The 72089-nt window shown below is 44.5% G+C and overlaps 3 long non-coding RNA genes across 3 annotated transcripts; all 3 read left to right on the forward strand.

The window, feature by feature from the left end:
- The first annotated feature begins 21279 nt into the window (after positions 1–21279).
- On the forward strand, positions 21280–26612 carry LOC140693967 (uncharacterized). Its single transcript, XR_012069690.1, has 4 exons — positions 21280–21525; positions 25901–25971; positions 26180–26250; positions 26401–26612. It is a non-coding gene; the product is annotated as an uncharacterized lncRNA (long non-coding RNA).
- Positions 26613–26659: 47 nt separating this feature from the next.
- Positions 26660–31758, forward strand: LOC140693966 (uncharacterized). The gene is made up of 4 exons (XR_012069689.1): positions 26660–26824; positions 29974–30100; positions 31156–31268; positions 31484–31758. It is a non-coding gene; the product is annotated as an uncharacterized lncRNA (long non-coding RNA).
- Positions 31759–37181: 5423 nt separating this feature from the next.
- LOC140693965 (uncharacterized) lies at positions 37182–42333 on the forward strand. Its single transcript, XR_012069688.1, has 4 exons — positions 37182–37423; positions 40626–40698; positions 41798–41868; positions 42084–42333. It is a non-coding gene; the product is annotated as an uncharacterized lncRNA (long non-coding RNA).
- Positions 42334–72089: the final 29756 nt, after the last annotated feature.

Below are 72089 nucleotides of genomic sequence, written 5' to 3' on the forward strand. Positions count from 1 at the left end.
AAGCTGATGGCAGGCAGATCTTCCACTGTCTGCCCTTTCAGGTTCTGGAAACTGACCCGTGAACTCAGGTCTTTGGGCAGCAGCAGTATCTCGAACTGACACAGCTTCCCGGACCAAAGAAATAAACTTAGCTCCACAGAGGGCGACAGCCCCTCCATCACTCTGATCCACCCACAGAACTCTGCCCGGTTACCTAGGATCCACCGGCCATAACAAGCCTCTCGGTACACACCAACATTCCACCTGGATTCCAACCGGAAGCTGCCATCCCCAATGGCTGCTGCATCTTGTCAGTGTTGCGGGAAGGGCTGCATCCGACGAGAGGTTCCTAAGCTAAATGTGATTCTACCCACTAGCGTCCCATGGGCCTTTGTTCTTCCCTCTTTCCTTTTCTTCAGATCTGTATGCACAGTATCAACGGAGGCAAGTGTGTCCATTTTCTGTTGATGGTTTCACACGTCTTTAAACTTTCTAACAGTTCACAGTACACACAGACCCTCTAAAGGAAACTTATGTTCCTGTAATATCCGTACACCCGGAACACATATCCGTCGGTTGATTTCTGCTGAAACACCCGCAATCTCAGGACATGGATCCATTGGTTTCATGGGGGCTGAAATTCCTAGAAATCAAACCAACCCCAATGTGCACTTTACTGTCTGTCTCTTTTGCTCTTAGTACACTTTTGCAGAGCTACTTGTCTTTGTTAAAGGCTTATGCCATTTCTTCTCAAAGTAGGGTTTTATATGGCATTCATTCATTCTGTTGGAAGGCTTGCAAGTCTATATCACGGACTAGGAATCCATTTGACTCCAAATCGGCATTTGGGTTAGGTCACGATATGCTCTTATTAATCAACATTAACGAATATAAATGCACGCATCTGATTTCCGAATACAAGTGTGCTGAGTACATGCAAGCAGCGATACTGGTTCGATGCATACTGAATGATCCTTGACATCACCTTGAGTATTTCCTTTTGAATAATCACGGTTCTCTTGGAATATGTCCGCCAACCGTACCCTTTGGGTGCATGTTTGTTTGTTTGATTTTTGTTGCTCTGCTTCTCGTTTGTTTTGCAAACACGTCAGGCCATGCATCTCTGCATTCGCTTCAAACAGAGAGTCATATAATCTGATTCACTTAACATAGTGCTTCCAATCACCTATGATTTCCTGTTTCCCTCTCCCATCTTTAGGGTATTGATCTCCTCCTTGCCTTCTTCTGGTTTCTTCTTTGCCACTCATGCTCTTCTTGCATTTCCAATAATGGTTTTCTTCTTTCCATTTCATCTTGCTGCTTTTCTATTCAGGGGAGAATTCTCAACCTTTCTTGGAGGATAAGTTTCGAACTGCTGAATTCTTTTATGATTTGCCGGTGTGTGGATTTTTCTAGCTCTGCCGTTATTAGAAATGGCGGTCATGTGGCCTAGGCTACCCTAGATGGCAGCATTTTGCCTTTCAGGGTATGGCCTATGTCCTGACACTCCTCCCTGTCCTGCAATATTGCTGCCGATATATCAGCTGAAACCCCTCTGGAGGTTCTCTTGTGACTATGTTGCTTTCCTCCAGGAGCATTTTAAATCCCTGGGATGCTCATGAACTTCGTTGATTTGAATCATACAGCTGCTGGTAGGTCTATTGGGATTCCACCTCCTTTGGACGCTGTGTACTTCCTGAATTCGCATAGATGATTCTTTCTAGGCTTACAGCAAGTTTCAGTCTGATTTTTCTACAGATAACTTTTCAGACATTTTTTGTTCCTTTATCTCTTGCTTTTCCATCTGGGACTCTTACGAATCCTAGTCTTTCATGCCTTGTCTTACCCCAGGATTCAACAGCAATGTGTTCATTGGTTTGCACTTGCTTTCCTATGTCTGCTTCTGACCGAGGGTTTACTGTTCCCCTGTCTTCACATTCATTCACGCGTCCCTCTGCATTATTTGGTCTGCTTAGGACTGAATTGTAGCCCTGATATTATCTCATCCACTGAGTTTTCTGATATTATTTGTTTCGCCTTTAGGCTTTCTCTTCCCCTTTTCTGGTATTCTGCCTTTTATGATTCTGAGATACTGTGGTTCTTCAGTGATTCCCTCACCTCCGTTTTCAATTTTTTCTCTGGATTGCGTTTTGAAGTCTAGTTTTCTGAAAGCTTATCTTTTGGGCCTTCAATCTCTTTGGAACTGAAAATGGTATTTCATGTTTCTTTTACTGCACTTCTTCACCTCTACTGGTCAGGTAATATCAGGTATCTAATGTAGACTTCTAGGGCTTTGTTAAGTGAAAAATTTGGAATCTTGGCTCTATGCATTTCCATGGGATTTCTGTGAGGACAGTTTCTCCTAGACATTGATGCCATGTCCTCTTCCTGTGTTTGTTGTCTGGTATATCTCCAATTGCTGGTGTTGCCTTTATTGTGATGAACACCCCATACTATTTCGATTAGCATAACCGTAGTTTGATTACGCTTATCTCACAATTCTAAAAGTCCACAGGACACTTCCTCTGGTGGAAATGAAGCTTCTAAAGGTTCTCAGCTCTGCATTCTGCTCCATGTCACTTTGGAGTGTTTCCAAAACTGCAAACTGAGAGTGCGCTTGTGCTTTGTAGTGCCACGGGAATATCCCAATGAAACCAGTTCTTCCCAGAGCTTCTCTGCCTACAGAAACACCAGTGGAAGCATATCAATGGATGTCACACATCAGGGCCAGTGGAATGATCCCGCAGACCGACCTTGGTGTCCTCGGTGCCGTACCGTGCCGGTGCCATCCAAAATGGAGCATCTGCTTTTGGGAGATAATGCTGAAGGAAATGCTTCATCTTCTCACGCTGTGGACTTGGACCACTCTTCCTTGTCCTCTCATCCTTGTGGCACGGGTGCACGAAGGCAACCACAGAGCTGTTGCGTATCCTGTGCCTCAAACCAAACCATAATCCCAGCCCAGGTTATGAATGTAGCAGATCCTAAGGCTTTTCATTCTGATTTCAAACCCTAGGCCACCTAGATCACTCAGACCAGATGCACGATATCTGTGATTCAGCCCCACACGTGCTCTATTGGCAAAATGCCCAATTGGTCCCTGGTCCTGCAGATGCACTGGGTGTGGCCATGGGACATATCGATAATCTCAACCGCGCGTGCCGGTGTGGTGGCCTTCTCACTGGGGTCACAGGTCGGTTTGCTCTCTTGATAGGACCCACCACATCCCACAACGCACTCCAGATCCCTGAGACTCAGCGTGGGCCATCATCCGTAGCCCTATCCCTCCCTGACCGCTGCCTCTGCTACGTCAAATTTGGCAGCTCGGATCTTGGTCTCAGAATCAAGTGTGGGGATATGTTGCGCTGGTTTCTTTGAGTTCTGTCAGCCAAGCATCTGCTGTGCACTCTTCTAACACTCAGCGCATCACCTTCAATCCCATGTCTCCTGTCCGCTTGAGAGTGTGCGTCCAAGTTAAACAGAGTTTCACCTTTGCTGCTCCATCACCAGGGGTCAGACCCTGCACTGGTTTCCATTCCCTGCTTTGCCCTCTCCTGCTTCCAGGGGTTCTGAGGCCTCATCCTGTCTTTGGAAGTAACAGACCTCTCTTCGGCAAGTGTCCTGTGCCAAGGGCTGGGTGAGTGGATGTTTCCATTGCTGTGTACATGGGAGCGAGTGAGCGCAGTTTGCACTGCTTCTCTGCCAACTGGGCATCGATGAATCACCACTTTCCAGATACACTTCCCAGATATGTGATTTTTGTTTAGCTCTTTGTTTCTATACAGCCGTGGTGGGAGGGATTTTCCGAAGACTCCAGTTTTGACATTGTGTTGATATCTCATTTGCAGCCTTTAAAAAGTTTAATAGATATGATTTCCATGTTTTGAGAGTTATACGAAAATGAAGTTTGTTTTTGAAACATCCTAAATCGACCTAGAAGCCAGACTTGTCACTTTCGGTATCATTATGTCAGTTCTAAGGAAAACATAGACAGATAGAATGCAAAGTAGCAGTCCAAACTGTAAAAGGGGTCATGTCAACTCTTTACTGTTGAAGCCTCCGAAACCAACAGGAACCATGAAATAGCTATTGGAAACATGATATAACCCCCAACCTTGATTTCACTTGTGCATGTGGTGCCATTTACTCCCAATGACACCTACTGGCCAATGTTGGCATTTCAAGGGGTAACATCCCTCTCTAGGAAAATACAAGAGGAAACAAACCAAATATATACATTTAGACTTGAATCCAAAATCACCTAGAGGCATTATAGCTTTGAGAACCCTGCTGCAGCTATGCTAGTCTATTGAGAACCAGGTGTTCTTCTATCAGTGATGAGAACGCTTAATGATCCGATCATGTTGAGTAAAGCAATTTAACGCAACCGAGACTGCACCCCCATGATATTGTGCCCACGGGGCTTGACTTAATGAAAGAATGTCCACATAAGCTGTGTCTATAATGTCATTGGCGAATTTACAGTTCCGTTCACTATCTGATTTATAATATTTACCTATACTGTCTGAAAACCTGAGGCCAAATACATAAACAAGTTCAGTCAAAGATTCCCCTCACTTACCACACTCCCTTCACCCCAGAGGAGACACCAAACCAGCATTTGCTGAAACTAGAGGAAGGCCATCGTTTCTTTGTGTGAGATAATTATTCATATCCTATCTATTTCAGTCGAGACTTTTAGTCCTTTAAGGAGTTCACTGTTGTTCACAGAGTGTAAACCTGGAGGAACTCTGATTCGAGGAGTGGCTTGACCTTCTCGTACTGGTTTCATTGCAGCTCAGGTACTGATCCTTCCAAATGGATGCCTGAGTGGATGGGAGGGGAGAGCAAGTTCTTGTTAGCTAGGCACAAACCTGGGAAAAGGCTTACCTGGGCTTGGTGCACTTTGGTCTTATTGGCTTGGAAATGCCCCTAGGGACATGTGGATTCTCACGACCTCTTCCAAGAACATGAGCGTTTTGATCACCTCTGCCATCTCTTCTCTTTTAGATGTCAGGGTTCTTGAACCCGTTCTTGGAGCAGAGAATTGAGGAACTTCCTCAAGTCCACGTTGGCACTCCGTAAGTTTCTGCAAGTATCAGCGAGGTTCAATAGGTCTCCTGAATGTCTTTCGAGCCTGGTATCCTCTACAGTTGTCTCCAGGCCAGTAATCTCCACTGTAACAGAACATCTCTCATCAATGTGTTCGCATCTCTCCTCAATCCGTGCAGCCAGCTTTTCCCCCAGCTTCTCTTCTTATCTCCCATACAGTCGACTTCAACAGACTGGGCATGTCTGAAAGTACCTCGGAGCCTCACCAGTAAGCTGATGGCAGGCAGATCTTCTACTGTCTGCCCTTTCAGGTTCTGGAAACTGACCCGTGAACTCAGGTCTTTGGGCAGCAGCAGTATCTCGAACTGACACAGCTTCCCGGACCAAAGCACTAAGCTTAGCTCCACAGAGGGTGACAGCCCCTCCATCACACTGATCCACCCACAGAACTCTGCCCGGTTACCTAGGATCCACCGGCCATAACAAGCCTCTCGGTACACACCAACATTCCTCCTGGAATCCAACCGGAAGCTGCTATCCCCAATGGCTGCTGCATCTTGTCAGTGTTGGGGGAGGGGCTGCATCCGACGAGAGGTTCCTAAGCTAAATGTGATTCTACCCACTAGCGTCCCATGGGCCTTTGTTCTTCCCTCTTTCCTTTTCTTCAGATCTGTATGCACAGTATCAACGGAGGCAAGTGTGTCCATTTTCTGTTGATGGTTTCACACGTCTTTAAACTTTCTAACAGTTCACAGTACACACAGACCCTCTAAAGGAAACTTATGTTCCTGTAATATCCGTACACCCGGAATACATATCCGTCGGTTGATTTCTGCTGAAACACCCGCAATCTCAGGACATGGATCCATTGGTTTCATGGGGGATGAAATTCCTAGAAATAAAACCAACCCCAATGTGCACTTTACTGTCTGTCTCTTTTGCTCTTAGTACACTTTTGCAGAGCTACTTGTCTTTGTTAAAGGCTTATGCCATTTCTTCTCAAAGTAGGGTTTTATATGGCATTCATTCATTCTGTTGGAAGGCTTGAAAGTCTATATCACGGACTAGGAATCCATTTGACTCCAAATCGTCATTTGGGTTAGGTCACCATATGCTCTTATGAATCAATATTTACGAATATGAATGCACGCCTCTGATTTCCGAATACAAGTGTGCTGAGTACATGCAAGCCGCGATACTGGGTCGATGCATGCTGAATGATCCTTGACATCACATTTAGTATTTTTTTTTGAATAATCATGTTCCCCTTGGTATATGTCAGCCAACCGTACCATTTTGGTGCTTGTTTGTTGGTTTGATTTTTTGTTGGTCTGCTTCTTGTTTGTTTTGCAAACACGTCAGGCCGTGCATCTCTCGTTTCGCTTCAAACACAGAGTCAAATAAGCTGATTCACTTAAGAGAATGTTTCCAATCACCTATGATTTCCTGCTTCCCTCTCCCACCATTTGGGTTTTGATATCCTCCTTGCCTTCTTCTTGTTTCTTCTTTGCCACTCATGCTCTTCTTGCATTTCCAATAATGGTTTTCTACTTTCCATTTCATCTTGCTGCTTTTCTATTCAGGGGAGTATTCCCAAACTTCGTTTTAGAAGAAGTTTTGAACTGCTGAATTCTTTTAAGATTTGCCGGTCTGTGGAATTCTCTAACTCTGCCATTATTAGAAGTGGTGGTCATGGGGCAAAGGCTACCATAAGTGGCAGCATTTGGCCATTCAGGATATGGTCTGTGTCCTGGCACTCCTCGCTGTCCTGCAATATTGCTGCCGAGATATCAGCTGAAACCCCTCTGCAGGTTCCCTTGTGACTATGTTTTTGCCTCCAGGTGCATTTTAAATCAGTGGGATATTCGTGAACTTTGTTGATTTGAATCATACAGCTGCTGGTAGGTCTACTTGGATTCCACCTCCTATGGATGCTGTGTAATTCCTGAATTCGCATAGATGTTTCTTCTTGGCTTTCAGCAAGTTTCAGTCTGATTTTTCTACAGATAAATTTTCAGACATTTTTTGTTTCTTTAACTCTTGCTTTTCCATCTGGGACTCTTATGAATTATAGTCTTTCATGCCCTGTCTTAACCCAGGTTTCAGCAGCAATGTTTTCATTGGTTTGCACTTGCTTTCCTATGTCCGCTTCTGACCGAGGGATTTCTGTTCCCCGTCTTCACAGTCATTCCCGCGTCCCTCTGCATTATCTAGTCTGCTAAGGACTGAATTTTAGCCCTGATATTATCACATCCATTGAGTTTTCTGATATATTTTGGCTCGTCTTTAGACTTTCTCTTCCCCTTTTCTGGTATTCTGCCTTTTGTGATTCTGAGACACTGTTGTTCTTCAGTGATTTCCTGACCTCCATTTTCAAAACATGGTCTGGATAGCGTTATGCTGTCTAGTTGTTTGAAAGCGTATATTTTGGGCCTTCAATATCTTTGGAACTGAAAATGGTACTTCCTGTGTCTTTTACTGTACTTCTTCATCTCTACTGGTCAGGTAATATCAGGTATCTAATGTAGAATTCTAGGGCTTTGTTACGTGAAAATTTTAGACTCTTGTCTCTAAGCAATTCCATGGGATTTCTGTGAGGACAATTTCTCCTAGACATTGATGCCATATTCTGTTCCTGTGTGTGTTGTCTAGTATATCTCCAATTGCTGGTGTTGCATTTGTTGTGATGAACAACCCATACTATTTCGATTAACATAAGTTCATTTTGATTACACTTATCTCACAATTGTGAAAGTGTGCAGGACACTTCCTCTTGTGGAAATGAGGCTTCTAAAGGTTCTCAGCTCTGCATTCTCCTCTATGTCATTTTGGAGTGTTTCCAAAACAGCAAACTTAGAGTGCGCTTGTGCTTTTTATTGCCACGGGAATGTCCCAATGAAACCAGTTCTTCCCAGAGCTTCTCTGTCTACTGAAACACCAGTGGAAGCACATCCATGGATGTCACAAATCAGGGCCTGCTGGAATGATTCCGCAGACCAACCTTGGTGTCCTCAGTGCCGTACCATGCCGATGCCATCCAAAATGTAGCATCCGCTTTTGGGAGATAGTGCTGAAGGAAATGCTTCCTCTTCTCACGCTGTGGACTTGGACCACTCTTCCTTGTCCTCTCATGCTTGTGGCACGGCTGCACGAAGGCAACCACAGAGCTGTTGCGTATCCTGTGCCTCAAACCAAACCATAATCCCAGCCCAGGTTATGAATGTAGCAGATCCTAAAGCTTTTCATTCGGATTTCAAACCCAAGGCCCCCTGGATCCCTCAGACCAGATGCACAATAGCTCTGATTCAGCCCCTCACGTGCTCTCTTGGCAAAATGCCTAATTGGTCCCTAGTCCTGCAGATGCACAGGGTGTGGCCATGGGACATATTGGTAATCTCAACCCCGCGTCCAGTGTGGTTGTTTATCATTGGTAAGCATTTCGGTTTGCTCCCTTGATTCGACCCACTACATCCCACAACGCACTCCAGATCCCTGAGATTCAGCGTGTGCCATCATCCGTAGCCCTATCCCTCACTGACCGTGGCCTCTGCTACCTCAAATTTGGCAGCTCGGATCTTGGTCTCAGAATCAACTGTGGGGATATTTTGCGCTGGTTTCTTTGAGTTCTGTCAGCCAAGCATCTGCTATGCACTCTTGTAAATCTCAGCACATCATTCCATCCCATGTCTCCTGTCCGCTTGAGAGTGTGTGTCCAATTAAACAGAGTTTCACCCTTGTTGCTCCATCACCAGGAGTCAGACCCTGCACTGGTTTCCATTCCCTGCTTTGCCTTCTCCTGTTTCCAGGTGTCCTGAGGCCTCATCCTGTCTTTGGAAATAACAGACCTCTCTTCGGCAAGTGTCCTGTGCCAAGGGCTGGGTGAGTGGATGTTTCCATTTCTCTGTACATGGGCGCGAGTGAGTACAGGTTGCACTTCTTCTCTGCCAACTGGGCATCGATGAATCAACACTATCCATATACATTTCACAGAAATGTGATATTTGCTTAGCTCTTTGTTTCTATACAGCCTTGGTGGGAGGGAATTTCTGAAGACAACTGTTTTTACATTGTGTTGATATCTCATTTGCAGTCTTTAAGAAGCTAAACAGAATTCATTTACATGTTTTGTGAGTTATACGAAAATGAAGTTATTTTTTGAAACACACTCAATCGACGTAGAAGCAAGACTTGTCAATTTTGGTAACATTGTGTCAGCTCTACGGTAAACCTAGACAGATAGAATGCAAACAAACAGTCCAAACTTTTAAAGGGATCATGTCAGCTCTTTACGGTTGAAGCCTCCGAAACCAACAGGAACCATGAAATAACTATTGGAAACATGAAATAACCCCCAACCTTGGATACACTTGTGCATATGGTGCCCTTTACTCCCAATGACACCTACTGGACAAAGTTGGCATTTCAAGGGGTAACATCCCTCTCTAGGAAAATACATGAGGAAAGAAACCAAATATATACATTTAGGTTTGAATCCAAAAGCACCTAGAGGCATTATAGCTAGGAGAACCCTGCTGCAGTTATGCTTGTCTATGGAGACCCAGGTGATCTTCTTCAGTGATGAGAACGCTTAATCATCCGATCATGTTGGGTAAAGCCATTTAACGCAACCAAGTCTGCACCCACATGATATAGTGCCCCCGGGGGCTTGACTGAAGTGAAAGACGATCCAAATAAGCTGTGTCTTTAATGTCATTGGCGACTTTTACAGTACAGTTCACTTTCTGACTTGTACTATTTACATATACTGTCTTGAAAAACTGAGGCCTAATATAGATTCAAGTTCAGTCAAAGATTCCCCTCACTTACCACACTCCCTTCACCACAGGGAAGACATAAACACAACATTTGCTGAATCTAGCAGAAGGCCACCGTTTCTAGGTGTGAGCTAAGTATTCAATTCCTATCTATTTCAGCCGAGACTATTTGATCTTTAAAGTGTTCACTGTTGTTCACAGAGTGTGAAGCTGGAGGAACTCTGATTCAAGGAGGGGCTTGCTATTCTCGTAATGGCTTCAGTGCAGATCAGGTACTGATCCTTCAAAATTGATGCCAGAGTGGAGGGGAGGGAAGGACAAGAGCTTGCTAGCTAGGCCCAAACCTGGGAAAAGGCTTACCTGGGCTTGGTGAATTTTGGTCTGAATGGCTAATGAAAGCCCCTTGGGACGTGTGGATCCTCACGACGTCTTCCAAGAACAGGAGCGTTTTGATCATCACTGCCATCTCTTCTCTTGCAGACGTCAGGGACATTGGACCCGTTCTTGGAGAAGAGAATTGAGGAACTTCCTCAAGTCCACGTTGGCACTCCGTATGTTTCTGTCAGTATCAGCGAGGTTCAATATTTCTCATGAATCTATTTGAGCCTTGTATCCTTTACAGCTGTCTCCATGCCAGTATTCTCCATTGTAGCAGAACATCTCTCATCCATGTGTTCACATCTCTCCTCAATCCGTGCAGCCATGTTTTCGGCCAGCTTCTCTACGTGTCTCCCCTAAAGTCGACTTCACCAGGTCTGGGCAAGTCTGAAGGTACCTCGGAGCCTCACCAGTAAGCTGATGACAGGCAGATCTTCCACTGTCTGCCCTTTCAGGTTCTGGAAAGTGACCTGTGAACTCAGTTCTTTGGGCAGCAGCAGTATCTGGAACATACACAGCTGCCCGGAACAAACACCTAAGCCAAGCTCCACAGAGTGCGGCAGCCCCTCCATCACACTGATCCACCCACAGAACTCTGCCCGGTTACCTAGGATCCAATAGCCACAACAAGCCTCGCGGTACACACCAACATTCCACCTGGAATCCAACGGGTAACTGCCATCCCCAATACCTGCTGCATCTAGTCAGTGTTGGGGGAGGGGCTGCATCTGACGAGAGGTTCCTAAGGTAAATGTGATTCTACCCACTAGCGTCCCATGGGCCCTTCTTCTTCCCTCTTTCCTTTTGTTCAGATCTGTATGCACAGTACCAATGGAGGGAAGTGTGTCCCTTTTCAGTTGATGGTTTCACACGTCTTTAAACTTTGTAACAGTTCACAGTACACAGAGACCCACTAAAGGAGACTTATGTTATTATAATATCCGTACACCTGGAATACATATGCGTCGCCTGATTTCTGCTGAAAAACCCGCACTCTCAGGACATGGATCCATTTTTTTCATGGGTGCTGAAATTCCAAGAAATGAAACCAACCCCAATGCGCACATTACTGTCTGTATCTTTTGCTCTTAGTACACTTTGGCAGAGCTACTTGCCTTTGTTATATGCTTCTTACATTTCTTCTCTACGTAGTGTAGAATATGGCATTCCTTCATCTTGTTGGAAGACATACAAGTCTACATCACGGACTAGGAATCGATTTGATTCCAAATCGCTATTTGGGTTAGGTCACGATATGCTCTTATGAATCAAAATTTACGAAGATGAATGCACGCCTCTGATTTCCGAATACAAGTGTGCTGAGTACATGCAAGCTGCGATACTGGGTCGATGCGTGCTGAATGATCCTTGACATCACCTTGAGTATTTTTTTGAATAATAATGATTCCCTTGGTATATGTCAGCCAACCGTAAGCATTTGGTGCTGGTTTGTTGGTTTGATTCTTTGTTGGTCTGCTTCTTGCTTGTTTTGCAAACACGTCAGGCCATTCATCTCTCCTTTCTCTTCAAACACAGAGTCAAATAAGCTGATTCAGTTAAGAGAATGTTTCCAATCACCTATGATTTCCTGCTTCCCTCTCCCATTTTTAGGGTTGTGATGTCCTCCTTGCCTTCTTGTTGTTTCTTCTTGGCCACTCATGCTCTTCTTGCATTTCCAGTAATGGTTTTCTTCTTTCCATTTCATCTTGCTGCTCTTTTATTCAGGGGAGTATTCTCAAACTTACTTTTAGAAGAAGGTTTGAACTGCTGAATTCTTTTAAGATTTGCCGGTCTGTGGAATTCTCTAGCTCTGCCATTATTAGAAGTGGTGGTCATGGGGCATAGGCTACCCTAGGTGGCAGTATTTGGCCATTCAGGATATGGTCTGTGTCCTGGCACTCCTCCCTGTCCTGCAATATTGCTGCCGAAATATCAGCTGAAACCCCTCTGGATGTTCCCTTATGACTATGTTGTTTCCTCCAGGTACATTTTAAAACACTGGGATATTCGTGCACTTTGTTGATTTGAATCATACAGCTGCTGGTAGGTCTACTTGGATTCCACCTCCTATGGATGCTGTGTAAATCCTGAACTCGCATAGATGATCCTTTCTTGGCTTTCAGCAAATATCAGTCTGAATTCTCTACAGATAAATTTTCAGACATTTTTTGTTTTTTTATCTCTTAATTTTCCTTCTGGAACTCTTATGAATTCTAGTCTTTCATGCCCTATCTTAACCCAGGTTTCAGCAGGAATGTTTTCATTGGTTTGCACTTCCTTTCCTATGTCCGCTTCTGACCGAGGGATTTCTGTTCCCCTGTCTTCACAGTCATTCCCGCGTCCCTCTGCATTATCTAGTCTGCTAAGGATTGAATTTTAGCCCTGATATTTTCAGATCCATAGAGTATTCTGATATTTTTTGGCTCGTCTTTAGACTTTCTCTTCCCCTTTTCTGGTATTCTGCCTTTTGTGATTCTGAGACACTGTTGTTCTTCAGGGTTTTCCTGACCTCCATTTTCAGCACTTGGACTGCATAGCGTTTTGCAGACTAGTTGTTTGAAAGCTTATCTTTTGGGCCTTCAATATCTTTCGAAATGTAAATGGTACTTCCTGTTTCTTTTACTGTACTTCTTCATCTCTACTGGTCAGGTAATATCAGGTATCTAATGTAGACTTCAAGGGCTTTGTTAAGTGAAAATTTTAGACTCTTGGCTCTACGCAATTCCATGGGATTTCTGTGAGGACAATTTCTCCTAGGCATTGATGCCATATTCTGTTCCTGGTTGTGTTGTCTGCTATATCTCCAATTACTGGTGTTGCATTAGTTGTGATGAACAACACATACTATTTCGATTAGCAAAACTTCCTTTTTTATTATACTTATCTCACATTTCTGAAAGTGCGCAGGACATAACCTCTTGTGGAAATGAGACTTCTAAAGGTTCTCAGCTCTGCATTCTGCTCTATGTCGTTTTAGAGTGTTTCCAAAACTGCAAACTGAGAGTGCGCTTGTGCTTTTTACTGCCACGGGAATGTTCCAATGAAAGCAGTTCTTCCCAGAGCTTCTCTGTCAACAGAAACACCAGTGGAAGCTTATCTATGGATGTCAAACATCAGGACCTGATGGAATGATCCCACAGACCTAACTTGGTGTCCTCTGTGCCGTAACGTGCCGGTGCCATCCAAAATGTGGCATCAGCTTTTGGGAGATTGTGCTGAAATAAATGCTTCCTCTTCTCACAATGTGGTCTTGGACCAATCTCCCTTGTCCTCTCATCCTTGTAGCATGGGTGCACGAAGGCAAACACAGAGCTGTTGTGCATACTGTGCCTCACACCAAATCATAATCCCAAACCAGTTTATGAATGTAGCAGATCCTAAGCCTTTTTATTCTGATTTCAAACCCAAGGCCCCCTGGACCCCTCAGGCCAGATGCACGATATCTCTGACTCAGCCCCACACGTGCTCTATTGGCAAAATGCCCAATTGGTCCCTGGTCCTGCAGATGCACTGGGTGTGGCCATGGGACATATCTGTAATATCAACCGCCCAGCCAGTGTGGTTAATTTATCATTGGTATACTGTTCGCTTTGCTCTCTTGATTCGACCCACCACATCCCACATCGCACTCCAGATCCCTGAGACTCAGCGTGTGCCATCATCCGTAGCCCTATCCCTCAGTGACCGTTGCCTATGCTACCTCAAATTTCGCAGCTCGGATCTTGGTCTCAGAATCAACAGTGGGGATATTTTACACTGGATTCTTTTAGTTCTGTCAGCCAAGCATCTGCTATGCACTCTTGTAAATCACAGCACATCACCTTTAATCCCATGTCTCCTGTCCGCTTGAGAGTGTGCGTCCAAGTTAAACAGAGTTTCACCCTTGTTGCTCCATCACCTGGGGTCAGACCCTGCACTGGTTTCCATTCCCTGCTTTGCCATCTCCTGCTTCAAGGTGTCCTGAGGCCTCATCCTGTCTTTGGAAGTAACAGACCTCTCTTCGGCAAGTGTCCTGTGCCAAGGGCTGGGTGAGTGGATGTTTCCATTGCTCTGTACATGGGAGAGAGTGAGTGCAGGTTGCACTTCTTCTCTGCCAACTGGGCATCGATGAATTAACACTATCCAGATACATTTCACAGAAATGTGATATTTGCTTAGCTCTTTGTTTCTCTACAGCCGTGGTGGGAGGGATTGTCCGAAGACAACTGTTTTGACATTGTGTTGATATCTAATTTGCAGGCTTTAAGAAGTTTAACAGAATTCATTTACATGTTTTGGGAGTTATACGAAAATGAAGTTATTTTTTGAAACACACTAAATCGACCTAGAAGCCAGACTTGTCAATTTTGGTAACATTTTATCAGCTCTACGTAAAACCTAGACAAATAGAATGCAAACTAGCAGTCCAAACTGTTAAAGGGGTCATGTCAGCTCTTTACGGTTGAAACCTCCGAAACCAACAGGAACCATGAAATAACTATTGGAAACATGAAATAACCCCCAACCTTGGATAACCTTGTGCATGTGGTGCAATTTACTCCCAATGACTACTACTGGCCAATGTTAGCATTTCAAGGGGTAACATCGCTCTCTAGGAAAATACAAGAGGAAAGAAACAAAATATGTACATTTAGGTTTGAATCCAAAAGCACCTAGAGGCATTATAGCTAGGAGAACCCTGCTGCAGTTATGATAGTCTATGGAGAACAAGGTGTTCTTTTATCAGTGATGAGAACTCTTAATCATCCGATCATGTTTGGTAAAGCCATTTAACCCAACCAAGTCTGCACCGCCATGATATAATGCCCCCGGGAGCTTGACTCAAGTGAAAGACGATCCACATAAGCTGTGCCTTTAATGTCATTGGCGACTTTTACAGAACAGTTCACTTTCTGACTTGTGCTATTTACATATACTGTCTTGAAAAACTGAGGTATAATACAGATTCAAGTTCAGTCAAATATTCCCCTCACTTACCACAATCCCTTCAAACCAGGGAAGACATAAACACAACTTTTGCTGAATCTAGCGGAAGGACATCATTTCTAGGTGTGAGCTTAGTATTCAATTCCTATCTAATTCAGCCGAGAGTATTTGACATTTAAGGAGATCACTGTTGTTCACAGAGTGTGAACCTGGAGGAACTCTGATTCTAGGAGCGGCTTGCTCTTCTCGTAATTGCTTCAATGCAGCTCAGGTACTGATCCTTCAAAATGGATGACTGAGTGGAGGGGAGGGAAGGGCATGTGCTTGCTAGCTAGGCCCAAACCTGGGAAAGGGCTTACCTGGGCTTGGTGAATTTTGGTCTGAATGGCTTGGGAATGCCCCTTGGAACGTGTGGATTCTCACGACCTCTTCCACGAACAGGAGAGTTTTGATCATCTCTGCCATCTCTTCTCTTGCAAACGTCAGAGTCTTTGGAACCGTTCTTGGAGAAGAGAATTGAGGAACTTCCTCAAGTCCACGTTGGCACTCCGTATGTTTCGGGAAGTATCAGTGAGATTCAATATGTCTCATGAATGTCTTTTGAGCCTGGTATCCTCTACAGCTGTCTCCACACCAGTATTCTCGATTGTAGCAGAACATCTCTCATCCATGTGTTCGCATCTCTCCTCAATCCGTGCAGCCAGCTTTTCGGCCAGCTTCTCTTCGTGTCTCCCCTAAAGTCGACTTCACCAGGACTGGGCAAGTCTGAAGGAACCTCGGAGCCTCACCAGTAAGCTGATGACAGGCAGATTTCCACTGTCTGCCCTATCAGGTTCTGGAAACTGACCTGTGAACTCAGGTTTTTGGGCAGCAGTATTATCTCGAACATACACAATTTCCCGGACCAAACACGTACGCCAAGCTCCACAGACGGCGGCATACCCTCCATCACACTGATCCACCCACAGATCTCTGCCCGGTTACCTAGGATCCAACATCCACAACAAGCCTCTTGGAACAAACCAACATTCCACCTGGAATCCAACCGGTAACTGCCATCCCCAATGGCTGCTGCATCTTGTCAGTGTTGGGGGAGGGGCTGCATCCGACGAGAGGTTCCTTAGGTAAATGTGATTCTACCCACTAGCGTCCCATGGGCCTTTCTTCTTCCCTCTTTCCTTATGTTCAGATCTGTATGCACAGTACCAATGGAGGGAAGTGTGTCCCTTTTCAGTTGATGGTTTCACACGTCTTTAAACTTTCTAAAATTTCACATTACACAGAGACGCACTAAAGGAGACTTATGTTCTTATAATATCCGTACACCCGGAATACATATGCGTGGCCTGATTTCTGCTGAAACACCCGCACTCTCAGGACATGGAACCTTTTTTTTCATGGGGGCTGAAATTCCAAGAAATGAAACCAACCCCAATGTGCACTTTACTGTCTGTCTCTTTTGCTCTTAGTACAATTTGGCAGAGCTACTTGTCTTTGTTATAGGCTTCTTACAATTCTTCTCTACGTAGCGTAGATTATGGCATTCCTTCATCCTGTTGGAAGACATACAAGACTACATCACGGACTAGGAATACATTTGATTCCAAATCGGCATTAGGGTTAGGTCACGATATGCTCTTAGGAATCAAAATTTACGAATATGAATGCACGCCTCTGAGTTCCGAATGCAAGTGTTCTGAGTACATGCAAGACGCGATACTGGGTCGATGAGTGCTGAATGATCCTTGACATCACCTTGAGTATTTTCTTTGAATAATCATGATTCCCTTGGTAAATGTCAGCCAACCGTACAATTTTGGTGCTTGTTTGTTGGTTTGATTTTTGTTGGTCTGCTTCTCGCTTGTTTTGCAAACACGTCAGGCCATGCATCTCTCCTTTCGCTTCAAACAGAGAGTCAAATAAGCTGATTAACTTAAGAGAGTGCTTCCAATCATCTATGATTTCCTGCTTCCCTCTCCCATCTTTAGGGTTTTGATGTCCTCCTTGCCTTCTTCTTGTTTCTTTTTTGCCACTCATGCTCTTCTTGCATTTCCAATAATGGTTTCTTCTTTCCATTTCATCTTGCTACTTTTCCATTCCGGGGAGTATTCTCAACCTTCCTTTTAGAAGAAGTTTTGAACTGCTGAATTCTTTTAAGATTTGCCGGTCTGTTGAATTCTCTAGCTCTGCCATTTATAGAAATGGTGGTCATGAGGCATAGGCTACCCTAGGTGGCAGCATTTGGCCATTCAGGATATGGTCTGTGTCCTGGCACTCCTCCCTGTCCTGCAAAATTGCTGCCGATATATCAGCTGAAACCCCTCCTGAGGTCCCTTGTGACTATGTTGTTTCCTCCTGGTGCATTATAAATCACTGGGATATTCGTGAACTTTGTTGATTTGAATCATACAGCTGCTGGTAGGTCTATTGGGATTCCAACTCCTTTGGATGATATGTAATTCCTGAATTCGCATAGATGATTCTTTCTTGGCTTTCAGCAAGTTTCAGTCTGATTTTTCTACAGAAATTTTCAGACATTTGTTTTTTCTTTATCTCTTGCTTTTCCATCTGGGACTCTTATGAATTCTCGTCTTTCATGCACTGTCTTAACCCAGGATTCAACAGCAATGTTTTCATTGGTTTGCACTTGCTTTGTTATGTCCGCTTCTTACCGAGGGATTTGTGTTCCCCTGTCTTCACAGTCATTCACGCGTCCCTCTGCATTATCTAGTCTGCTAAGGACTGAATTTTAGCCCTGATTTATCACATCAATTGAGTTTTCTGATATTTTTTGGCTCGTCTTTAGACTTTCACTTCCCCTTTTCTGGTATTCTGCCTTTTGTGATTCTGATACAATTTGTTCTTCAGTGTTTTACAGACCTCCATTTTCAATACTTGGTCTGGATAGCGTTTTGCAGTCTATTGGTTTGAAAGCGTATCTTTTGGGCCTTCAATATCTTTGGAACTGAAAATGGTACTTCCTGTTTCTTTTACTGTACTTCTTCAACACTACTGGTCAGGTAATTTCACGTATCTAATGTAGACTACTAGTGGTTTGTAAAGTGAAAATTTTAGACTCTTTTCTCTATGTAAATCCATTGGATTTCGGTGAGGACAATTTCTCCTAGTCATTGATACCGTAATCTTTTCCTGTGTGTGTTGTCTGGTATATCTCCAATTGCTAGTGTTGCATTAGTTTTGATGAACAACCCATACTATTTCGATTAGCAAAACTTAATTTTCATTATGCTTATCTCACAATTCTGAAAGTGCGCAGGACACATCCTCTTGTTGAAATGAGGCTTCTAAAGGTTCTCAGATCTGCATTCTATTCTATGTCATTTTGGAGTGTTTCTAACTCAGGACACTGAGAGTACGCTTGTGTTTTGTAGTGCCACGGGAATGTCCCTATGAAATCAGTTCTTCCCAGAGCTTCTCTGACTACTGAAACACCAGTGGAAGGACATCCATGGATGTCACACATCAGGGCCTGCTGGAATGATCCCGCAGAACGACCTTGGTGTCCTCGGTGCCATACCGGGGCAGTGCCATCCAAAATGTAGCATCTGCTTTTGGGAGATAGTGCTGAAGGAAATGCTTCCTCTTCTCACGCTGTGGACTTGGACCACTCTTACTACTCCTCTCATCCTTGTGGCACGGGTGCACGAAAACAACCACAGAGCTTTTGCACATACTGTGCATCAAACCAAACCGTAATCCTAGCCCAGGTTATGAATGTAGCAGATCCTTAAGCTTTTCATTCTGATTTCCAACCCAAGGTCCCCTGGACACCTCAGACCAGATGCACGATAGCTCTGATTCAGCCCCACACGTGCTCTATTGGCAAAATGCCCAATTTTTCCCTGGTCCTGCAGATGCACTGAGTGTGGCCATGGGACATATCGGTAATCTCGACCACGTGGCCAGTTTGGATGCTTTATCATTGGTACCCAGTTCGGTTTGCTCTCTTGATTCGAACCACCACATCCCACAACGCACTCCAGATCCCTGAGAATCAGCATGTGCCATCATTCGTAGCCCTATCCCTCACTGACCGTTGCCTCTGCTACCTCAAATTTAGAAGCTCGGATCTTGGTCTCAGAATCAACTGTGGGGATATTTTGCGCTGGTTTCTTTGAGTTCGGTCAGCCAAGCATCTGCTGTGCACTCTTGTAAATCTCAGCACATCACCTTCAATCCCATGTCTCCTGTCCGCTTGAGAGTGTGTGTCCAAGGTAAACAGAGTTTCACCCTTGTTTCTCCATCACCAGGGGTCAGACCCTGCACAGGTTTCCATTCCCTGCTTTGCCTTCTCCTGCTTCCAGGTGTCCTGAGGCCTCATCCTGTCTTTGGAAGTAACAGACCCCTCTTCGGCAAGTGTCCTGTGCCCAGGGCAGTTTGAGTGGATGTTTCCATTGCTCTGTACATGGGCGCGAGTGAGTGCAAGTTGCACTTCCTCTCTCCCAACTGGGCATCGAGGAATCAACACTATCCAGATACATTTCACAGAAATGTTACATTTGCTAAGCTCTTTGTTTCTATACAGCCTTGGTGGGAGGGAATGTCCGAAGACACCTGTTTTGACATTGTGTTGATATCACATTTGCAGACTTTAAGAAGTTTAACAGAATTCATTTACATGTTTTGGTAGTTATACGAAAATGAAGTTATTTTTTGAAACACACTAAGTCGACCTAGAAGCCAGACTTGTCAATTTTGGTAACATATTGTCAGCTCTACGGAAAACCTAGACAGATAGAATGCAAACCAGCAGTCCAAACTTTTAAAGGGATCATGTCACCTCTTTACGGTTGAAGCCCCCTAAACCAACAGGAACCATGAAATAACTATTGGAAACATGAAATAACCCCCAAACTTGTTTACACTTGTGCATGTGGTGCCCTTTACTCCTAAATAAACCAACTGGCCAATGTTGGCATTTCAAGGGGTAACATCCCTCTCTAGGAAAATAAAAGAGGAAAGAAACCAAATATATACATTTAGGTTTGAATCCAAAAGCACCTAGAGGCATTATAGCTAGGAGAACCTTCCTGCAGTTATGCTAGTCTATGGAGAACAAGGTGTTTTTCTATCAGTGATGAGAACGCTTATTCATCCGATCATGTTGGTAAAGACATTTAACGCAACCAAGTCTGCACCTCCATGATATAGTGCCCCCGGGGGCTTGAGTGAAGTGAAAGACGATCCACATAAGCTGTGTCTTTAATGTCATTGGCGACTTTTACAGTACAGTTCACTTTCTGACTTGTTCTATTTACCAATAGTGTCTTGAAAAATTTATGCCTAATATAGATTCACGTTCAGTCAAAGATTCCCCTCACTTACCACACTCCCTTGACCCCAGGGAAGACACAAACTCAACATTTTTGAATCTAGCAGAAGACCATTTTCCTAAGTGTGAGCTAAGTATTCAATTTCTATCTATTCCAGCAGAGACTATTTAATCTTAAAGAGTTCACTGTTGTTCACAGAGTGTTAAGCTGGAGGAACTCTGATTCTAGGAGGGCATGCTCTTCTCATAATGGCTTCATTGCAGCTCAGGTACAGATTCTTCAAAATGGATGCCTAAGTGGAAAGGAGGGAAGGTCAAGAGCTTGCTAGCTAGGCCCAAACCTGGGAAAACGATTACCTGAGCTTGGTGAATTCTGGTCTGAATTGATTTGGAATGCCTTTTGGGACGTGTGGATTCTCACGACCTCTTCCAAGAACAGGAGCGTTTTGATCATCTCTGCCATCTCTTCTCTTGCAGACGTCAGAGACCTTGAACCCGTTCTTGGAGAAGAGAATTGAGGAACTTCCTCAAGTCCTCGTTGGCACTCCGTATGTTTCTGCCAGTATCAGTGAGGATCAATATGTCTCATGAATGTCTTTTGAGCCTGGTATCCTCTACAGCTGTTTCCACGCCAGCATTCTCCATTGTAGCAGAACATCTCTCATCCATGTGTTCGCGTTTCTCCTCAATCCGTGCAGCCAGCTTTTCGGCCAGCTTCTCTGTGTGTCTCCCCTAAAGTCGACTTCACCAGGACTGGGCAAGTCTGAAGGTACCTCGGAGCCTCACCAGTAAGCTGATGACAGGCAGATCTTCCACTGTCTGCCCTTTCATGTTCTGGAAACTGACCTGTGAAATCAGGTCTTTGGGCAGGGCAGTATCTCGAACTTACACAGCTTCCCGGACCAAACACCTAAGCCAAGCTCCACAGAGGGCGGCAGCCCCTTCATCACACAGATCCACCCACAGATCTCTGCCCGGTTACCTAGGATCCAATAGCCACAACTAGCCTCGTGATACACAACAACATTCCACCTGGAATCCAACCAGTAACTGCCATCACCAATGGCTGCTGCATCTTGTCAGTGTTGGGGATGGGGATTCATCCAACGAGAGTTTCCTAAGGTAAATGTGGTTTTACCCACTAGCATCCCATGGGCCTTTCTTCTTCCCTCTTTCCTTTTGTTCCGATCTGTATGCACATTACCAATGGAGGGAATTGTGTCACTTTTCAGTTGATGGTTTCACACGTGTTTAAACTTTGTAAAAGTTCACAGTACACAGAGACCCACTAAAGGAGACTTATGTCCCTATAATATCCGTACACCTGGAATACATATGCGTCGCCTGATTTCTGCTGAAACACCCGCAATCTCACGACATGGATCCATTTGTTTCATGGGGGCTGAAATTCCAAGTAATGAAACCAACCCCAATGTGCACTTTACTGTCTGTCTCTTTTGCTCTTAGAACAATTTGACAGAGCTAATTGCCTTTGTTATAGGCTTCTTACATTTCTTCTCTACGTAGCGAAGAATATGGCATTCCTTCATCCTGTTGGAAGACATACAAGACTACATCACGGACTAGGAATTCATTTCATTCCAAATCGGCATTTGGGTGAGGTCACGATATGCTCTTATGAATCAATATTTACGAATATGAATGCACGCCTCTGATATCCGAATACAAGTGTGCTGAATACATGCAAGCCGCGATACTGGTTCGATGCGTGCTGAATGATCCTTGAAATCACCTTGAGTATTTTCTTTTGAATAATCATGGTTCCCTTGGTATATGTCAGCCAACCGTACCCATTTGGTGCTTGTTTGTTGGTTTGATTCTTTGTTGGTCTGCTTCTTGCTTCTTTTGCAAACACGTCAGGCAATTCATCTCTCCTTTCGCTTCAAACACAGAGTCAAATAAGCTGGTTCACTTAAGAGAATGTTTCCAATCACCTATGATTTCCTGCTTCCCTCTCCCATCTTTAGGGTTTTGATATCCTCCTTGCCTTCTTCTTGTTTCTTCTTTGCCACTCATGCTCTTCTTGCATTTCCAATAATGGTTTTCTTCTTTCCATTTCATCTTGCTGCTTTTCTATTCAGGGTAGATATCTCAACCATTCTTGAAGGATAAGTTTTGAACTGCTGAATTCTTTTACGATTTGCCGGTCTGTGGAATTCTCTAGCTCTGCCGTTATTAGAAATGGCGGTCATGTGGCATAGGCTACCCTAGATGGCAGCATTTGGCCATTCAGGATATGATCTGTGTCCTGGCACTCCTCCCTGTCCTGCAATATTGCTGATGAGATATCAGCTGAAACCCCTCTGGAGGTTCCCTTGTGACTATGTTGTTTCCTCCAGGTGCATTTTAAATCACTGTGATATTCGTGAACTTTGTGGATTTGAATCATACAGCCTCTGGAAGGTCTATTGGGATTCCTACTCCTTTGGATGCTCTGTACTTCGTGAATTCGCATAGATGATTCTTTCCTGGCTTTCAGCATGTTTCAGTCTGATTTTTCCACAGATAAATTTTCAGACATTTTTTGTTTCATTTTCTCTTGCTTTTACATCTGTGACTCTTATGAATTCTAGTCTTTCATGCCCTGTCTTAACCCAGGGTTCAACAGCAATGTTTACATTGGTTTGCACTTGCTTTCCTATGTCTGCTTCTGACCGAGGATTTTCTGTTCCCCTGTCTTCACAGTCATTCACGCGTCCCTCTGCATTATCTAGTCTGCTTACGACTGAATTTTAGCCCTGATATTATCACATCCATTGAGTTTCCTGATATTTTTTGGCTCGTGTTTAGACTTTCACTTCCTCTTTTCTGGTATTCTGCCTTTTGTGATTCTGAGACACTGTTGTTTTTCAGTGTTTTCCTGACCTCCATTTTCCACAATTGGTCTGGATAGTGTTTTGCAGTCTAGTTGTCTGAAAGCTTATCTTTTGGGCCTTCAATATCTTTGGAACTGAAAATGGTCCTTCCTTTTTCTTTTACTGTACTACTTCATCTCTACTGGTCAGGTAATATCAGGTATCTAATGTAGACTTCAAGGGCTTTGTTAAGTGAAATTTTAGGCTCTTGGCTCTACGCAATTCCATGGGATTTCTGTGAGGACAATTTCTGCTAGACATTGATGCCATATCCTGTTCCTGTGTGTGTTTTCTGGTATATCTCCAATTGCTAGTGTTGCATTAGTTGTGATGAACAAACCATACTATTTAGATTAGCTTAACTTCCATTTGATTATGCTTATCTCACAATTCTGAAAGTGCCCAGGACCCATCCTCTTGTTGAAATAAAGCTTCTAAAGCTTCTCAGCTCTGCATTCTGCTCTATGTCATTTTTGAGAGTTTCCAAAATATCAAAATGATAGTGCGCATGTTCTTTGTAGTGCCACGGGAATGTCCCAATGGAAGCAGTTCTTCCCAGAGCTTCTCTGTCTACTGAAACACCAGTGGAAACACATCCATGGATGTCACATATCAGGGCCTCCTGGAATGATCCCGCAGACCTACCTTGGTGTCCTCGGTGCCGTACCGTGCCAGTGACATCCAAAATGTAGCATATGCTTTTGGGAGATAGTGCTGAAGGAAATGCTTCCTTTTCTCACGCTGTGGACACGGACCACAAATCCTTGTCCTCTCATCCTTGTGGTACGAGTGCACGAAGGCAACCACAGAGCTCTTGCGCATCCTGTGCCTCAAACCAAACCGTAATCCCATCCCAGGTAATGAATGTAGAAGATCCTAAGGCTTTTCATTCTGATTTCAAACCCAAGGCACCCTGGACCCCTCAGACCAGATGCACGATAGCTCTGATTCAGCCCCACACTTGCTGTATTGGCAAAATGCCCAGTTGGCCCCTAGTCCTGCAGATGCACTGGGTGTGGCCATGGGACATATAGGTTATCTCAACCGCCCGGCCAGTGTGGTTGCTTTATCATTGGTACACAGTTTGGTTTGCTCTCTTGATTCGACCCACCACATCCCACATCGCACTTCAGATCCCTGAGACTCAGAGTGTGCCATCATCCGTAGCCCTATCCCTCAATGAACGTTGCCCCTGCTAACTCACATTTGGCATCACGGATCTTGGTCTCAGAATCAAATGTGGGGATATTTTGCGCTGGTTTCTTTGACTTCTGTAAGCCAAGAATCTGCTGTGCACTCTTATAAATCTCAGCACATCACCTTCAATCCCATGTCTCCTGTCCGCTTGAGAGTGTGCGTCCAAGTTAAACACAGCTCACCCTAGCTGCTCCATCACCAGTAGTCAGACCCTGCACTGGTTTCCATTCCGTGATTTGCCTTCTCCTGCTTCCATGTGTCCTGAGGCCTCATCCTGTCTTTGGAAGTAACAGACCTCTCTTCGGCCAGTATCCTGTGACAAGGGCTTGGTGAGTTGGTGTTTCCATTCCTCTGTAGATGGGAGCGAGTGAGTGCAGGTTGCACTTCTTCTCTGCAAACTGGGCATCGATGAATCAACACTATCCAGATACATTTCACAGAAATGTGATATTTGATTAGCTCTTTGTTTCTATACAGCCGTGGTGAGAGGGATTGTCCGAAGACACCTGTTTTGACATTGTGTTGATATCTCATTTGCAGTCTTTAAGAAGTTTAACAGACTTCATTTACATCTTTTGGGAGTTATACGGAAATGAAGTTATTTTTTGAAAAACACTCAATCGACCTAGAAGCCAGACTTGTCAATTTTGGTAACATTTTGTCAGCTCTACGGAAAACCTAGACTGATAGAATGCAAACTAGCAGTCCAAACTGTTAAAGGGGTCATGTCAGCTCTTTACGGTTGAAGCCACCGAAACCAACAGGAAACATGAAATAACTATTGGAAACATGAAATAACCCCCAACCTTGGATACACTTGTGCATGTGCTGCCTTTGCTCCCAATTACACCTACTAGCCAATGTTGGCATTTCAAGGGGTAACACCACTCTCTAGAAATATACAAGAGGAAACAAACAAATATAAACATTTAGGTTTGAATCCAAAAGCACCTAGAGGCATTAAAGCTAGGAGAACCCTGCTGCAGTTATGCTAGTCTATGGAGAACAAGGTGTTCTTCTATCAGTGATGAGAACAGTTCATCATCCGATCATGTTGGGTAAAGCCATTTAACGAAACCAAGTCGGCACCCCCATGATATAGTGCCCCCAGGGGCTTGATTGAATTGTAAGATGATCCACATAAGCTGTGTCTTTAATGTCATTGGCGAGTTTTACAATACAGTTCACTGTCTGACTTGTACTATTTACCTATACTGTCTTGATAAACTGTGGCCTAATATCGATTCAAGTTCAGTCAAAGATTCCCCTCTCTTACCACACTCACTTCACCCCATGGAAGACATAAACACAACATATGTTGAATCTAGCAGAAGGCCATCTTTTCTAGGTGTGAGCTAAATATTCAATTCCAATCTATTTCAACCGAGACAATTTGACCTTAAAGATTTCACTGTTTTTCACAGAGTGTGAAGCTGGAGGAACTCTGATTCTAGGAGCGGCTTGCTCTTCTCGTAATGGCTTCATTGCAGCTCAGGTACTGATCCTTCAAAATGGATGCCTGAGTGGAGGGGAGGGAAGGGCATGTGCTTGCTAGCTAGGCCCAAACCTGGGAAAATGGTTACATGGGCTTGGTGAATTCTGGTCTCAATGGCTTGGGAATGCACCTTGGTACGTGTGGATCCTCACGAACTCTTCCAAGAACAGGAGCGTTTTGATCATCTCTGCCATCTCTTCTCTTGCAGATGTCAGGGACATTGGACACGTTCTTGGAGAAGAGAATTGAGGAACTTCCTCAAGTCCACGTTGGCACTCCGTAAGTTTCTGCCAGTATCAGTGAGGTTCAATGTGTCTTATGAATGTTTTTTGAGCCTGGTATCCTCTACAGCTGTCTCCACGCCAGCATTCTCCATTGTAGCAGAACATCTCTCATCCATGTGTTCGCATTTCTCCTCAATCCGTGCAGCCAGCTTTTCGGCCAGCTTATCTTCGTGTCTCCAATAAAGTCGACTTCGCCAGGACTGGGCAAGTCTGAAAGTACCTCGGAGCCTCACCAGTAAGCTGATGACAGGCAGATCTTCCACTGTCTGCCCTTTCAGGTTCTGGAAACTGACCTGTGAACTCAGGTTTTGGGCAGCAGAAGTATCTCGAACTTACACAGCTTCCCGGACCAAACACCTAAGCCAAGCTCCACAGAGGGCGGCAGCCCCTCCATCACACTGATCCACCCACAGATCTCTGCCCGGTTACCTAGGATCCAATAGCCACAACAAGCCTCGTGATACACAACAACATTCCACCTGGAATCCAACCGGTAACTGCCATCACCAATGGCTGCTGCATCTTGTCAGTGTTGGGGATGGGGCTTCATCCGACGAGAGGTTCCTAAGGTAAATGTGGTTCTACCCACTAGCATCCCATGGGCCTTTCTTCTTCCCTCTTTCCTTTTGTTCCGATCTGTATGCACATTACCAATGGAGGGAATTGTGTCACTTTTCAGTTGATGGTTTCACACGTCTTTAAACTTTGTAAAAGTTCACAGTACACAGAGACCCACTAAAGGAGACTTATGTCCCTATAATATCCGTACACCTGGAATACATATGCGTCGCCTGATTTCTGCTGAAACACCCGCAATCTCACGACATGGATCCATTTGTTTCATGGGGGCTGAAATTCCAAGTAATGAAACCAACCCCAATGTGCACTTTACTGTCTGTCTCTTTTGCTCTTAGAACAATTTGACAGAGCTAATTGCCTTTGTTATAGGCTTCTTACATTTCTTCTCTACGTAGCGAAGAATATGGCATTCCTTCATCCTGTTGGAAGACATACAAGACTACATCACGGACTAGGAATTCATTACATTCCAAATCGGCATTTGGGTGAGGTCACGATATGCTCTTATGAATCAATATTTACGAATATGAATGCACGCCTCTGATATCCGAATACAAGTGTGCTGAATACATGCAAGCCGCGATACTGGTTCGATGCGTGCTGAATGATCCTTGACATCACCTTGAGTATTTTCTTTTGAATAATCATGGTTCCCTTGGTATATGTCAGCCAACCGTACCCATTTGGTGCTTGTTTGTTGGTTTGATTCTTTGTTGGTCTGCTTCTTGCTTCTTTTGCAAACACGTCAGGCAATTCATCTCTCCTTTCGCTTCAAACACAGAGTCAAATAAGCTGGTTCACTTAAGAGAATGTTTCCAATCACCTATGATTTCCTGCTTCCCTCTCCCATCTTTAGGGTTTTGATATCCTCCTTGCCTTCTTCTTGTTTCTTCTTTGCCACTCATGCTCTTCTTGCATTTCCAATAATGGTTTTCTTCTTTCCATTTCATCTTGCTGCTTTTCTATTCAGGGTAGATATCTCAACCATTCTTGAAGGATAACTTTTGAACTGCTGAATTCTTTTACGATTTGCCGGTCTGTGGAATTCTCTAGCTCTGCCGTTATTAGAAATGGCGGTCATGTGGCATAGGCTACCCTAGATGGCAGCATTTGGCCATTCAGGATATGATCTGTGTCCTGGCACTCCTCCCTGTCCTGCAATATTGCTGATGAGATATCAGCTGAAACCCCTCTGGAGGTTCCCTTGTGACTATGTTGTTTCCTCCAGGTGCATTTTAAATCACTGTGATATTCGTGAACTTTGTAGATTTGAATCATACAGCCTCTGGAAGGTCTATTGGGATTCCTACTCCTTTGGATGCTCTGTACTTCGTGAATTCGCATAGATGATTCTTTCCTGGCTTTCAGCATGTTTCAGTCTGATTTTTCCACAGATAAATTTTCAGACATTTTTTGTTTCATTTTCTCTTGCTTTTCCATCTGTGACTCTTATGAATTCTAGTCTTTCATGCCCTGTCTTAACCCAGGGTTCAACAGCAATGTTTACATTGGTTTGCACTTGCTTTCCTATGTCTGCTTCTGACCGAGGTTTTTCTGTTCCCCTGTCTTCACAGTCATTCACGCGTCCCTCTGCATTATCTAGTCTGCTTACGACTGAATTTTAGCCCTGATATTATCACATCCATTGAGTTTCCTGATATTTTTTGGCTCGTGTTTAGACTTTCACTTCCTCTTTTCTGGTATTCTGCCTTTTGTGATTCTGAGACACTGTTGTTTTTCAGTGTTTTCCTGACCTCCATTTTCCACAATTGGTCTGGATAGTGTTTTGCAGTCTAGTTGTCTGAAAGCTTATCTTTTGGGTCTTCAATATCTTTGGAACTGAAAATGGTCCTTCCTTTTTCTTTTACTGTACTACTTCATCTCTACTGGTCAGGTAATATCAGGTATCTAATGTAGACTTCAAGGGCTTTGTTAAGTGAAAGTTTTAGGCTCTTGGCTCTACGCAGTTCCATAGGATTTCTGTGAGGACAATTTCTGTTAGACATTGATGCCATATCCTGTTCCTGTGTGTGTCTGGTATATCTCCAATTGCTGGTGTTGCATTAGTTGTGATGAACAACCCATACTATTTAGATTAGCTTAACTTCCTTTTGATTATGCTTATCTCACAATTCTGAAAGTGCCCAGGACCCATCCTCTTGTTGAAATGAAGCTTCTAAAGGTTCTCAGCTCTGCATTCTGCTCTATGTCATTTTGAAGTGTTTCCAAACAGCAAACTGATGTGTGCATGTGCTTTTTAGTGCCACGGGAATGTCCCAATGAAAGCAGTTTTCCCAGAGATTCTCTGTCTACTGAAAAACCAGTGGAAACACATCAATGGATGTCACACATCAGTGCCTGCTGGAATGATCCCGCAGACCTACCTTGGTATCCTCGGTGCAGTGCCGAGCCGGTGCCATTCAAAATGTAGCATAACCTTTTGGGAGATAGTGCTGAAGGAAATGTTTCCTCTTCTCACGCTGTGGTCTTGGGCCACTATTCCTTGTCCTCTCATCCTTGTGGCACGGGTGCACGAAGGCAACCACAGAGCTGTTGTGCATCCTGTGCCTCACACCACACCATAATCCCCGCCCAGGTTATGATTGTAGCAGATCCTAAGGCTTTTTATTCTGATTTCAAACCCAAGGCCCCCTGGATCCCTCAGACCAGATGCATGATATCTCTGACTTAGCCCCACACGTGCTATATTGGCAAAATGAGCAATTGGTCCCTGGTTTTGCAGATGCACTGTGTGTGGTCATGGGACATATCGGTAATCTCAACAGCCCGGCCAATGTGGTTGCTTTATCATTGGTTCTCATTTCGGTTTGCTATCTTGATTCGACACACCACATCCCACAACGCACTCCAGATACCAGAGACACAGCGTGTGCCATCATCCGTAGCCCTATCCCTCACTCTACGTTGCCTCTGCTACCTCAAATTTGGCAGCTAGGATCTTGGCCTTAGAATCAACTGTGGGGATATTTTGCGCTGGTTTCTTTGACTTCTGTCAGCCAAGCATCTGCTGTGCACTCTTGTAAATCTCAGCACATCACCTTCAATCCCATGTCTCCTGTCCGTTTGAGTGTGTGCGTCCATGTTAAACAGAGTTTCACTCTTGTTGCTCCATCACCAGGGGTCAGACTTTGCACTGGTTTCCATTCCCTGCTTTGCCATCTCCTGCTTCCAGGTGTCCTGAGGCCTCATCCTGTCTTTGGAAGTAACAGACCTCTCTTCGGCAAGTGTCCTGTGCCAAGGGCTGAGTGAGTGGATGTTTCCATTGCTCTGTACATGGGAGAGAGTGAGTGCAGGTTGCACTTCTTCTCTGCCAACTGGGCATCGATGAATCAACACTATCCAGATACATTTCACAGAAATGTGATATTTGCTTAGCTCTTTGTTTGTATACAGCCGTGGTGGGAGGGATTGTCCGAAGACACCTGTTTGACATTGTGTTGATATCATATTTACAGTCTTTAAGAAGTTTAACAGAATTCATTTACATGTTTTGGGAGTTACACGAAAATGAAGTTATTTTTTGAAACACACTCAATCGACGTAGAAGCCAGACTTGTCAATTTTGGTAACATTTTGTCAGCTCTACGGAAAACCTAGACAGATAGAATGCAAGCTAGCAGTCCAAAGTGTTAAAGGGGTCATGTCAGCTCTTTACGGTTGAAGCCTCCGAAACCAACAGGAACCATGAAATAACTATTGGAAACATGAAATAACCCCCAACCTTAGATACATTTGTGCATGTGGTACCCTTTACTCACAGTGACACCTACTGGCCAAAGTTGGCATTTCAAGGGGTAACATCCATCTCTAGGAAAATACAAGAGGAAAGAAACCAAATATATACATTTAGGTTTGAATCCAAAAGCACCTAGAGGCATTATAGCTAGGAGTATCCTGCTGCAGTTATGCTAGTCTATAGAGAACAAGGTGTTCGTCTATCAGTGATGAGAACAGTTAATCATCCGATCATGTTGGGCATAGCCATTTAACGCAACCAAGTCTGCACCCACATGATATAGTGCCCCCGGGGGCTTGACTCAAGTGAAAGACGATCCACATAAGCTGTGTCTTTAATGTCATTGGCGTCTTTTACAGTACAGTTCACTTTCTGACTTGTTCTATTTACCTAAACTGTCTTGAAAAACTGAGGCCTAATACAGATTCAAGTTCAGTCAAAGATTCCCCTCACTTACCACACTCCATTCACCCCAGGGAAGACATAAACACAACATTTGCTGAATCTAGCTGAAGGCCACCGTTTCTAGGTGTGAGCTAACTATTCAATTCCTATCGATTTCAGGCGAGATTATTTGAACTTTAAGGAGTTCACTGTTGTTCACAGAGTGTGAAGCTGGCGGAACTCTGATTCTAGGAGCGGCTTGCTCTTCTCGTAATGGTTTCATTGCAGATCAGGTACTGATCCTTCAAAATGGATGCCTGAGTGGAGGGGAGGGAAGGGCAAGTGCTTGCTTGCTAGGCCCGAAACAGGGAAAAGGCTTACATGGGCTTGGTGAATTCTGGTATGAATGGCGTGGGAAGGCCCCTTGGGAAGTGTGGATTCTCACGACCTCTTCCAAGAACAGGAGCGTTTTGATCATCTCTGCCATCTCTTCTCTTGCACACGTCAGGGACCTTGGACCCGTTCTTGGAGAAGAAAATTGAGGAACTTCCTCAAGTCCACGTTGGCACTCCGTATGTTTCTGCCAGTATCAGCGAGGTTCAATGTGTCTCATGAATGTCTTTTGAGCCTGGTATCCTCTACAGCTGTCTCCACGCCAGTATTCTCCATTGTAGCAGAACATCTCTCATCCATATGTTCACATTTCTCCTCAATCTGTGCAGCCAGCTTTTCGGCCAGCTTCTCTTCGTGTCTCCCTGAAAGTCGACTTCACCAGGACTGGGCAAGTCTGAAAGTACATCGGAGCCTCACCAGTAAGCTGATGACAGGCAGATCTTCCACTGTCTGCCCTTTCAGGTTCTGGAAACTGACTTGTGAACTCAGGTGTTTGGGCAGCAGCAGTAGCTCGAACTTACACAGCTTCCCAGACCACACACCTAAGCCAAGCTCCACAGAGGGCGGCAGACCCTCCATCACACTGATCCACCCACAGAAATCAGCCCGGTTACCTAGGATCCAATAGCCACAACAAGCCTCGCGATACACACCAAAATTCAACCTGGAATCCAACCGGTAACTGTCATCCCCAAAGGCTGCTGCATCTTGTCAGTGTTGGGGGAGGGGCTTCATCCGACGAGAGGTTCCTAAAGTAAATGTGATTCTACCCACTAGGGCCCCATGGGCCTTTCTTATTCCCTCTTTCCTTTTGTTCAGATCTGTAGGCACAGTACCAATCGAGGGAAGTGTGTCCGTTTTCAGTTTATGGTTTCACAGGTCTTTAAACTTTCTAAAAGTTCACAGTACACAAAGACCCAGTAAAGGAGACATATGTTCTTATAATATCCATACAACCGGAATACATATGCGTCGCATGATTTCTGCTGAAAAACCCACACTCTCAGGACATGGATCTATTTGTTTCATGGGGGCTGAAATTCCAAGAAATGAAACCAATACCAATGTGCACTTTACTGTCTGTCTCTTTTACTCTTAGTACACTTTGGCAGAGCTACTTGCCTTTGTTATAGGCTTCTTACAATTCTTCTCTACGTAGCGTAGAATATGGCATTCCATCATCCTTTTGGAAGACATACAAGACTACATCACCGACTAGGAACCCATTGGATTCCAAATGGGTATTTGGGTGAGGTCACGATATGCTCTTATGAGTCTATATTTACGAATATGAATGCACGCTTCTGATTTCCGAATACAAGTGTGCTGAGTACATGCAAGCCGCAATACTGAGTCGATGCGTGCGGAATGATCCTTGACATCACCTTGAGTATTTTCTTTTGAATAATCATGTTTCCCATGGTATATGTCAGCCAACCGTACCATTTTGGTGCATGTTTGTTGGTTTGATTCTTTGTTGGTCTGCTTCTCGCTTGTTTTGCGAACACGTCAGGACATGCATCTCTCCTTTCGCTTCAAACAGAGAGTCAGATAAGCTGATTCACTTAAGAGTGTGCTTCCAATCACCTATGATTTCCTGCTTCCCTCTCCAATCTTTAAAGTTTTGATGTCCTCCTTGCCTTCTTCTTGTTTCTTCTTTGCCACTCATGCTCTTCTTGCATTTCCAATAATGGTTTTCTTCTTTCCATTTCATCTTGCTGCTTTTCTATTCCGGGGAGTATTCTCAACCTTCCTTTTAGAAGAAGTTTTGAACTGCTGAATTCTTTTATGATTTGCCGGTCTGTGGATTGCTCTAGCTCTACCATTATTAGAAATGGTGGTCATGTGGCATAGGCTACCCTAGGTGGCAGCATTTGGCCATTCAGGATATGGTCTGTGTCCTGGCACTCCTCCCTGTCCTGCAATATTGCTGCCGAGTTATAAGCTGAAACCCCTCTGGAGGTTCCCTTGTGACTATGTTGTTTCCTCCAGGTGCATTTTAAATCACTGTGATATTCGTGAACTTTGTTGATTGGAATCATACAGCTGCTGGTTGGTCTATTGGGATTCCACCTCCTTTGGATGCTGTGTAATTCCTGAATTCCCATAGATGATTTTTCTTGGCTTTCAACAAGTTTTAGTCTGATATTTCTACAGATAAATTTTCAGACATATTATATTTCTTTATCTCTGGCTTTTCCATCTGGGACTCTTATGAATTCTAGTCTTTCATGCCCTGTCTTAACCCAGGATACAACAGCAATATTTTCATTGTTTTGCACTTGCTTTCCTATGTCCGAATCTGACCGAGGGATTTCTGTTCCCCTGTCTTCACAGTCATTCACGCATCCCTCTGCATTATCTAGTCTTCTAAGGACTGAATTTTAGCCCTGATATTATCACAACCACTGAGTTTTCTGATATTTTATGGCTCGTCTTTAGACTTTCTCTTCCCCTATTCTGGTATTCTGCCTTTTGTGATTCTGAGACCCTTTTGTTCTTCAGTGATTTCCTGACCTCCATTTTCAACACTTGGACTGCATAGCGTTTTGCAGTCTAGTTGTTTGAAAGCTTATCTTTTTGGCCTTCAATATCTTTGGAACTGAAAATGATACTTCCTATTTCTTTTACTGTACTTCTTCATCTCTACTGGTCAGGTAATATCAGGTATCTAATGTAGACATCTAGGGTTTGTTAAGTGAAAATTTTAGACTCTTGTCTCTACTCAATTCCAAGGGATTTCTGTGAGGACAATTTCTCCTAGACATTGATGCCATATTCTGTTCCTGTGTGTGTTGTCTGGTATATCTCCAATTGCTGGTGTTACATTTGCTGTGATGAACAACCCATAGTATTTCGATTAGCATAACTTCATTGTGATTACGCTTATCTCACAATTCTGAAAGTACGCAGGACACGGCCTCTTGTGGAAATGTGAATTGTAAAGGTTCTCAGCTCTGCCTTCTGCTCTATGTCATTTTGGAGTGTTTCCAAAACAGCAAACTGAGAGTGCGCTTGTGCTTTGTATTGCCACGGTAATGTCCAAATGTAAGCAGTTTTCCCAGAGCTTCTCTGTCTACTGAAACACCAGTGGAAACACATCCATGGATGTCACACATCAGGGCCTGCTGGAATGATCCCACAGACCTACTTTGGTGTCCTCGGTGCCGTGCCGTGCCGGTTACATCCAAAATGTAGCATAAGCTTTTGGGAGATATTTCTGAAGGAAATGCTTCCTCTTCTCATGCTGTGGTCTTGGACAACTCTTCCTTGTCCTCTAATCCTTGTGGCAAGGGTGCACGAAGGCAATCACAGAGCTTTTGTGCATCCTGTGCCTCACACCAAACCATAATCCCAGCCCAGGTTATGAATGCAGCAGATCCTAAGGCTTTTCATTCTGATTTCAAACCAAAGGCCCCCTGGATCCCTCAGACAAGATGCATGATATCTCTGACTCAGCCCCACACGTGCTCTATTGGCATAATGCCCAATTGGTCCCTGGTCCTGCAGATGAACTGGGTGTGGCCATTTGACATATCGGTAATCTCAACCGCGCGGCCAGTGTGGTTGCTTTATCATTGGTAAGCATTTCGGTTTGCTCTCTTGATTCGACCCACCAAATAGCACAACGCCCTCCAGATCCCTTAGACTCAGCGTATGCCTTCATCCTTAGCCCTATCCCTCACTGACCGTCTACTCTGCTACCTCAAATTTGGAAGCTCGGATCTTAGTCTCAGAATCAACTGTGGGGATATTTTGCGCTGGTTCCTTTGAGTTCTATCAGCCAAGCATCTGCTGTGCATTCTTATAAATCTCATCACATCACCTTCAATCCCATGTCTCCTGTCCGCTTGAGAGTGTGCGTCCAAGTTAAACAGAGTTTCACCCTTGTTGCTCCATCACCAGGGGTCAGAACCTGCACTGGTTTCCATTCCCTGCTTTGCCATCTCCTGCTTCCATGTGTCCTGAGGCCTTATCCTGTCTTTGGAAGTAACAGACCTCTCTTCGGCAAGTGTCCTGTGCCAAAGGCTGGGTGAGTGGAGGTTTCCATTTCTCTGTACATGGGAGTGAGTGAGTGCAGGTTGCACATCTTCTCTGCCAACTGGGCATCGATGAATCAACACTATCCAGATACATTTCACAGAAAAGTGATATTTGCTTAGCTCTTTGTTTCTATACAGCCGTGGTGGGAGGGGTTGTCCAAAGAAAACTTTTTTGACATTGTGTTGATATCTCATTTGCAGGCTTTAAGAAGTTTAACAGAATTGATTTACATGTTTTGGGGGTTATACGAAAATGAAGTTATTTTTTGAAACACACTAAATCGACCTAGAAGCCAGACTTGTCAATTTTGGTAAAATTTTGTAAGCTTTACGGAAAACCTAGACAGATAGAATGCAAACTAGCAGTCCAAACTGTTAAAGGGGTCATGTCAGCTCTTTACGGTTGAAGCCTCCGAAACCAACAGGAACCATGAAATAACTATTTGAAACATGAAAAAAACCCCAACCTTGGATACACTTGTGCATGTGGTGCCGTTTACTCCCAATGACACCTACTGGCCAATGTTGGCATTTCAAGGGGCTATCATCTCTCTCTAGGAAAATACAAGAGGAAACAAACCAAATATATACATTTAGGTTTGAATCCAAAAGCACCTAGAGGCATTATAGCTAGGAGAACCCTGCTGCAGTTATGCTAGTCTATGGAGAACAAGGTGTTCTTCTATCAGTGATGAGAACAGTTAATCTTCCGATCATGTTGGGTAAAGCCATTTAACGCAACCAAGTCTGCACCCCCATGATATAGTGCCCCCGGGGGCTTGAGTGAAGTGAAAGACGATCCACATAAGCTGTGTCTTTAATGTCATTGGCGACTTTTACAGTACAGTTCACTTTCTGACTTGTGCTATTTACCTATACTGTCTTGAAAAACTGAGGCCTAATACCGATTCAAGTTCAGTCAAAGATTCCCCTCACTTACCACACTCCCTTCACCCCAGGGAAGACATAAACACAACATTTGCTAAATCTAGCGGAAGGCCATCGTATCTAGGTGTGAGCTAAATATTCAATTCCTGTCGATTTCAGCCGAGACTATTTGAACTTTAAGGAGTTCACTGTTGTTCACAGAGTGTGAAGCTGGAGGAACTCTGATTCTAGGAGCGGCTTCCTCTTCTCGTTATGGCTTCATTGCCGCTCAGGTACTGATCCTTCAAAATGGATGCGTGAGTGGAGGGGAGGGAAGGGCAAGTGTTGCTAGCTAGGCCCTAACCTGGGAAAAGGCTTACCTGGGCTTGGTGAATTCTGGTCTGAATGGCTTGGGAATTCCCCTTGGTACATGTGGATTCTCACGACCTCTTACAAGAACAGAAGCCTTTTGATCATCTCTGCCATCTCTGCTCTTGCAGACGTCAGGGACCTTGGACCCGTTCTTGGAGAAGAGAATTGAGGAACTTCCTCAAGTTCACGTTGGCACTCCATATGTTTCTGCCAATATCAGCGAGGTTCAATGTGTCTCATGAAGGTCTTTTGAGCCTGGTATCCTCTATATCTGTCTCCACGCCAGTATTTTCCATTGTAGCAGAACATTTCTCTTCCATTTGTTCGCATTTCTCCTCAATCCGTGCAGCCAACTTTTCGGCAAGCTTATCTTCGTGTCTCCTCTAAGTCGACTTCACCAGGACTGGGCAAGTCTGAAAGTACCTCGGAGCCTCACCAGTAAGCTGATGACAGGCAGATCTTCCACTGTCTGCCCTTTCAGGTTCTGGAAACTGACCTGTGAACTCAGGTCTTTGGGCAGCAGAAGTATCTCGAACTTACACAGCTTCCCGGACCAAACACCTAAGCCAAGCTCCACAGAGGGACGCAGTCCCTCCATCACACTGATCCACCCACAGAACTCTGCCCGGTTACCTAGGATCCAATAGCCACAACAAGCCTCGTGATGCACACAATCATTCCACCTGGAATCCAACCGGTAACTGCCATCCCCAATGGCTGCTGCATCTTGTCAGTATTGGGAGAAGGGTTTCATCCGACGAGAGGTTCCTAAGGTAAATGTGATTCTACCCACTAGAGTCCAATGGGAATTTCTTCTTTCCTCTTTACTTTTGTTCAGATCTGTATGCACAGTACCAATGGAGGGAAGTGTGTCCCTTTTCAGTTGATGGTTTCACACGTCTTTAAACTTTCTAAGAGTTCACAGTACACAGAGACCCACTAAAGGAGACTTATGTTCCTATAATATCCGTGCATCCAGAATACATATGCGTCGCCTGATTTCTGCTGAAACACCTGCACTCTCAGGACATGGATCCATTTGTTTCATGGGGGCTGAAATTCCAAGAAATGTAACCAACCCCAATGTGCACTTTACTGTCTGTCTCTTTTGCTCTTAGAACACTTTGGCAGAGCTATTTGCATTTGTTATAGGCTTCTTACATTTCTTCACTACTTATCGTAGAATATGGCATTCCTTCATCCTGTTGGAAGACATACAAGACTACATCACGGACTAGGAATCCATTGGATTCCAAATCGGCAGTAGGGATGTGTCACGATATGCTCTTATGAATCAAAATTTACGAATATGAATGCACGCCTCTGATTTCCGAATACAAGTGTGCTGAGTACATTCAAGCCGCGATACTGGGTCGATGTGTGCTGAATGATCCTTGACATCACCTTGAGTATTTTCTTTTGAATAATCATGTTTCCCTTTGTAAATGTCAGCCAACCGTACCATTTTGGTGCTTGGTTGCTGGTTTGATTCTTTGCTGGTCTGCTTCCCGCTTGTTTTGCAAACACGTCAGGCTATGCATCTCACCTTTCGCTTCAAACAGAGAGTCAAATAAGCTGATTCACTTAAGAGAGTGCTTCCAATCACCTATGAATTCCTGCTTCCCTCTCCCATCTTTAGGGTTTTGATGTCCACCTTGCTTCTTCTTGTTTCTTCTTTGCCACTCATGCTGTTCTTGCATTTCCAATAATGGTTTCTTCTTTCCATTTCATCTTGCTGCTTTTCTATTCAGGGTAGATTTCTCAACCATTCTTGTAGGATAAGTTTTGAACTGCTGAATTCTTTTACGATTTGCCAGTCTGTGGAATTCTCTAGCTCTGCCGTTATTAGAAATGGCGGTCATGTGGCATAGGCTACCCTAGATGGCAGCATTTGGCCATTCAGGATATGGTCTGTGTCCTGGCACTCCTCCCTGTCCTGCAATATTGCTGATGAGATATCAGCTGAAACCCCTCTGGAGGATCCCTTGTGACTAAGTTGTTTCCTCCAGGTGCATTTTAAATTACTGGGATATTCGTGAACTTTATAGATTTGAATCATATAGCCTCTGGTAAGTCCATTGGGATTCCTGCTCTTTGGATGCTCTGTACTTCGTGAATTCGCATAGATGATTCTTTCCTGGCTTTCAGCATGTTTCAGTCTAATTTTTCCAATGATAAATTTTCAGACATTTTTTGTTCCTTTTTCTATTGCTTTTCCATCAGTGACTCTTAGGAATTCAAGTCTTTCATGCCTTGTCTTAACCCAGGGATCAACAGCAATTTTTACATTGGTTTGCAGTTGCTATCCTATGTCTGCTTCTGACCAAGGTTTTTCTGTTCCCCTGTCTTCACTGTCATTCACGCGTCCCTCTGCATTATCTAGTCTGCTTACGACTGAATTTTAGCCCTGATAATATCACATCCATTGAGTTTCCTGATATGTTTTGGCTCGTCTTTAGACTTTCTCTTCCCCTTTTCTGGTATTCTGCCTTTTGTGATTCTGAGGCACTGTGGTTTTTCAGTGTTTTCCTGACCTCCATTTTCCACACTTGGTCTGGATAGCGTTTGGCAGTCTAGTTGTTTGAAAGCTTATCTTTTGGGCCTTCAAAACCTTTGGAACTGAAAATGGTCCTTCCTTTTTCTTTTACTGTACTTCTTCATCTCTAGTGGTCAGGTAATATCAGGTATCTAATGTAGATTTCAAGATCTTTGTTAAGTGAAACTTTAGACTCATGGCTCTACGCAATTCCATGGGATTTCTGTGAGGACAATTTCTCCTAGACATTGATGCCATATCCTGTTCCTGTGTGTGTTGTCTGGTATATCTCCAATTGCTGGTGTTGCATTAGTTGAGATGAACAACAAATACTATTTCGATTATCATAAGTTAAATTTGATTATGCTTATCTCACAATTCTGAAAGTGCGCAGGACACATCCTCTTGTTGAAATGAAGCTTCTAAAGTTTCTCAGCTCTGCATTCTGCTCTATGTCATTTTGGAGTGTTTCCAAAACAACAATGATTGTGCACATGTGCTTTGTAGTGCCACGGGAATGTCCCAATGAAAGCAGTTTTCCCAGAGCTTCTCTGTCTACTGAAACACCAGTGGAAACACATCCATGGATGTCACACATCAGGGCCTGCTGGAATGATCCCGCAGACATTCCTTGGTGTCCTCGGTGCCGTGCCGTGCCGGTGCCATCCAAAATGTAGCATACGCTTTTGGGAGATAGTGCTGAAGGAAATGCTTCCTCTTCTCATGCTGTGTTCTTGGACCACTCTTCCTTCTCCTCTCATCTTTGTGGCACGGGTGCACGAAGGCAACCACAGAGCTGTTGTGCATCCTGTGCCTCACACCAATCCATAATCCCAGCCCAGGTTATGAATGTAGCAGATCCTAAGGTTTTTTATTCTGATTTCAAACCCAAGGCCCACTGGAACCCTCAGACCAGATGCACGATATCTCTGACTCAGCCCCACACGTGCTCTATTGGTAAAATGCCCAATTTGTCCCTGGTCCTGCAGATGCACTTGGTGTGGCCATGGGACATATCGGTAATCTCAACTGCCCGGCCAGTGTGGTTGCTTTATCATTGGTACACAGTTTGGTTTTCTCTCTTGATTTGACCCACCACATCCCAAAACGCACTCCAGATCCCTGAGACACAGTGTGTGCCATCATCCGTAGCCCTATCACTCACTCTCCGTTGCCTCTGCTACCTCAAATTTGACAGCTCAGATCTTTTTCTCAGAATCAACTGTGGGATTATTTTGAGCTGATTTCTTTGAGTTCTGTCAGCCACGCATCTGCTGTGCAATCTTGTAAATCTCAGCACATCACCTTCAATCCCATGTCTCCTGTCCGCTTGAGTGTGTGCGTCCAAGTTAAACAGAGATTCACCCTTGTTGGTCCATCACCAGTGGTCAGAACCTGCACTGGTTTCCATTCCCTGCTTTGCCATCTCCTGCTTCCAGGTGACCTGAGGCCTCATCCTGTCTTTCGAAGTAACAGAACTCTCTTCGGCAAGTGTCCTGTGCCAAAGGCTGGGTGAGTGGAGTTTTACATTTCTCTGTACAAGGGAGCGCGTGAGTGCAGGTTGCACTTCTTCTCTGCCAACTGGGCATCGATGAATCAACACTATCCAGATACATTTCACAGAAAAGTGATATTTGCTTAGCTCTTTGTTTCTATACAGCCGTGGTGGGAGGGGTTGTCCAAAGAAATCTGTTTTGACATTGTGTTGATATCTAATTTGCAGACTTTAAGAATTTTAACAGAATTCATTTACATGTTTTGGGGGTTATACGAAAATGAAGTTATTTTTTGAAACACACTCAATCGACCTAGAAGCCAGACTTGTCAATTTTGGTAACATTTTGTCAGCTCTACGGAAAACCTAGACAGATAGAATGCAAACTAGCAGTCCAAACTGTTAAAGGGGTCATGTCAGCTCTTTACGGTTGAAGCCTCCGAGACCAACAGGAACCATGAAATAACTATTGGAAACATGAAATAACCCCCAACCTTGGATACACTTGGGCATGTGGTGCCCTTTAGTCCTATTTGTCACCTACTGGCCAATGTTGGCATTTCAAGGGGTAACATCCCTCTCTAGGATAATACAAGAGGAAACAAACCAAATATATACATTTAGGTTTGAATCCAAAAGCACCTAGAGGCATTATAGCTAGGAGAACCCTGCTGCAGTTATGCTTGTCTATGGAGAACCAGGTGTTCTTCTATCAGTGATGAGAACAGTTAATCTTCCGATCATGTTGGGTAAAGCCATTTAACGCAACCAAGTCTGCACCCACATGATATAGTGCCCCCGGGGGCTTGACTCAAGTGAAAGACGATCCACATAAGCTGTGTCTTTAATGTCATTGGCGACTTTTACAGTACTGTTCACTTACTGACTTGTACTATTTACCTATACTGTCTTGAAAAACTGAGGCCTAATACAGATTCAAGTTCAGTCAAAGATTCCCCTCACTTACCACACTCCCTTCACCCCAGGGAAGACATAAACACAACATTTGCTGAATCTAGCGGAAGGCCATCGTTTCTAGGTGTGAGCTAAGTATTCAATTCCTATCTATTTCAGCCGAGACTATTTGACCTTTAAGTAGTTCACTGTTGTTCACAGAGTGTGAAGCTGGAGGAACTCTGATTCTAGGAGGGACTTGCACTTCTCCTAATGGCTTCATTGCCGCTCAGGTACTGAACCTTCAAAATGGATGCGTGAGTGGCGGGGAGGGAAGGTCAAGTGCTTGCTAGCTAGGCCCAAACCTGGGAAAAGGCTTACCTGGGCTTGGTGAATTTTGGTCTGAATGGCTAGGGAAGGCCCCTTGGGACGTGTGGATTCTCACGACCTCTTCCAAGAACAGGAGCGTTTTGATCATCTCTGCCATCTCTTCTCTTGCACACGTCAGGGACCTTGGACCCGTTCTTGGAGCAGAGAATTGAGGAACTTCGTCAAGTCCACGTTGGCACTCCGTATGTTTCTGCCAATATCAGCGAGGTTCAATATGTCTCCTGAATGTCTTATGAGCCTGGTATCCTCTACAGCTGTCTCCAGGCCAGTATTCTCCATTGTAGCAGAACATCTCTCATCCATGTGTTCGCATCTCTCCTCAATCCGTGCAGCCAGCTTTTCGGCCAGCTTCTCTTCGTGACTCCCCTAAAGTCGACTTCACCAGGACTGGGCAAGTCTGAAAGTACCTCGGAGCCTCACCAGTAAGCTGATGACAGGCAGATCTTCCACTGTCTGCCCTTTCAGGTTCTGGAAACTGACCTGTGAACTCAGGTCTTTGGGCAGCAGAAGTATCTCGAACTTACACAGCTTAAAGGACCAAACACTTAAGCCAAGCTCCACAGAGGCCTGCAGCCCCTCCATCACACTGATCCACCCACAGAACTCGGCCCGGTTTCCTAGGATCCAAAAGCCACAACAAGCCTCGTGGAACACACCAACATTCCACCTGGAATCCAACCGGTAACCGCCATCCCCAATGGCTGCTGCATCTTGTCAGTGTTGGGGGAGGGGCTGCATCCGACGAGAGGTTCCTAAAGTAAATGTGGTTCTGCCCACTAGCGTCCCATGGGCCTTTCTTCTTCCCTCTTTCCTTTTGTTCAGATCTGTATGCACAGTACCAATGGAGAGAAGTGTGTCCCTTTTCAGTTGAAGGTTTCACACGTCTTTAAACTTTCTAAGAGTTCACAGTACACAGAGACCCAGTAAAGGAGACTTATGTTCCTATAATATCCGTACAACCGGAATACATATGCGTCGCATGATTTCTGCTGAAAAACCCACACTCTCAGGACATGGATCTATTTGTTTCATGGGGGCTGAATTTCCAAGAAATGAAACCAACCCCAATGTGCACTTTACTGTCTGTCTCTTTTGCTCTTAATACACTTTGGCAGAGCTACTTGCCTTTGTTATAGGCTTCTTACAATTCTTCTCTACGTAGCGTAGAATATGGCATTCCTTCATCCTGTTGGAAGACATACAAGACTACATCACGGACTAGGAATCCATTGGATTCCAAATCGGCATTTGGGTGAGGTCACGATATGCTCTTATGAATCTATATTTACGAATATGAATGCACGCCTCTGATTTCCGAATACAAGTGTGCTGAGTACATGCAAGCCGCAAAACTGGGTCGATGCGTGCTGAATGATCCTTGACATCACCTTGAGTATTTTCTTTTGAATAATCATGTTTCCCATGGTATATGTCAGCCAACCGTACCATTTTGGTGCATGTTTGTTGGTTTGATTCTTTGTTGGTCTGCTTCTCGCTTGTTTTGCAAACACGTCAGGACATGCATCTCTCCTTTCGCTTCAAACAGAGAGTCAAATAAGCTGATTCACTTAATAGAGTGCTTCCAATCACCTATGATTTCCTGCTTCCCTCTCCAATCTTTAAGGTTTTGATGTCCTCCTTGCCTTCTTCTTGTTTCTTCTTTGCCACTCATGCTCTTCTTGCATTTCCAATAATGGTTATCTTCTTTCCATTTCATCTTGCTGCTTTTCTATTCCGGGGAGTATTCTCAACCTTCCTTTTAGAAGAAGATTTGAACTGCTGAATTCTTTTATGATTTGCCGGTCTGTGGATTGCTCTAGCTCTACCGTTATTAGAAATGGTGGTCATGTGGCATAGGCTACCCTAGGTGGCAGCATTTGGCCATTCAGGATATGGTCTGTGTCCTGGCACTCCTCCCTGTCCTGAAATATTGCTGCCGAGTTATAAGCTGAAACCCCTCTGGAGGTTCCCTTGTGACTATGTTGATTCCTCCAGGTGCATTTTAAATCACTGTGATATTCGTAAACTTTGTTGATTGGAATCATACAGCTGCTTGTAGGTCTATTGGGATTCCACCTCCTTTGGATGCTGTGTAATTCCTGAATTCGCATAGATGTTTTTTTCTTGGCTATCAACAAGTTTCAGTCTGATATTTCTACAGATAAATTTTCAGACATATTTTATTTCTTTATCTCTTGCTTTTCCATCTGGGACTCTTATGAATTCTAGTCTTTCATGCCTTGTCTTAACCCAGGATACAAAAGCAATATTTTCATTGTTTTGCACTTGCTTTCCTATGTCCGAATCTGACCGAGGGATTTCTGTTCCCCTGTCTTCACAGTCATTCACGCATCCCTCTGCATTATCTAGCCTGCTAAGGACTGAATTTTAGCCCTGATATTATCACATCCACTGAGTTTTCTGATATTTTTTGGCTCGTCTTTAGACTTTCTCTTCCCCTTTTCTGGTATTCTGCCTTTTGTGATTCTGAGACCCTTTTGTTCTTCGGTGATTTCCTGACCTCCATTTTCAACACTTGGACTGCATAGTGTTTTGCAGTCTAGTTGTTTGAAAGCTTATCTTTTGGGCCTTCAATATCTTTGGAACTGGAAATGGTACTTCCTATTTTTTTACTGTAATTCTTCATCTCTACTGGTCAGGTAATATCAGGTATCTAATGTAGATTTTTAGGGCTATGTTAAGTGAAAATTTTAGACTCTTGTCTCTATGCAATTCCAAGGGATTTCTGTTAGGACAATTTCTCCTAGACATTGATGCCATATTCTGTTCCTGTGTGTGTTGTCTGGTATATCTCCAATTGCTGGTGTTGCATTTGTTGTGATGAACAACCCATACTATTTCGATTAGCATAACTTCATTTTGATTACGCTTATCTCACAATTCTGAAAGTGCGCAGGACACGGCCTTTTGTGGAAATGAGGATTCTAAAGGTTCTCAGCTCTGCATTCTGCTCTATGTCATTTTGGAGTGTTTCCAAAACAGCAAACTGAGAGTGTGCTTGTGCTTTGTAGTGACACGGGAATGTCCCAATGAAAGCAGTTCTTCCCAGAGCTTCTCTGTCTACTGAAACACCAGTGGAAGCACATCCATGGATGTCACAAATCAGGGCCTGCTGGAATGATCCCGCAGACCGACCTTGGTGTCCTCGCTGCCGTACAGTGCCGGTGCCATCCAAAATGTAGCATCTGATTTTGGGAGATAGTGCTGAAGGAAATGCTTCCTCTTCTCACGCTGTGGACTTGGACCACTCTACCTTGTCCTATCATCCTTGTGGCACGGGTGCACGAAGGCCACCACAGAGCTGTTGCGCATCCTGTGCCTCAAACCAAACCATAATCCCAGCCCAGGTTATGAATATAGCAGATCCTAAGGCTTTTCATTCTGATTTCAAACCCAAGGCCCCCTGGATCCCTCAGACCAGATGCACGATAGCTCTGATTCAGCCCCACACGTGCTCTATTGGAAAAATGCCCAATTGGTCCCTGGTCCTGCAATGCACTGAGTGTGGCCATGGGACATATCGGTAATCTCAACAGCGCGACCAGTGTGGTTGATTTATCATTGGTACACTGTTCGGTTTGCTCTCTTGATTAGACCCACCACATCCCACAACGCACTCCAGATCCCTGAGACTCAGCGTATGCCATCAATCGTAGCCCTATACCTCACTTACCGATGCTCCTGCTAACTGTAATTTGGCATCACGGATCTTGGTCTCAGAATCAACTGTGGGGATATTTTGCGCTGGTTTCTTTGAGTTCTGTCAGCCAAGCATCTGCTGTGCACTCTTGTAAATCTCAGCACATCACCTTCAATCTCATGTCTCCTGTCCGCTTGAGAGGGTGCGTCCAAGTTAAACAGGGTTTCACCCTTGTTGGTCAGACCCTGCACTGGTTTCCATTCCCTGCTTTGCCTTCTCCTGCTTCCAGGTGTCCTGAGGCCTCATCCTGTCTTTGGAAGTAACAGACCTCTCTTCGGCAAGTGTCCTGTGCCAAAGGCTGGGTGAGAGGTGTCTTACATTTCTCTGTACAAGGGAGTCCGTGAGTGCAGGTTGCACTTCTTCTCTGCCAACTGGGCATCGATGAATCAACACTATCCAGATACATTTCACAGAAATGTGATATTTGCTTAGCTCTTTGTTTCTATACAGCCGTGGTGGGAGGGGTTGTCCAAAGATACCTGTTTTGACATTGTGTTGATATCTCATTTGCAGACTTTAAGAATTTTAACAGAATTCATTTACATGTTTTGGGAGTTATACGAAAATGAAGTTATTTTTTGAAACACACTCAATCGACCTAGAAGCCAGACTTGTCAATTTTGGTAACATTTTGTCAGCTCTATGGAAAACCTAGACAGATAGAATGCAAACTAGCAGTCCAAACTGTTAAAGGGGTCATGTCAGCTCTTTACGGTTGAAGCCTCCGAGACCAACAGGAACCATGAAATAACTATTGGAAACATGAAATAACCCCCAACCTTGGATACACTTGGGCATGTGGTGCCCTTTAGTCCTATTTGTCACCTACTGGCCAATGTTGGCATTTCAAGGGGTAACATCCCTCTCTAGGAAAATACAAGAGGAAACAAACCAAATATATACATTTAGGTTTGAATCCAAAAGCCCCTAGAGTCATTATAGCTAGGAGAACCCTGCTGCAGTTATGCTTGTCTATGGAGAACCAGGTGTTCTTCTATCAGTGATGAGAACACTAATTCTTCCGATCATGTTGGGTAAAGCCATTTAACGCAACCAAGTCTGCACCCACATGATATAGTGCCCCCGGGTCTTGACTCAAGTGAAAGACGATCCACATAAGCTGTGTCTTTAATGTCATTGGCGACTTTTACAGTAGAGTTCACCTTCTGACTTTTACCATTTACCTATACTGTCTTGAAAAACTGAGGCCTAATACAGATTCAAGTTCAGTCAAAGATTCCCCTCACTTACCACACTCCCTTCACCCCAGGGAAGACATAAACACAACATTTGCTGAATCTAGCGGAAGGCCATCGTTTCTAGGTGTGAGCTAAGTATTCAATTCCTATCTATTTCAGCCGAGACTATTTGACCTTTAAGTAGTTCACTGTTGTTCACAGAGTGTGAATCTGGAGGAACTCTGATTCTAGGAGGGACTTGCCCGTCTCCTAATGGCTACATTGCCGCTCAGGTACTGAACCTTCAAAATGGATGCGTGAGTGGATGGGAGGGAAGGGCAAGTGATTGCTAGCTAGGCCCAAACCTGGGAAAAGGCTTACCTGGGCTTGGTGAATTTTGGTCAGAATGGCTTGGGAAGGCCCCTTGGGACGTGTGGATTCTCATGACCTCTTCCAAGAACAGGAGCGTTTTGATCATCTCTGCCATCTCTTCTCTTGCACACGTCAGGGACCTTGGACCCGTTCTTGGAGCAGAGAATTGAGGAACTTCCTCAAGTCCACGTTGGCACTCCGTATGTTTCTGCCAGTATCAGCGAGGTTCAATATGTCTCCTGAATGTCTTTTGAGCCTGGTATCCTCTACAGCTGTCTCCACGCCAGTATTCTCCATTGTAGCAGAACATCTCTCATCCATGTGTTCGCATCTCTCCTCAATCCGTGCAGCCAGCTTTTCGGCCAGCTTCTCTTCGTGACTCCCCTAAAGTCGACTTCACCAGGACTGGGCAAGTCTGAAAGTACCTCGGAGCCTCACCAGTAAGCTGATGACAGGCAGATCTTCCACTGTCTGCCCTTTCAGGTTCTGGAAACTGACCTGTGAACTCAGGTCTTTGGGCAGCAGAAGTATCTCGAACTTACACAGCTTCCCGGACCAAACACCTAAGCCAAGCTCCACAGAGGCCTGCAGCCCCTCCATCACACTGATCCACCCACAGAACTCGGCCCGGTTACCGAGGATCCAACAGCCACAACAAGCCTCGTGGAACACACCAACATTCCACCTGGAATCCAACCGGTAACCGCCATCCCCAATGGCTGCTGTATCTTCTCAGTGTTGGGGGAGGGGCTGCATCCGACGAGAGGTTCCTAAAGTAAATGTGGTTCTGCCCACTAGCGTCCCATGGGCCTTTCTTCTTCCCTCTTTCCTTTTGTTCAGATCTGTATGCACAGTACCAATGGAGAGAAGTGTGTCCCTTTTCAGTTGAAGGTTTCACACGTCTTTAAACTTTCTAAGAGTTCACAGTACACAGAGACCCAGTAAAGGAGACTTATGTTCCTATAATATCCGTACAACCGGAATACATATGCGTCGCATGATTTCTGCTGAAAAACCCACACTCTCAGGACATGGATCTATTTGTTTCATGGGGGCTGAATTTCCAAGAAATGAAACCAACCCCAATGTGCACTTTACTGTCTGTCTCTTTTGCTCTTAATACACTTTGGCAGAGCTACTTGCCTTTGTTATAGGCTTCTTACAATTCTTCTCTACGTAGCGTAGAATATGGCATTCCTTCATCCTGTTGGAAGACATACAAGACTACATCACGGACTAGGAATCCATTGGATTCCAAATCGGCATTTGGGTGAGGTCACGATATGCTCTTATGAATCTATATTTACGAATATGAATGCACGCCTCTGATTTCCGAATACAAGTGTGCTGAGTACATGCAAGCCGCAATACTGGGTCGATGCGTGCTGAATGATCCTTGACATCACCTTGAGTATTTTCTTTTGAATAATCATGTTTCCCATGGTATATGTCAGCCAACCGTACCATTTTGGTGCATGTTTGTTGGTTTGATTCTTTGTTGGTCTGCTTCTCACTTGTTTTGCAAACACGTCAGGACATGCATCTCACCTTTCGCTTCAAACAGAGAGTCAAATAAGCTGATTCACTTAAGATAGTGCTTCCAATCACCTATGATTTCCTGCTTCCCTCTCCAATCTTTAAGGTTTTGATGTCCTCCTTGCCGTCTTCTTGTTTCTTCTTTGCCACTCATGCTCTTCTTGCATTTCCAATAATGGTTATCTTCTTTCCATTTCATCTTGCTGCTTTTCTATTCCGGGGAGTATTCTCAACCTTCCTTTTAGAAGAAGTTTTGAACTGCTGAATTCTTTTATGATTTGCCGGTCTGTGGATTGCTCTAGATCTACCATTATTAGAAATGGTGGTCATGTGGCATAGGCTACACTAGGTGGCAGCATTTGGCCATTCAGGATATGGTCTGTGTCCTGGCACTCCTCCCTGTCCTGCAATATTGCTGCCGAGTTATAAGCTGAAACCCCTCTGGAGGTTCCCTTGTGACTATGTTGTTTCCTCCAGGTGCATTTTAAATCACTGTGATATTCGTGAACTTTGTTGATTGGAATCATACAGCTGCTTGTAGGTCTATTGGGATTCCACCTCCTTTGGATGCTGTGTAATTCCTGAATTCGCATAGATGATTTTGTCTTGGCTTTCAACAAGTTTCAGTCTGATATTTCTACAGATAAATTTTCAGACATATTTTATTTCTTTATCTCTTGCTTTTCCATCTGGGACTCTTATGAATTCTAGTCTTTCATGACTTGTCTTAACCCAGGATACAACAGCAATATTTTCATTGTTTTGCACTTGCTTTCCTATGTCCGAATCTGACCGAGGGATTTCTGTTCCCCTGTCTTCACAGTCATTCACGCGTCCCTCTGCATTATCTAGTCTGCTAAGGACTGAATTTTAGCCCTGATATTATCACATCCACTGAGTTTTCTGATATATTTTGGCTCGTCTTTAGACTTTCTCTTCCCCTTTTCTGGTATTCTGCCTTGTGTGATTCTGAGACCCTTTTGTTCTTCAGTGTTTTCCTGACCTCCATTTTCAACACTTGGACTGCATAGCGTTTTGCAGTCTAGTTGTTTGAAAGCTTATCTTTTGGGCCTTCAATATCTTTGGAACTGGAAATGGTACTTCCTATTTCTTTTACTGTACTTCTTCATATCTACTGGTCAGGTAATATCAGGTATATAATGTAGATTTTTAGGGCTATGTTAAGTGAAAATTTTAGACTCTTGTCTCTACGCAATTCCAAGGGATTTCTGTGAGGACAATTTCTCCTAGACATTGATGCCATATTCTGTTCCTGTGTGTGTTGTCTGGTATATCTCCAATTGCTGGTGTTGCATTTGTTGTGATGAACAACCCATACTATTTCGATTAGCATAACTTCATTTTGATTACGCTTATCTCACAATCCTGAAAGTGCACAGGACACGGCCTCTTGTGGAAATGAGGATTCTAAAGGTTCTCAGCTCTGCCTTCTGCTCTATGTCATTTTGGAGTGTTTCCAAAACAGCAAACTGAGAGTGCGCTTGTGCTTTGTAGTGCCACGGGAATGTCCCAATGAAAGCAGTTCTTCCAAGAGCTTCTCTGTCTACTGAAACACCAGTGGAAGCACATCCATGGATGTCACAAATCAGGGCCTGCTGGAATGATCCCGCAGACCGACCTTGGTGTCCTCGCTGCCGTACAGTGCCGGTGCCATCCAAAATGTAGCATCTGATTTTGGGAGATAGTGCTGAAGGAAATGCTTCCTCTTCTCACGCTGTGGACTTGGACCACTCTACCTTGTCCTATCATCCTTGTGGCACGGGTGCACGAATGCCACCACAGAGCTGTTGCGCATTCTGTGCCTCAAACCAAACCATAATCCCAGCCCAGGTTATGAATATAGCAGATCCTAAGGCTTTTCATTCTGATTTCAAACCCAAGGCCCCCTGGATCCCTCAGACCAGATGCACGATAGCTCTGATTCAGCCCCACACGTGCTCTATTGGAAAAATGCCCAATTGGTCCCTGGTCCTGCAATGCACTGGGTGTGGCCATGGGACATATCGGTAATCTCAACCGCGCGACCAGTGTGGTTGATTTATCATTGTACACTGTTCGGTTTGCTCTCTTGATTAGACCCACCACATCCCACAACGCACTCCAGATCCCTGAGACTCAGCGTATGCCATCAACCGTAGCCCTATCCCTCACTTACCGATGCTCCTGCTAACTGTAATTTGGCATCACGGATCTTGGTCTCAGAATCAACTGTGGGGATATTTTGCGCTGGTTTCTTTGAGTTCTGTCAGCCAAGCATCTGCTGTGCACTCTTGTAAATCTCAGCACATCACCTTCAATCTCATGTCTCCTGTCCGCTTGAGAGGGTGCGTCCAAGTTAAACAGGGTTTCACCCTTGTTGGTCAGACCCTGCACTGGTTTCCATTCCCTGCTTTGCCTTCTCCTGCTTCCAGGTGTCCTGAGGCCTCATCCTGTCTTTGGAAGTAACAGACCTCTCTTCGGCAAGTGTCCTGTGCCAAAGGCTGGGTGAGAGGTGTCTTACATTTCTCTGTACAAGGGAGTCCGTGAGTGCAGGTTGCACTTCTTCTCTGCCAACTGGGCATCGATGAATCAACACTATCCAGATACATTTCACAGAAATGTGATATTTGCTTAGCTCTTTGTTTCTATACAGCCGTGGTGGGAGGGGTTGTCCAAAGATACCTGTTTTGACATTGTGTTGATATCTCATTTGCAGACTTTAAGAATTTTAACAGAATTCATTTACATGTTTTGGGAGTTATACGAAAATGAAGTTATTTTTTGAAACACACTAAATCGACCTAGAAGCCAGACTTGTCAATTTTGGTAACATTTTGTCAGCTCTACGGAAAACCTAGACAGATAGAATGCAAACTAGCAGTCCAAACTGTTAAAGGGGTCATGTCAGCTCTTTACAGTTGAAGCCTCCGAGACCAACAGGAACCATGAAATAACTATTGGAAACATGAAATAACCCCCAACCTTGGATACACTTGGGCATGTGGTGCCCTTTAGTCCTATTTGTCACCTACTGGCCAATGTTGGCATTTCAAGGGGTAACATCCCTCTCTAGGAAAATACAAGAGGAAACAAACCAAATATATACATTTAGGTTTGAATCCAAAAGCCCCTAGGGTCATTATAGCTAGGAGAACCCTGCTGCAGTTATGCTTGTCTATGGAGAACCAGGTGTTCTTCTATCAGTGATGAGAACAGTTAATCTTCCGATCATGTTGGGTAAAGCCATTTAACGCAACCAAGTCTGCACCCACATGATATAGTGCCCCCGGGTCTTGACTCAAGTGAAAGACGATCCACATAAGCTGTGTCTTTAATGTCATTGGCGACTTTTACAGTAGAGTTCACCTTCTGACTTTTACCATTTACCTATACTGTCTTGAAAAACTGAGGCCTAATACAGATTCAAGTTCAGTCAAAGATTCCCCTCACTTACCACACTCCCTTCACCCCAGGGAAGACATAAACACAACATTTGCTGAATCTAGCGGAAGGCCATCGTTTCTAGGTGTGAGCTAAGTATTCAATTCCTATCTATTTCAGCCGAGACTATTTGACCTTTAAGTAGTTCACTGTTGTTCACAGAGTGTGAATCTGGAGGAACTCTGATTCTAAGAGGGACTTGCCCGTCTCCTAATGGCTACATTCCCGCTCAGGTACTGAACCTTCAAAATGGATGCGTGAGTGGATGGGAGGGAAGGGCAAGTGCTTGCTAGCTAGGCCCAAACCTGGGAAAAGGCTTACCTGGGCTTGGTGAATTTTGGTCAGAATGGCTTGGGAAGGCCCCTTGGGACGTGTGGATTCTCACGACCTCTTCCAAGAACAGGAGCGTTTTGATCATCTCTGCCATCTCTTCTCTTGCACACGTCAGGGACCTTGGACCCGTTCTTGGAGAAGAGAATTGAGGAACTTCCTCAAGTCCACGTTGGCACTCCGTATGTTTCTGCCAGTATCAGCGAGGTTCAATATGTCTCCTGAATGTCTTTTGAGCCTGGTATCCTCTACAGCTGTCTCCACGCCAGTATTCTCCATTGTAGCAGAACATCTCTCATCCATGTGTTCGCATCTCTCCTCAATCCGTGCAGCCAGCTTTTCGGCCAGCTTCTCTTCGTGACTCCCCTAAAGTCGACTTCACCAGGACTGGGCAAGTCTGAAAGTACCTCGGAGCCTCACCAGTAAGCTGATGACAGGCAGATCTTCCACTGTCTGCCCTTTCAGGTTCTGGAAACTGACCTGTGAACTCAGGTCTTTGGGCAGCAGAAGTATCTCGAACTTACACAGCTTCCCGGACCAAACACCTAAGCCAAGCTCCACAGAGGCCTGCAGCCCCTCCATCACACTGATCCACCCACAGAACTCGGCCCGGTTACCTAGGATCCAACAGCCACAACAAGCCTCGTGGAACACACCAACATTCCACCTGGAATCCAACCGGTAACTGCCATCCCCAATGGCTGCTGCATCTTGTCAGTGTTGGGGGAGGGGCTGCATCCGACGAGAGGTTCCTAAAGTAAATGTGGTTCTGCCCACTAGCGTCCCATGGGCCTTTCTTCTTCCCTCTTTCCTTTTGTTCAGATCTGTATGCACAGTACCAATGGAGAGAAGTGTGTCCCTTTTCAGTTGAAGGTTTCACACGTCTTTAAACTTTCTAAGAGTTCACAGTACACAGAGACCCAGTAAAGGAGACTTATGTTCCTATAATATCCGTACAACCGGAATACATATGCGTCGCATGATTTCTGCTGAAAAACCCACACTCTCAGGACATGGATCTATTTGTTTCATGGGGGCTGAATTTCCAAGAAATGAAACCAACCCCAATGTGCACTTTACTGTCTGTCTCTTTTGCTCTTAATACACTTTGGCAGAGCTACTTGCCTTTGTTATAGGCTTCTTACAATTCTTCTCTACGTAGCGTAGAATATGGCATTCCTTCCTCCTGTTGGAAGACATACAAGACTACATCACGGACTAGGAATCCATTGGATTCCAAATCGGCATTTGGGTGAGGTCACGATATGCTCTTATGAATCTATATTTACGAATATGAATGCACGCCTCTGATTTCCGAATACAAGTGTGCTGAGTACATGCAAGCCGCAATACTGGGTCGATGCGTGCTGAATGATCCTTGACATCACCTTGAGTATTTTCTTTTGAATAATCATGTTTCCCATGGTATATGTCAGCCAACCGTACCATTTTGGTGCATGTTTGTTGGTTTGATTCTTTGTTGGTCTGCTTCTCGCTTGTTTTGCAAACACGTCAGGCCATGCATCTCTCCTTTCGCTTCAAACAGAGAGTCAAATAAGCTGATTAACTTAAGAGAGTGCTTCCAATCACCTATGATTTCCTGCTTCCCTCTCCAATCTTTAAGGTTTTGATGTCCTCCTTGCCTTCTTCTTGTTTCTTCTTTGCCACTCATGCTCTTCTTGCATTTCCAATAATGGTTTTCTTCTTTCCATTTCATCTTGCTGCTTTTCTATTCCGGGGAGTATTCTCAACCTTCCTTTTAGAAGAAGTTTTGAACTGCTGAATTCTTTTATGATTTGCCGGTCTGTGGATTGCTCTAGCTCTACCGTTATTAGAAATGGTGGTCATGTGGCATAGGCTACCCTAGGTGGCAGCATTTGGCCATTCAGGATATGGTCTGTGTCCTGGCACTCCTCCCTGTCCTGCAATATTGCTGCCGAGTTATAAGCTGAAACCCCTCTGGAGGTTCCCTTGTGACTATGTTGTTTCCTCCAGGTGCATTTTAAATCACTGTGATATTCGTGAACTTTGTTGATTGGAATCATACAGCTGCTTGTAGGTCTATTGGGATTCCACCTCCTTTGGATGCTGTGTAATTCCTGAATTCGCATAGATGATTTTTTCTTGGCTTTCAACAAGTTTCAGTCTGATATTTCTACAGATAAATTTTCAGACATATTATATTTCTTTATCTCTGGCTTTTCCATCTGGGACTCTTATGAATTCTAGTCTTTCATGCCCTGTCTTAACCCAGGATACAACAGCAATATTTTCATTGTTTTGCACTTGCTTTCCTATGTCCGAATCTGACCGAGGGATTTCTGTTCCCCTGTCTTCACAGTCATTCACGCGTTCCTCTGCATTATCTAGTCTGCTAAGGACTGAATTTTAGCCCTGATATTATCACATCCACTGAGTTTTCTGATATTTTTTGGCTCGTCTTTAGACTTTCTCTTCCCCTTTTCTGGTATTCTGCCTTTTGTGATTCTGAGACCCTTTTGTTCTTCAGTGTTTTCCTGACCTCCATTTTCAACACTTGGACTGCATAGCGTTTTGCAGTCTAGTTGTTTGAAAGCTTATCTTTTGGGCCTTCAATATCTTTGGAAATGGAAATGGTACTTCCTATTTCTTTTACTGTACTTCTTCATCTCTACTGGTCAGGTAATATCAGGTATCTAATGTAGATTTTTAGGGCTATGTTAAGTGAAAATTTTAGACTCTTGTCTCTACGCAATTCCAAGGGATTTCTGTGAGGACAATTTCTCCTAGACATTGATGCCATATTCTGTTCCTGTGTGTGTTGTCTGGTATATCTCCAATTGCTGGGGTTGCATTTGTTGTGATGAACAACCCATACTATTTCGATTAGCATAACTTCATTTTGATTACGCTTATCTCACAATTCTGAAAGTGCACAGGACACGGCCTCTTGTGGAAATGAGGATTCTAAAGGTTCTCAGCTCTGCCTTCTGCTCTATGTCATTTTGGAGTGTTTCCAAAACAGCAAACTGAGAGTGCGCTTGTGCTTTGTAGTGCCACGGGAATGTCCCAATGAAAGCAGTTCTTCCCAGAGCTTCTCTGTCTACTGAAACACCAGTGGAAGCACATCCATGGATGTCACACATCAGGGCCTGCTGGAATGATCCCGCAGACCGACCTTGGTGTCCTCGCTGCCGTACCGTGCCGGTGCCATCCAAAATGTAGCATCCGATTTTGGGAGATAGTGCTGAAGGAAATGCTTCCTCTTCTCACGCTGTGGACTTGGACCACTCTACCTTGTCCTATCATCCTTGTGGCACGGGTGCACGAAGGCCACCACAGAGCTGTTGCGCATCCTGTGCCTCAAACCAAACCATAATCCCAGCCCAGGTTATGAATGTAGCAGATCCTAAGGCTTTTCATTCTGATTTCAAACCCAAGGCCCCCTGGATCCCTCAGACCAGATGCACGATAGCTCTGATTCAGCCCCACACGTGCTCTATTGGAAAAATGCCCAATTGGTCCCTGGTCCTGCAGATGCACTGTTTGTGGCCATGGGACATATCGGTAATCTCAACCGCGCGACCCGTGTGGTTGATTTATCATTGGTACACTGTTCGGTTTGCTCTCTTGATTAGACCCACCACATCCCACGACGCACTCCAGATCCCTGAGACTCAGCGTATGCCATCAACCGTAGCCCTATACCTCACTTACCGATACCCCTGCTAACTGTAATTTGGCATCACGGATCTTGGTCTCAGAATCAACTGTGGGGATATTTTGCGCTGGTTTCTTTGAGTTCTGTCAGCCAAGCATCTGCTGTGCACTCTTGTAAATCTCAGCACATCACCTTCAATCTCATGTCTCCTGTCCGCTTGAGAGGGTGTGTCCAAGTTAAACAGGGTTTCACCCTTGTTGGTCAGACCCTGCACTGGTTTCCATTCCCTGCTTTGCCTTCTCCTGCTTCCAGGTGTCCTGAGGCCTCATCCTGTCTTTGGAAGTAACAGACCTCTCTTCGGCAAGTGTCCTGTGCCAAAGGCTGGGTGAGTGGAGTTTTACATTTCTCTGTACAAGGGAGCGCGTGAGTGCAGGTTGCACTTCTTCTCTGCCACCTGGGCATCGATGAATCAACACTATCCAGATACATTTCACAGAAATGTGATATGTGCATAGCTCTTTGTTTCTATACAGCCGTGGTGGGAGGGGTTGTCCAAAGAAACCTGTTTTGACATTGTGTTGATATCTCATTTGCAGTCTTTAAGAATTTTAACAGAATTCATTTACATGTTTTGGGAGTTATACGAAAATGAAGTTATTTTTTGAAACACACTCAATCGACCTAGAAGCCAGACTTGTCAATTTTGGTAACATTTTGTCAGCTCTACGGAAAACCTAGACAGATAGAATGCAAACTAGCAGTCCAAACTTTTAAAGGGGTCATGTCAGCTCTTTTCGGTTGAAGCCTCCGAGACCAACAGGAACCATGAAATAACTATTGGAAACATGAAATAACCCCCAACCTTGGATACACTTGGGCATGTGGTGCCCTTTAGTCCTATTTGTCACCTACTGGCCAATGTTGGCATTTCAAGGGGTAACATCCCTCTCTAGGAAAATACAAGAGGAAACAAACCAAATATATACATTTAGGTTTGAATCCAAAAGCACCTAGAGGCATTATAGCTAGGAGAACCCTGCTGCAGTTATGCTTGTCTATGGAGAACCAGGTGTTCTTCTATCAGTGATGAGAACCGTTAATCTTCCGATCATGTTGGGTAAAGCCATTTAACGCAACCAAGTCTGCACCCACATGATATAGTGCCCCCGGGGGCTTGACTCAAGTGAAAGACGATCCACATAAGCTGTGTCTTTAATGTCATTGGCGACTTTTACAGTACAGTTCACTTTCTGACTTGTACTATTTACCTATACTGTCTTGAAAAACTGAGGCCTAATACAGATTCAAGTTCAGTCAAAGATTCCCCTCACTTACCACACTCCCTTCACCCCAGGGAAGACATAAACACAACATTTGCTGAATCTAGTGGAAGGCCATCGTTTCTAGGTGTGAGCTAAGTATTCAATTCCTATCTATTTCAGCCGAGACTATTTGACCTTTAAGTAGTTCACTGTTGTTCACAGAGTGTGAAGCTGTAGGAACTCTGATTCTAGGAGGGACTTGCCCTTCTCCTAATGGCTTCATTGCCACTCAGGTACTGAACCTTCAAAATGGATGCGTGAGTGGAGGGGAGGGAAGGGCAAGTGCTTGCTAGCTAGGCCCAAACCTGGGAAAAGGCTTACCTGGGCTTGGTGAATTTTGGTCTGAATGGCTTGGGAAGGCCCCTTGGGACGTGTGGATTCTCACGACCTCTTCCAAGAACAGGAGCGTTTTGATCATCTCTGCCTTCTCTTCTCTTGCACACGTCAGGGACCTTGGACCCGTTCTTGGAGCAGAGAATTGAGGAACTTCCTCAAGTCCACGTTGGCACTCCGTATATTTCTGCCAGTATCAGCGAGGTTCAATATGTCTCCTGAATGTCTTTTGAGCCTGGTATCCTCTACAGCTGTCTCCACGCCAGTATTCTCCATTGTAGCAGAACATCTCTCATCCATGTGTTCGCATCTCTCCTCAATCCGTGCAGCCAGCTTTTCGGCCAGCTTCTCTTCGTGACTCCCCTAAAGTCGACTTCACCAGGACTGGGCAAGTCTGAAAGTACCTCGGAGCCTCACCAGTAAGCTGATGACAGGCAGATCTTCCACTGTCTGCCCTTTCAGGTTCTGGAAACTGACCTGTGAACTCAGGTCTTTGGGCAGCAGAAGTATCTCGAACTTACACAGCTTCCCGGACCAAACACCTAAGCCAAGCTCCACAGAGGCCTGCAGCCCCTCCATCACACTGATCCACCCACAGAACTCGGCCCGGTTACCTAGGATCCAACAGCCACAACAAGCCTCGTGGAACACACCAACATTCCACCTGGAATCCAACCGGTAACTGCCATCCCCAATGGCTGCTGCATCTTGTCAGTGTTGGGGGAGGGGCTGCATCCGACGAGAGGTTCCTAAAGTAAATGTGGTTCTGCCCACTAGCGTCCCATGGGCCTTTCTTCTTCCCTCTTTCCTTTTGTTCAGATCTGTATGCACAGTACCAATGGAGAGAAGTGTGTCCCTTTTCAGTTGAAGGTTTCACACGTCTTTAAACTTTCTAAGAGTTCACAGTACACAGAGACCCAGTAAAGGAGACTTATGTTCCTATAATATCCGTACAACCGGAATACATATGCGTCGCATGATTTCTGCTGAAAAACCCACACTCTCAGGACATGGATCTATTTGTTTCATGGGGGCTGAATTTCCAAGAAATGAAACCAACCCCAATGTGCACTTTACTGTCTGTCTCTTTTGCTCTTAATACACTTTGGCAGAGCTACTTGCCTTTGTTATAGGCTTCTTACAATTCTTCTCTACGTAGCGTAGAATATGGCATTCCTTCATCCTGTTGGAAGACATACAAGACTACATCACGGACTAGGAATCCATTGGATTCCAAATCGGCATTTGGGTGAGGTCACGATATGCTCTTATGAATCTATATTTACGAATATGAATGCACGCCTCTGATTTCCGAATACAAGTGTGCTGAGTACATGCAAGCCGCAATACTGGGTCGATGCGTGCTGAATGATCCTTGACATCACCTTGAGTATTTTCTTTTGAATAATCATGTTTCCCATGGTATATGTCAGCCAACCGTACCATTTTGGTGCATGTTTGTTGGTTTGATTCTTTGTTGGTCTGCTTCTCGCTTGTTTTGCAAACACGTCAGGCCATGCATCTCTCCTTTCGCTTCAAACAGAGAGTCAAATAAGCTGATTAACTTAAGAGAGTGCTTCCAATCACCTATGATTTCCTGCTTCCCTCTCCAATCTTTAAGGTTTTGATGTCCTCCTTGCCTTCTTCTTGTTTCTTCTTTGCCACTCATGCTCTTCTTGCATTTCCAATAATGGTTTTCTTCTTTCCATTTCATCTTGCTGCTTTTCTATTCCGGGGAGTATTCTCAACCTTCCTTTTAGAAGAAGTTTTGAACTGCTGAATTCTTTTATGATTTGCCGGTCTGTGGATTGCTCTAGCTCTACCGTTATTAGAAATGGTGGTCATGTGGCATAGGCTACCCTAGGTGGCAGCATTTGGCCATTCAGGATATGGTCTGTGTCCTGGCACTCCTCCCTGTCCTGCAATATTGCTGCCGAGTTATAAGCTGAAACCCCTCTGGAGGTTCCCTTGTGACTATGTTGTTTCCTCCAGGTGCATTTTAAATCACTGTGATATTCGTGAACTTTGTTGATTGGAATCATACAGCTGCTTGTAGGTCTATTGGGATTCCACCTCCTTTGGATGCTGTGTAATTCCTGAATTCGCATAGATGATTTTTTCTTGGCTTTCAACAAGTTTCAGTCTGATATTTCTACAGATAAATTTTCAGACATATTATATTTCTTTATCTCTGGCTTTTCCATCTGGGACTCTTATGAATTCTAGTCTTTCATGCCCTGTCTTAACCCAGGATACAACAGCAATATTTTCATTGTTTTGCACTTGCTTTCCTATGTCCGAATCTGACCGAGGGATTTCTGTTCCCCTGTCTTCACAGTCATTCACGCGTTCCTCTGCATTATCTAGTCTGCTAAGGACTGAATTTTAGCCCTGATATTATCACATCCACTGAGTTTTCTGATATTTTTTGGCTCGTCTTTAGACTTTCTCTTCCCCTTTTCTGGTATTCTGCCTTTTGTGATTCTGAGACCCTTTTGTTCTTCAGTGTTTTCCTGACCTCCATTTTCAACACTTGGACTGCATAGCGTTTTGCAGTCTAGTTGTTTGAAAGCTTATCTTTTGGGCCTTCAATATCTTTGGAAATGGAAATGGTACTTCCTATTTCTTTTACTGTACTTCTTCATCTCTACTGGTCAGGTAATATCAGGTATCTAATGTAGATTTTTAGGGCTATGTTAAGTGAAAATTTTAGACTCTTGTCTCTACGCAATTCCAAGGGATTTCTGTGAGGACAATTTCTCCTAGACATTGATGCCATATTCTGTTCCTGTGTGTGTTGTCTGGTATATCTCCAATTGCTGGGGTTGCATTTGTTGTGATGAACAACCCATACTATTTCGATTAGCATAACTTCATTTTGATTACGCTTATCTCACAATTCTGAAAGTGCACAGGACACGGCCTCTTGTGGAAATGAGGATTCTAAAGGTTCTCAGCTCTGCCTTCTGCTCTATGTCATTTTGGAGTGTTTCCAAAACAGCAAACTGAGAGTGCGCTTGTGCTTTGTAGTGCCACGGGAATGTCCCAATGAAAGCAGTTCTTCCCAGAGCTTCTCTGTCTACTGAAACACCAGTGGAAGCACATCCATGGATGTCACACATCAGGGCCTGCTGGAATGATCCCGCAGACCGACCTTGGTGTCCTCGCTGCCGTACCGTGCCGGTGCCATCCAAAATGTAGCATCCGATTTTGGGAGATAGTGCTGAAGGAAATGCTTCCTCTTCTCACGCTGTGGACTTGGACCACTCTACCTTGTCCTATCATCCTTGTGGCACGGGTGCACGAAGGCCACCACAGAGCTGTTGCGCATCCTGTGCCTCAAACCAAACCATAATCCCAGCCCAGGTTATGAATGTAGCAGATCCTAAGGCTTTTCATTCTGATTTCAAACCCAAGGCCCCCTGGATCCCTCAGACCAGATGCACGATAGCTCTGATTCAGCCCCACACGTGCTCTATTGGAAAAATGCCCAATTGGTCCCTGGTCCTGCAGATGCACTGTTTGTGGCCATGGGACATATCGGTAATCTCAACCGCGCGACCCGTGTGGTTGATTTATCATTGGTACACTGTTCGGTTTGCTCTCTTGATTAGACCCACCACATCCCACGACGCACTCCAGATCCCTGAGACTCAGCGTATGCCATCAACCGTAGCCCTATACCTCACTTACCGATACCCCTGCTAACTGTAATTTGGCATCACGGATCTTGGTCTCAGAATCAACTGTGGGGATATTTTGCGCTGGTTTCTTTGAGTTCTGTCAGCCAAGCATCTGCTGTGCACTCTTGTAAATCTCAGCACATCACCTTCAATCTCATGTCTCCTGTCCGCTTGAGAGGGTGTGTCCAAGTTAAACAGGGTTTCACCCTTGTTGGTCAGACCCTGCACTGGTTTCCATTCCCTGCTTTGCCTTCTCCTGCTTCCAGGTGTCCTGAGGCCTCATCCTGTCTTTGGAAGTAACAGACCTCTCTTCGGCAAGTGTCCTGTGCCAAAGGCTGGGTGAGTGGAGTTTTACATTTCTCTGTACAAGGGAGCGCGTGAGTGCAGGTTGCACTTCTTCTCTGCCACCTGGGCATCGATGAATCAACACTATCCAGATACATTACACAGAAATGTGATATGTGCATAGCTCTTGGTTTCTATACAGCCGTGGTGGGAGGGGTTGTCCAAAGAAAACTGTTTTGACATTGTGTTGATATCTCATTTGCAGTCTTTAAGAATTTTAACAGAATTCATTTACATGTTTTGGGAGTTATACGAAAATGAAGTTATTTTTTGAAACACACTCAATCGACCTAGAAGTCAGACTTGTCAATTTTGGTAACATTTTGTCAGCTCTACGGAAAACCTAGACAGATAGAATGCAAACTAGCAGTCCAAACTGTTAAAGGGGTCATGTCAGCTCTTTTCGGTTGAAGCCTCCGAGACCAACAGGAACCATGAAATAACTATTGGAAACATGAAATAACCCCCAACCTTGGATACACTTGGGCATGTGGTGCCCTTTAGTCCTATTTGTCACCTACTGGCCAATGTTGGCATTTCAAGGGGTAACATCCCTCTCTAGGAAAATACAAGAGGAAACAAACCAAATATATACATTTAGGTTTGAATCCAAAAGCACCTAGAGGCATTATAGCTAGGAGAACCCTGCTGCAGTTATGCTTGTCTATGGAGAACCAGGTGTTCTTCTATCAGTGATGAGAACCGTTAATCTTCCGATCATGTTGGGTAAAGCCATTTAACGCAACCAAGTCTGCACCCACATGATATAGTGCCCCCGGGGGCTTGACTCAAGTGAAAGACGATCCACATAAGCTGTGTCTTTAATGTCATTGGCGACTTTTACAGTACAGTTCACTTTCTGACTTGTACTATTTACCTATACTGTCTTGAAAAACTGAGGCCTAATACAGATTCAAGTTCAGTCAAAGATTCCCCTCACTTACCACACTCCCTTCACCCCAGGGAAGACATAAACACAACATTTGCTGAATCTAGTGGAAGGCTATCGTTTCTAGGTGTGAGCTAAGTATTCAATTCCTATCTATTTCAGCCGAGACTATTTGACCTTTAAGTAGTTCACTGTTGTTCACAGAGTGTGAAGCTGGAGGAACTCTGATTCTAGGAGGGACTTGCCCTTCTCCTAATTTCTTCATTGCCGCTCAGGTACTGAACCTTCAAAATGGATGCGTGAGTCTAGGGGAGGGAAGGGCAAGTGCTTGCTAGCTAGGCCCAAACCTGGGAAAAGGCTTACCTGGGCTTGGTGAATTTTGGTCTGAATGGCTTGGGAAGGCCCCTTGGGACGTGTGGATTCTCACGACCTCTTCCAAGAACAGGAGCGTTTTGATCATCTCTGCCATCTCTTCTCTTGCACACGTCAGGGACCTTGGACCCGTTCTTGGAGAAGAGAATTGAGGAACTTCCTCAAGTCCACGTTGGCACTCCGTATGTTTCTGCCAGTATCAGCGAGGTTCAATATGTCTCCTGAATGTCTTTTGAGCCTGGTATCCTCTACAGCTGTCTCCACGCCAGTATTCTCCATTGTAGCAGAACATCTCTCATCCATGTGTTCGCATCTCTCCTCAATCCGTGCAGCCAGCTTTTCGGCCAGCTTCTCTTCGTGACTCCCCTAAAGTCGACTTCACCAGGACTGGGCAAGTCTGAAAGTACCTCGGAGCCTCACCAGTAAGCTGATGACAGGCAGATCTTCCACTGTCTGCCCTTTCAGGTTCTGGAAACTGACCTGTGAACTCAGGTCTTTGGGCAGCAGAAGTATCTCGAACTTACACAGCTTCCCGGACCAAACACCTAAGCCAAGCTCCACAGAGGCCTGCAGCCCCTCCATCACACTGATCCACCCACAGAACTCGGCCCGGTTACCTAGGATCCAACAGCCACAACAAGCCTCGTGGAACACACCAACATTCCACCTGGAATCCAACCGGTAACCGCCATCCCCAATGGCTGCTGCATCTTGTCAGTGTTGGGGGAGGGGCTGCATCCGACGAGAGGTTCCTAAAGTAAATGTGGTTCTGCCCACTAGCGTCCCATGGGCCTTTCTTCTTCCCTCTTTCCTTTTGTTCAGATCTGTATGCACAGTACCAATGGAGAGAAGTGTGTCCCTTTTCAGTTGAAGGTTTCACACGTCTTTAAACTTTCTAAGAGTTCACAGTACACAGAGACCCAGTAAAGGAGACTTATGTTCCTATAATATCCGTACAACCGGAATACATATGCGTCGCATGATTTCTGCTGAAAAACCCACACTCTCAGGACATGGATCTATTTGTTTCATGGGGGCTGAATTTCCAAGAAATGAAACCAACCCCAATGTGCACTTTACTGTCTGTCTCTTTTGCTCTTAATACACTTTGGCAGAGCTACTTGCCTTTGTTATAGGCTTCTTACAATTCTTCTCTACGTAGCGTAGAATATGGCATTCCTTCATCCTGTTGGAAGACATACAAGACTACATCACGGACTAGGAATCCATTGGATTCCAAATCGGCATTTGGGTGAGGTCACGATATGCTCTTATGAATCTATATTTACGAATATGAATGCACGCCTCTGATTTCCGAATACAAGTGTGCTGAGTACATGCAAGCCGCAATACTGGGTCGATGCGTGCTGAATGATCCTTGACATCACCTTGAGTATTTTCTTTTGAATAATCATGTTTCCCATGGTATATGTCAGCCAACCGTACCATTTTGGTGCATGTTTGTTGGTTTGATTCTTTGTTGGTCTGCTTCTCGCTTGTTTTGCAAACACGTCAGGCCATGCATCTCTCCTTTCGCTTCAAACAGAGAGTCAAATAAGCTGATTAACTTAAGAGAGTGCTTCCAATCACCTATGATTTCCTGCTTCCCTCTCCAATCTTTAAGGTTTTGATGTCCTCCTTGCCTTCTTCTTGTTTCTTCTTTGCCACTCATGCTCTTCTTGCATTTCCAATAATGGTTTTCTTCTTTCCATTTCATCTTGCTGCTTTTCTATTCCGGGGAGTATTCTCAACCTTCCTTTTAGAAGAAGTTTTGAACTGCTGAATTCTTTTATGATTTGCCGGTCTGTGGATTGCTCTAGCTCTACCGTTATTAGAAATGGTGGTCATGTGGCATAGGCTACCCTAGGTGGCAGCATTTGGCCATTCAGGATATGTTCTGTGTCCTGGCACTCCTCCCTGTCCTGCAATATTGCTGCCGAGTTATAAGCTGAAACCCCTCTGGAGGTTCCCTTGTGACTATGTTGTTTCCTCCAGGTGCATTTTAAATCACTGTGATATTCGTGAACTTTGTTGATTGGAATCATACAGCTGCTTGTAGGTCTATTGGGATTCCACCTCCTTTGGATGCTGTGTAATTCCTGAATTCGCATAGATGATTTTTTCTTGGCTTTCAACAAGTTTCAGTCTGATATTTCTACAGATAAATTTTCAGACATATTATATTTCTTTATCTCTGGCTTTTCCATCTGGGACTCTTATGAATTCTAGTCTTTCATGCCCTGTCTTAACCCAGGATACAACAGCAATATTTTCATTGTTTTGCACTTGCTTTCCTATGTCCGAATCTGACCGAGGGATTTCTGTTCCCCTGTCTTCACAGTCATTCACGCGTTCCTCTGCATTATCTAGTCTGCTAAGGACTGAATTTTAGCCCTGATATTATCACATCCACTGAGTTTTCTGATATTTTTTGGCTCGTCTTTAGACTTTCTCTTCCCCTTTTCTGGTATTCTGCCTTTTGTGATTCTGAGACCCTTTTGTTCTTCAGTGTTTTCCTGACCTCCATTTTCAACACTTGGACTGCATAGCGTTTTGCAGTCTAGTTGTTTGAAAGCTTATCTTTTGGGCCTTCAATATCTTTGGAAATGGAAATGGTACTTCCTATTTCTTTTACTGTACTTCTTCATCTCTACTGGTCAGGTAATATCAGGTATCTAATGTAGATTTTTAGGGCTATGTTAAGTGAAAATTTTAGACTCTTGTCTCTACGCAATTCCAAGGGATTTCTGTGAGGACAATTTCTCCTAGACATTGATGCCATATTCTGTTCCTGTGTGTGTTGTCTGGTATATCTCCAATTGCTGGGGTTGCATTTGTTGTGATGAACAACCCATACTATTTCGATTAGCATAACTTCATTTTGATTACGCTTATCTCACAATTCTGAAAGTGCACAGGACACGGCCTCTTGTGGAAATGAGGATTCTAAAGGTTCTCAGCTCTGCCTTCTGCTCTATGTCATTTTGGAGTGTTTCCAAAACAGCAAACTGAGAGTGCGCTTGTGCTTTGTAGTGCCACGGGAATGTCCCAATGAAAGCAGTTCTTCCCAGAGCTTCTCTGTCTACTGAAACACCAGTGGAAGCACATCCATGGATGTCACACATCAGGGCCTGCTGGAATGATCCCGCAGACCGACCTTGGTGTCCTCGCTGCCGTACCGTGCCGGTGCCATCCAAAATGTAGCATCCGATTTTGGGAGATAGTGCTGAAGGAAATGCTTCCTCTTCTCACGCTGTGGACTTGGACCACTCTACCTTGTCCTATCATCCTTGTGGCACGGGTGCACGAAGGCCACCACAGAGCTGTTGCGCATCCTGTGCCTCAAACCAAACCATAATCCCAGCCCAGGTTATGAATGTAGCAGATCCTAAGGCTTTTCATTCTGATTTCAAACCCAAGGCCCCCTGGATCCCTCAGACCAGATGCACGATAGCTCTGATTCAGCCCCACACGTGCTCTATTGGAAAAATGCCCAATTGGTCCCTGGTCCTGCAGATGCACTGTTTGTGGCCATGGGACATATCGGTAATCTCAACCGCGCGACCCGTGTGGTTGATTTATCATTGGTACACTGTTCGGTTTGCTCTCTTGATTAGACCCACCACATCCCACGACGCACTCCAGATCCCTGAGACTCAGCGTATGCCATCAACCGTAGCCCTATACCTCACTTACCGATACCCCTGCTAACTGTAATTTGGCATCACGGATCTTGGTCTCAGAATCAACTGTGGGGATATTTTGCGCTGGTTTCTTTGAGTTCTGTCAGCCAAGCATCTGCTGTGCACTCTTGTAAATCTCAGCACATCACATTCAATCTCATGTCTCCTGTCCGCTTGAGAGGGTGTGTCCAAGTTAAACAGGGTTTCACCTTTGTTGGTCAGACCCTGCACTGGTTTCCATTCCCTGCTTTGCCTTCTCCTGCTTCCAGGTGTCCTGAGGCCTCATCCTGTCTTTGGAAGTAACAGACCTCTCTTCGGCAAGTGTCCTGTGCCAAAGGCTGGGTGAGTGGAATTTTACATTTCTCTGTACAAGGGAGCGCGTTAGTGCAGGTTGCACTTCTTCTCTGCCAACTGGGCATCGATGAATCAACACTATCCAGATACATTTCACAGAAATGTGATATTTGCTTAGCTCTTTGTTTCTATACAGCCGTGGTGGGAGGGGTTGTCCAAAGAAACCTGTTTTGACATTGTGTTGATATCTCATTTGCAGTCTTTAAGAAGTTTAACAGAATTCATTTACATGTTTTGGGAGTTATACGAAAATGAAGTTATTTTTTGAAACACACTAAATCGACCTAGAAGCCAGACTTGTCAATTTTGGTAACATTTTGTCAGCTCTACGGAAAACCTAGACAGATAGAATGCAAACTAGCAGTCCAAACTGTTAAAGGGGTCATGTCAGCTCTTTACGGTTGAAGCCTCCGAGACCAACAGGAACCATGAAATAACTATTGGAAACATGAAATAACCCCCAACCTTGGATACACTTGGGCATGTGGTGCCCTTTAGTCCTATTTGTCACCTACTGGCCAATGTTGGCTTTTCAAGGGGTAACATCCCTCTCTAGGAAAATACAAGAGGAAACAAACCAAATATATACATTTAGGTTTGAATCCAAAAGCACCTAGAGGCATTATAGCTAGGAGAACCCTGCTGCAGTTATGCTTGTCTATGGAGAACCAGGTGTTCTTCTATCAGTGATGAGAACAGTTAATCTTCCGATCATGTTGGGTAAAGCCATTTAACGCAACCAAGTCTGCACCCACATGATATAGTGCCCCCGGGTCTTGACTCAAGTGAAAGACGATCCACATAAGCTGTGTCTTTAATGTCATTGGCGACTTTTACAGTAGAGTTCACCTTCTGACTTTTACCATTTACCTATACTGTCTTGAAAAACTGAGGCCTAATACAGATTCAAGTTCAGTCAAAGATTCCCCTCACTTACCACACTCCCTTCACCCCAGGGAAGACATAAACACAACATTTGCTGAATCTAGCGGAAGGCCATCGTTTCTAGGTGTGAGCTAAGTATTCAATTCCTATCTATTTCAGCCGAGACTATTTGACCTTTAAGTAGTTCACTGTTGTTCACAGAGTGTGAAGCTGCAGGAACTCTGATTCTAGGAGGGACTTGCCCTTCTCCTCATGGCTTCATTGCCGCTCAGGTACTGAACCTTCAAAATGGATGCGTGAGTGGAGGGGAGGGAAGGGCAAGTGCTTGCTAGCTAGGCCCAAACCTGGGAAAAGGCTTACCTGGGCTTGGTTAATTTTGGTCTGAATGGCTTGGGAAGGCCCCTTGGGACGTGTGGATTCTCACGACCTCTTCCAAGAACAGGAGCGTTTTGATCATCTCTGCCATCTCTTCTCTTGCACACGTCAGGGACCTTGGACCCGTTCTTGGAGCAGAGAATTGAAGAACTTCCTCAAGTCCACGTTGGCACTCCGTATGTTTCTGCCAGTATCAGCGAGGTTCAATATGTCTCCTGAATGTCTTTTGAGCCTGGTATCCTCTACAGCTGTCTCCACGCCAGTATTCTCCATTGTAGCAGAACATCTCTCATCCATGTGTTCGCATCTCTCCTCAATCCGTGCAGCCAGCTTTTCGGCCAGCTTCTCTTCGTGACTCCCCTAAAGTCGACTTCACCAGGACTGGGCAAGTCTGAAAGTACCTCGGAGCCTCACCAGTAAGCTGATGACAGGCAGATCTTCCACTGTCTGCCCTTTCAGGTTCTGGAAACTGACCTGTGAACTCAGGTCTTTGGGCAGCAGAAGTATCTCGAACTTACACAGCTTCCCGGACCAAACACCTAAGCCAAGCTCCACAGAGGCCTGCAGCCCCTCCATCACACTGATCCACCCACAGAACTCGGCCCGGTTACCTAGGATCCAACAGCCACAACAAGCCTCGTGGAACACACCAACATTCCACCTGGAATCCAACCGGTAACCGCCATCCCCAATGGCTGCTGCATCTTGTCAGTGTTGGGGGAGGGGCTGCATCTGACGAGAGGTTCCTAAAGTAAATGTGGTTCTGCCCACTAGCGTCCCATGGGCCTTTCTTCTTCCCTCTTTCCTTTTGTTCAGATCTGTATGCACAGTACCAATGGAGAGAAGTGTGTCCCTTTTCAGTTGAAGGTTTCACACGTCTTTAAACTTTCTAAGAGTTCACAGTACACAGAGACCCAGTAAAGGAGACTTATGTTCCTATAATATCCGTACAACCGGAATACATATGCGTCGCATGATTTCTGCTGAAAAACCCACACTCTCAGGACATGGATCTATTTGTTTCATGGGGGCTGAATTTCCAAGAAATGAAACCAACCCCAATGTGCACTTTACTGTCTGTCTATTTTGCTCTTAATACACTTTGGCAGAGCTACTTGCCTTTGTTATAGGCTTCTTACAATTCTTCTCTACGTAGCGTAGAATATGGCATTCTTTCATCCTGTTGGAAGACATACAAGACTACATCACGGACTAGGAATCCATTGGTTTCCAAATCGGCATTTGGGTGAGGTCACGATATGCTCTTATGAATCTATATTTACGAATATGAGTGCACGCCTCTGATTTCCGAATACAAGTGTGCTGAGTACATGCAAGCCGCAATACTGTGTCGATGCGTGCTGAATGATCCTTGACATCACCTTGAGTATTTTCTTTTGAATAATCATGATTCCCATGTTATATGTCAGCCAACCGTACCATTTTGGTGCATGTTTGTTGGTTTGATTCTTTGTTGGTCTGCTTCTCGCTTGTTTTGCAAACACGTCAGGACATGCATCTCTCCTTTCGCTTCAAACAGAGAGTCAAATAAGCTGATTCACTTAAGAGAGTGCTTCCAATCACCTATAATTTCCTGCTTCCCTCTCCAATATTTAAGGTTTTGATGTCCTCCTTGCCTTCTTCTTGTTTCTTCTTTGCCACTCATGCTCTTCTTGCATTTCCAATAATGGTATTTTTCTTTCCATTTCATCTTGCTGCTTTTCTATTCCGGGGAGTATTCTCAACCTTCCTTTTAGAAGAAGTTTTGAACTGCTGAATTCTTTTATGATTTGCCAGTCTGTGGATTGCTCTAGCTCCACCGTTATTGGAAATGGTGGTCATGTGGCATAGGCTACCCTAGGTGGCAGCATTTGGCCATTCAGGATATGGTCTGTGTCCTGGCACTCCTCCCTGTCCTGCAATATTGCTGCCGAGTTATAAGCTGAAACCCCTCTGGAGGTTCCCTTGTGACTATGTTGTTTCCTCCAGGTGCATTTTAAATCACTGTGATATTCGTGAACTTTGTTGATTGGAATCATACAGCTGCTTGTAGGTCTATTGGGATTCCACATACTTTGGATGCTGTGTAATTCCTGAATTCGCATAGATGATTTTGTCTTGGCTTTCAACAAGTTTCAGTCTGATATTTCTACAGATAAATTTTCAGACATATTTTATTTCTTTATCTCTGGCTTTTCCATCTGGGACTCTTATGAATTCTAGTCTTTCATGCCCTGTCTTAACGCAGGATACAACAGCAATATTTTCATTGTTTTGCACTTGCCTTCCTATGTCCGAATCTGACCGAGGGATTTCTGTTCCCCTGTCTTCACAGTCATTCACGCATCCCTCTGCATTATCTTGTCTGCTAAGGACTGAATTTTGGCCCTGATATTATAACATCCACTGAGTTTTCTGATATATTTTGGCTCGTCTTTCGACTTTCTCTTCCCCTTTTCTGGTATTCTTCCTTTTGTGATTCTGAGACCCTTTTGTTCTTCAGTGATTTCCTGACCTCCATTTTCAACACTTGGACTGCATAGCGTTTTGCAGTCTAGTTCTTTGAAAGCTTATCTTTTGGGCATTCAATATCTTTGGAACTGGAAATGGTACTTCGTATTTCTTTTACTGTACAACTTCATCTCTACTGGTCAGGTAATATCAGGTATCTAATGTAGATTTTTAGGGCTATGTTAAGTGAAAATTTTAGACTCTTGTCTCTACGCAATTCCAAGGGATTTCTGTGAGGACAATTTCTCCTAGGCATTGATGCCATATTCTGTTCCTGTGTGTGTTGTCTGGTATATCTCCAATTGCTGGGGTTGCATTTGTTGTGATGAACAACCCATACTATTTCGATTAGCATAACTTCATTTTGATTACGCTTATCTCAGAATTCTGAAAGTGCGCAGGACACGGCCTCTTGTGGAAATGAGGATTCTAAAGGTTGTCAGCTCTGCCTTCTACTCTATGTCATTTTGGAGTGTTTCCAAAACAGCAAACTGAGAGTGCGCTTGTGCTTTTTATTGCCACGGGAATGTCCCAATGAAAGCAGTTCTTCCCAGAGCTTCTCTGTCTACTGAAACACCAGTGGAAGCACATCCATGGATGTCACAAATCAGGGCCTGCTGGAATGATCCCGCAGACCGACCTTGGTGTCCTCGCTGCCGTACCGTGCCGGTGCCATCCAAAATGTAGCATCCGATTTTGGGAGATAGTGCTGAAGGAAATGCTTCCTCTTCTCACGCTGTGGACTTGGACCACTCTACCTTGTCTTATCATCCTTGTGGCACGGGTGCACGAAGGCCACCACAGAGCTGTTGTGCATCCTGTGCCTCAAACCAAACCATAATCCCAGCCCAGGTTATGAATGTAGCAGATCCTAAGGCTTTTCATTCTGATTTCAAACCCAAGGCCCCCTGGATCCCTCAGACCAGATGCACGATAGCTCTGATTCAGCCCCACACGTGCTCTATTGGAAAAATGCCCAATTGGTCCCTGGTCCTGCAGATGCACTGGGTGTGGCCATGGGACATATCGGTAATCTCAACCGCGCGACCAGTGTGGTTGATTTATCATTGGTACACTGTTCGGTTTGCTCTCTTGATTAGACCCACCACATCCCACAACGCACTCCAGATCCCTGAGACTCAGCGTATGCCATC

Source organism: Vicugna pacos, unplaced genomic scaffold (assembly GCF_048564905.1).
Source record: "Vicugna pacos unplaced genomic scaffold, VicPac4 scaffold_20, whole genome shotgun sequence".
NCBI classification, from domain to species: Eukaryota; Metazoa; Chordata; class Mammalia; order Artiodactyla; family Camelidae; genus Vicugna; species Vicugna pacos.